The sequence below is a fragment of the Coffea eugenioides genome, unplaced genomic scaffold (assembly GCF_003713205.1).
Source record: "Coffea eugenioides isolate CCC68of unplaced genomic scaffold, Ceug_1.0 ScVebR1_3021;HRSCAF=4155, whole genome shotgun sequence".
NCBI classification, from domain to species: Eukaryota; Viridiplantae; Streptophyta; class Magnoliopsida; order Gentianales; family Rubiaceae; genus Coffea; species Coffea eugenioides.
Genome location: NW_020863559.1, coordinates 1 through 72,089, shown reverse-complemented (window position 1 = coordinate 72,089; position 72,089 = coordinate 1). Strand labels below are relative to the sequence as shown.

The window sequence follows — 72,089 nt, the reverse complement described above, 5'->3', positions numbered from 1 at the left end:
CACCTGTGACGGCCCCACTTCCCCCTAGGGCGTACCAGATCTCTGTAGTGTATCCTAGGCTAAAGTTTAGGATGCCGGACTGTGGGATTTGATTTGATTTGAAAGTTAAGCAATTGAGGGATAAAACCTATAGCTGCTTCGCGTGGTCTCTGCGCAGAGTGAGCCTGGATGAAGTAGCGAATAAGTATGAAGGACTAAGTGTTCGTTCGAGCATAAGTTATGGATCATAAATGTTATAGGCCTTAAATCTTTCTCATGGTATCTGAGGACCATACATAGGTACGTCAGGTAGGAATTTCGATTGTAGATAGTTTACTCTTGGGACTGCAGCTCGAGATGTGAATTACCTTATTTCGGATTCTTGTGCCTGAGTACTCCAGAGTTGAGGCTCTGCTAAGTACTTGAGACTAGCATTTTGGGAACATGAACAGGCTTTGTCTGGCTAGAGTGAGTACAAGATATCAACGGGCACCTTGGGTAAGAAACCGGACGAGGGTGATTTTCACTGAGCGTGGGACGATAAGTCGCGTTTCTTTCATTTTGCCCTTGCATTGTCCCTACATGTCATTTACTTGTGGTATGTGAATACCTACATATATAGTACTTGCTGCACTTGACTTTGTCTAACTTGAAATGTCTCTTGGTGTATATGGTACATTATATTGTGAACATTTTGGTGACTTGTATATATATGTACACCTTTTGATATTTTGATTATTTTGGGTATTCCAACCCTTAGCTCGTTGATTGCAATTTCGAGGACGAAATTCTTTGAAGAAGGGGAGATTGTGATACCCCAAAATTTTAGGATACTATTTTTGTTTAGTCTCAAAGAAAGGATTACGGTTTCTTTATTTTATTTTGTCTTAAAACATTGTTTTATTTTAAAAAAGACTAGAAACCTTACTTGTACTTTAAAACCCTAGTTTACTTGTGACTAGCAGGTTATGTTTAAATCCCTCATATTTGACTCAAAACCCTAATTTTATTCTATGGAATTGTAAAATTCATCACACTTTTCTTGAAATGCCCTTTTATTTGGAAATTATTCTTTTACTATGGCCCTACTACTCAATCATTCCTCAATAAGTGCAAATGAACCTAGAAAGTAGGGTTTCACTCTTCGTTTTCAAGATTGGAGCAAATTAGGGTTTTCGCGATTTTTCGCCGGATGATTTTTCGGTACGGAGCAAGGATCAAATTTGGTGATTAAAAGTGACTTTCAGGTGAGAAATAATATGTGATTAGATGCAATAATAAAAAGTTAGTGAATAGGAAGAAAAACCCTAGTACGGGTGATTTAAGGAAAATCGGCTCGAACCGACGGGTACCGTTTGTTACCGGGTAAACACACCATTTGACCTATACTTTATTACCTTAATCTTCTCATTTTATTTTAGCTAATTAACCCTCAAAATATCTCATACATCAGCCACAATATTTGACCAAGAGAAATGAGAGAAAATGCTAGAAAGAAAACAAGTGTCAAGGCATCTATGGAAGTTGGACTTTGACCAACTTGTCTTAACCTTCATAAAACAGAAATTTGACCAAAATTTCCTCATTTCTTCCCATTTTCTGCCGAAATTCTTGAGAGGAAAAATAAGAGAGGAAAAACTTCACCTTGCACCTCAATTTCAAGCCTCAATCTTGAGTTTCAACCGATAATCTTGCAAATTCCTCCACAAAAGTTGATCTCCAAGGAAGCTTAAGGGTTTTGGTGGAGTGATTTGGGAAGAGGAAGGTCTTGGCAGCTTCTTGAGATAGGGATTAAGGTGAATTTGGTAAGAAACTTCCCTCTACTTCTTATATGTGTGAACTAGAAGCTTAAAGTTATAGTTTTGATGGATTTATGGGGAAAATTTCATGGGTTAAATGGTATGTTGGGATGTTTAACTAGGGTTTATATTTTCAGCCTTGATTATGGTTATCTACCTCTTAATTGATGTTATTGAGCTAGTAATTGGTGGGTTTGATGATAGAGCACTTGTTAGATATGAATTTATAGAGTAAAGGTGCAAATTTCAGAATTTGGAAACCAAGCTACCCTGTTCTGTCCGGTTTTAGTGCTCCATGTTAGAGGCCGAATTAGGCTTGGCACAAAAAATGAAAGTTGTAGAGAATGGTATTTTATAGTTTCCTACAAAATTTGAACTCAATCGGAGAAATGTACCCTATGAAAAGACCAAAATACCCTCACTGCCCTAGAATATTTCCAGTGATCCGTTTTGGGCAGTTCATCCAATTGATTGTGTTTATTCACTATTATTCGTGCTGATTTAGCCATTTTCCAAAACATGAAAGTTTTAGTACTCTGTCTTATCTTTTCAACGCCACCAAGAACACCTTAAACGGATCAGTGTAACCCAAGTTATAACCAAAACACTTACACCTGTTTTGTACCTTGGATTGTGTACGTTTTTGAATTTTGCTTCTGACCATGTTTTATCCGTTTTGATAACGTACGAACTGGGTGTTGACCTCTTCATAATAAATGTAGATCTTGGTCTTATCTTCGAAACGGTATAAAGTGTGTCAAAATCCGAGTTCCGTAGCTCCCGTTATGACCAAAACAAGATCGATCGTCAGAACTGCCTTTGAATCTGGACAGTTCTGACGGGTATTTTGGCACTCAATTTTCGTTCTGTTCTGAGTGGATTCAGGTCTTGGCCAAAACATCAAAGTTTTAGCCTTATGTCCCAGCTTTCTAATGCCTTTGGAATTTCTTGATTTGGATTTTCGAGCTGGGAGTTATGGTCCAGAAAACATACCCTGTCCGTCACTCTAAAGTGCGAATTTCTGGAACGATTTTCCATACTTTCGACCTATTTCTGTTCAGATCCGGACTTAGGTGTCTTCATGAAAATTTTAACCCTTCCTCGTAGCTTCGAAACAGTGTCTCACCCACCTTGATCCGATATTCCTAGCCTAACTTTTGATCAAAATGGTTTGAGATGGCAGATTTGGCCGTTTCCGTTTGCCGTTTCCGCACTTGCGTGTGTCCATTTCGCCGTTTCCGCACTCGTATGTGCCGATTTTGCCGTTTTACTTGTTTTAAGTATGTTAGTAGCCGTTTGTGATATATTGTGACACAATCTTCAATTTCAGACGTTGGTGAGTTAGGTGGAGCCGGTGGGGCCTACTAGCTACTCCTCGCGTCACGAATTTCGTACTTTTGCTCTTTTGTTCGTTGTGTAAGTATTCAGGCCGCTCTTATGTGTTAGTTGCTTATGTGTTTCGATATGTATGAAAAGAGTACCTAGGCGAGGGTGTACTTTATCGCACTCGACCTAAACCCTAATTTACGCACACATTTGTACATGGCATATGTATATGAATCATTTTGGAACTAAAACCCTCGAGCTTGTAGCTCGGGGTGACTTTTGGATCATTTTGTGAAGTTTGTGAGTTTGAGGTCGATCTCAAGACCTAGGTGGACTATTCGAGCCGGTTAGGGCTTGGTCGAAGTCAGTCCAGCCTAGTCTGAGGTCACCAAGTTTGTGAATCCGGTTCACTGAGAATGTGAACCAAGTTTGTAGGTTCAAGTTATGAACCAAGTTTGTGACCCGAGCTTGTGACTCAAGCTCAAGTTTGTGATTTCGTTCGCTCGAGCAAGTTTGTGAGGTGACTGGCCAGTGAGGGTGATAAGGTGTTAGGTGGGAGTACAAGTGGAGTTCTACGGACCTTGTTTATGGTCGACGGAGTTTCGGCAGGAGGTCACGCATGGCAAACTACTTGGCTTTGGAGCCAACCTGTATCATTCCTTTGTATTGTTACTTTTACACTTGACTTGACACTGTTGTGAAATAGTTGCTTATCTAAATGTGAAATTTACGATTTTACCCCTGTTTACTTACTAAGCATATAGCTTACCCCGTTCCATTTGTTTTCCTTAGCAGGGGGCCGACGCGGGGATCGCTCGGGAAGGTGGTTAGATTTTGAGCTATAGAATACTTGAATTTGTATTTGTTAAAAGTTGACGAGTAAGATGTATATAGTTGGCGTGGTGGTTGTAGTTATCAGTTTTTCTAGGTTTTACTTTCTGGTACTCGTGATATGTAATTCTTGGAGAATTGGATGTAATATTTGAGATTTATCTTATACTTCATTGGAGGACTGTAGTGAGTGAGTGAGTCCCGACGAGAGCTGGGCAGGCGACCCGCCAAAACCCTTTGGTACGCCGTAGGGAGAGGTGGGGCCGTCACACGTGAGGCCAAGAAACACACATGCAAGCACGTAATCCAAATAACAATCACATTTAGCAAATAAAACGGTAGTATTCAAGTAATTAACAATTCGAATGAGAAAAGTAAACAGAAACAATTCAAGGATATGGAAGCTCTCAGGAGCTAGGTTCCACTTACTTTGCCAATGCTCGATCAATTACCTCCCCGCGATGACACTCCGTCAACCGGGTCGGTATTAAGTCCATAGAAACTTCACTTACTCTTCCCCGTTCACCATTACATACCCCTGTACCGGGCCCCCTCTTCTTTGTATAAGGTGATACTGCTCGAATATGCCAGGCAAGATCTCTCCAATAGATCAAGCCTATCATTTTTTTCTCATGTCTCACCAAGCTTCACGACCAAACCCATGCAGGTTCGAGTCGCAAGGTTGGCCGATGAGTTTGGGCGTCCCCATCATTTCAATTTTTGTTGAGGAGATTCACTCTAGTCGACGTATGTAGCCATAGATACAATTCAATTCAATTCAATTTAGTCAATTCGATTCAATTAAATCAATTCGATTCATTTAAATGAGAACGAGTGCGATAAAGTACACACTCGACTCAACAGTTATAAGCCATTCAATACATAGAACAATTCACATAATATAAATAAGTTAAACACTTGACACTCACTAATTAAAGTAAGGGAGTAAGTGCTCAAACAAGTGCTTAGGCGTTCGCTTTGAGTTCCTCTTGAAGGTCCCCTTGAGCGCCTGAGAAAATAACAATTGGCTATAACACACTATTACTTATAAATCCCTTACTAACAAGGGAGATTGTACACTTGTATAATCTAAGAAAATGTCATGAAATAGAGCTTTGCTTGCTCAAAATTCCAGGTTCAAAAGTGGTGTTTAATAACACAAGGAAAAACTGATTTCCTTCATGAAGTCAAGTCTAAAACAGTCAATCAATATCAAAGGATAGGGAAGAGTTTCCAAAAACTCATTTCCCAATAAGTTCGAAAATTCAGCTTTAAGGGACAATCTTTGAAAAATCGTATCGTGCACTCTGTAGGTCCATAATTGGAAAACTTTATACCGTTGGAAACTAGTTTAAAGTACTAAAAGTTACCAGAAAACACTTTTTCAAGATTCTAAATGGAAGACATTCAAATTTCAGCTTAAAGTACCTGACTTATACTTACAAGATAGTTTCAGTCTTAGTTTTCGGTAAACTATACCGTTGGAAACTAGTTTAAAGTACTAAAAGTTACCAGAAAACACTTTTTCAAGATTCTAAATGGAAGACATTCAAATTTCAGCTTAAAGTACCTGACTTATACTTACAAGATAGTTTCAGTCTTAGTTTTCGGTAAACTTTGGAAATTCGACAAAATTCACAGAATGTGAACTAGCCTCCAAAATTCATAACATAATAAGAAGTCCAATCAAGGTTTCAAGCACAACAAATGGAACAAGAATCGGAGTTTTGAGCATCAAGATATAGCAGCTCAAAGTTGGTCAAAAATAAGGATTGTTCGGTCCTTTTTCCAGATTTGAAGAACAACTTTGGCACATCATTTGTATATTAAAATGGTCTTAGAATGACATCAAAATTCGTAAAATTCAACTTCCATATGAGGACTACTCCTCTATCAAATTTCATTTGAAAATTCACACGGGAAGGTAGTTAACAAAACTACCAAAGTTTAAGGAATTTCCAAGACAAATCTGTCTTCTTGCTTTCTTTTCCTTTTCAAAAATTTTGCACCACGAAATCAGTCACATTTTGGTTCATTTGTGAAACCACAGTCCAAGAAACATTTCATAAGCAGTTCATAGTTGGTTGAAATCAAAATTTTCAAAGCAAAGCATCTCACAAACAACCAAATCAGTTGGCCAGCAAAAAGTAGGGTTTTCCAGCTTTGCTGTAGTTTACAAATTGCACCATATCTCACTCAATAAAACTTGGAATTGAGAATGGTTAGTGGCATTGAAAACTAGATTCAAAAGGTTACATTTCATCAGAAAAATTTGTTTTTAAAATCAATTCCTAAGTGAGAGAAAATAGAGCCACAAAATGCAGCTTCTACCTTTCTCTCGGATAGGCCAACAGAACAGGGCAGCCGACTTTGATCAATCACTACAGATGACTCAGTTCGAATTAGAAGGTGCATGATACACCGTTAGAAAACCACTCAATTCTATAATCCGGATAGAGAGATATGCTTGTTCAAAGAACACCGCCAGAGGACCACTGACGAATTTTCCAGATTTGTTCTTGCCAAAATTCAATTTTTATCCAACCAAACCAAATGATTTTTTGTAGAAACTTTCTACACACCATACACAACATATATACATCAGTTTTAAAGTCATTTGAGCATCAAAAATTTGAACCAAAGGCCCAGCAAAAACAGGATAGATTTCGGCCGGTCTTCCTATGCAATTTCCTTCGGTTTCCCTTTCACTTGTCTAACTACCATCATCTTGTTTAACACATAATTAACACAAACAACAGTTATTATCATCATATCGGCTCATACAACCAAGGTGGGATTTCATAGAGCCCATTTCAACCATTCCAATTCAAATAACAACATCAATAATGAAGCTACAAGCTTCATAGCCAAGATTAAACCCACTAAAGCTAAGATTAAGTGATTGGATGATTACCTCCTAATCCTTGAGAGAAACCAGAAATTTTTGCACTACTAGAGCCCCAAGAAAACCGTGAGATGATGTCTTTCTTCTAGTTTATGTGAATCTCCAAGTAGTTTAGGAGTTGGGTGAAGGTTTGAGCAAGATCGAAGCAAGATTGGAGTGAAATGAGAAGAGCTTTCTTCTTCCTTCTTTCTTTCTTGTTCAGCCGGCACTAAGGAGTGAAAAAGAAGGGTTTGGTGTGTCATGAAGCTTCCTTGAGAAGCTTGAGGTTTTGTGTTTAAGATTTGAGCAAAAGTCAACTATGAATAGTGCACGCACGCGCCCGTTTCGTGTTCATTTTCTCTCGGGTTTGTTTCACTTGTGCACTAAACCTCTAATGTAATTCCCTTAATACTATAATTATTCACTCTTAGTAGTCTAGTGTAAGTTTATTAAATCTCCATTTATCCGATTCAGGTCGATATACTCGAACTTCCGATTTGCGCGCGATAAGGTGAACTTTAAAAAGAATTCATGTAACGATGATATATTTAACTACTAGTAAGGTAAATAATTATAAAAATAACTATTTTAGAAATAAAAACATGAGTCCTCACACGAGTCTAGTATTAATTCCTCAAATCTCCAATTTGTCGCGCGGTACGACTTTCGAGAAACTATCGATGTGCGCACAATAAAAGTTTTATTTAACTTAATCATATCTAATCTCTCAACTAACTCTTCTTAGTCCACTATTGATCATTCTTAATTCTCCAAAATCATTGCACTCTCAGATCGACTATCATCTCGAAAATGTGTATTTGTTATTCCTTAATAAACGAACCTTCGAAAAATTTAAATTTGTTAACGAGATGTTTTAAAAGTATAAATAAGACATGGTTCCATAAAAATGAATTTAAAATGGTTGAAATAAATTATCTGGAGAAAATGAGTGAATAAATATTTAAATACGCCAGTAAATAAGAAAATTAAGAAATTTTTTTTTTCGGGTCCTCACAAAGCTTCCCTTGGAAGATTGGAGGGAAAAAGGAAATAAAAGCTAGCCAAAGTCAACTTTGAATAGTGCTCGAATAGTGTCCCGTACTACCACTTTTTTCTCTTGTTTCTTTCACTTGTGCACTAATCCTCAAATGTAATTCCTTTAACACTGTAATTACTCACTCTTAGTAGTTTAGTATTAATTTCTTAAATCTTCAATTAGTCGCGCGGTGCGACTTTCGAGAAATTGTCGACGCGCACGACATAAAGCGAAAATTTGAACTCACTCACCTCTAATCCCTCAATTAACTTTTCTTAGTCTACTATTGATCATTCTTAATTCTCCAAGATTATTATACTCTCGAATCGAATATTGTCTCAAAAAACGTGTATTCGTTATTTCTTACTAGACGAGCCACAGAAAAATTAAATTTGCTAACAGGACGTTTTAAAAATGTAAATGAGACCTTGTTCCATGTAATTAGATTTAAAATAGTTGAAATAAATTATTCGGAGAAAACGGGTGAATAAATAATTAAATAAGCTAGTAAAATAGAATTAAAAGTAAGTAAAATTTGGGTCCTCACATAGAGGAGGTGGTTGATTTGTAGTGTCTGCTGGAGGTGCCGTGGTGGACATGTCAGATGATTCCGGATGTGCACTCATGTTTACACGTTTCTCAAAGCTCGGCTGCGAGATTGTGTGACGATGGGGTTTCTTCTTGTAGCTATATTTGAAAAACACCTGACATTTTAGAAAACCATATTTAAATTCCACTTTTGACCAGCTGTTGACAGAGTAAGAAAAGAAAGAAAAAGAAAAAGACACGAGTTAGTATATATTGAGGTAATTCGGATACATGTCCTATTGGAGGGACCCTTTTATGCCAAGGGTTGGCCTAGCATGAAAATGCAATCCTTCAGAGCAGGCACTATACATTACTTGATGGACTCGATCAACTTATTGATACTCGAGTGAAAAATAATTTGAAAAATTTGGTCGATTGGTGTGGCAAAAGACATCTATTCTCACAAAATGAGAACGAAGGCCGAATGGATTGATCCCTTTGATTAACACATAAAATGATGTGTGAAAGAGTCTACTCTTGCAATGTCTCGACTGATTTATTCAGTGAACCTTAGATCGAAACCCTAAAAGAAAATAAACGGGTCAAATGGATTGGATGAAAGTGATGATTTATTCAAAATTGACTAGATCACCCTAAAAATGGGTAAACTGGTCAAATGGATTGGAATGAAATTGACGATTTATTCAAAGTGGACTGGATCACCCTAAAAATGGGTAAACTGGTCAAATGAAATTGGTGATTTATTCAAATTTGACTAGATTGTCCTAAAAATGCATGAATGGATTGAGTTAATGATTTATTAAAAAAAATGACTGGATTGTCCTAAAAATGAATGAATTGATAAAATAGGTTGAATGAAATTGATGAATAAATTCGTCAAATGAATTGAATGGAATTGATGGCTTATTCAAAAATCGATTGAATTGTCTACCCATTGGTAGTTTCAAAAAAATTTATTGTGATGCATTAGTCAATGAGCCTTCTAAAATCAAGATTTGGCCTCAATATATTTACCATCTCAACAATGAGGAATTGTTTGTGAATTTCTTCAACTTAATGTCCTTTATGCCAGGGATTTTTTCCAATTCTAATAAAATGGCCAAAAGATGATTGTTAAAGGCTCATATTCTAATGTGCAAAAGTTGTTCAATTATCATGGAAAAGATCGAATCCTATCTTACCTCGTGCACTACCCCTTTGGATGGTACAATAAATATAAACATACTAGTCTCATTGGATTACATATTCGAGACATAAGGTGGTTTATTCCTATCATGCGATCCCCTATGCGGCATTCCCTCCTAAGGTTTATGCATGATGCCAATGTATCAAAGCAATTAAATATGCAATTTGAAATGAAAACATAACCTAAAGGGACCCTTTGTGTGCCAGGGTGGACCAAAAATGATGTGCAATTATTAACCTACAAATGCAATACATCGGAATCTAAATATGCCATAGCCTATCTAAAGGGTAGGTTTTAAAAGCGTATCACGCTAGAACTCTTATTTTCTAATGTTTGTGAATGCAATAGATGAGAAAATAAGGAAATGTTAGTTCAACACATAACACATAACACATTAAGCAATTAGATGATACAGAAGGCGAAAAGAAAGAGGAACAAGGAAAGAGGGGCGGAATCCCTCCCTTTATACCTAATGTTCCTAACTAGGTACGGTCTGTGACACCCCCACTTCTCCCAAGGGCGAACCCAAGGGTATCGGCGGGACGCCTGCCTAGCTCACACTAGGACACGATACTCTAAAACTAGAAAATAGAGGTCACGCCAAAAGAAAGTTCTATTTAAACGATTACATCTTCAAATGTTACATAAACTAGTACATCAAGTCATACATACCACGAGTACCAGAAAGTAAACCCTAGTAAAGCTTATAACTACAACCACCACGACAACTATATACATCTTACTAGTCAACTTATAACAAGTACAAATTCAACTATTCTATAATCAAAAGTCTAAACACCTTCCCAAGCGATCCCCGCGTCGGCCCTCTGCTAAGGAAAACAAATAGAATGGGGTAAGCTATATGCTTAGTGAATAATCAGCGGTAAAAATATAAACTCACATCCAAATAACATGTAATCAGGATATTTCTGTGAGAACCCGTATTTTTCCCATTTTCTAGGTTTTATTATTTTTCGTGGCTTATTTTCTGCATTTTCGTGATTAGGAAATATTTCTAGATACTTTTAAGGAGCAGATATAAGTTTTAGATGATTTTTCTAGTATCGAATGGATTTTGAGAAATTAAGAGCGTATACCGGACGTGGGACCCACTAGTGCGAAAAGTTCGGAAAAATTCGGCCAACTAGGTTAAGTTTTGAATACTGGATTTAATTTACCGGGTGTTAAGAGATAATTAGAGGAAGCTATTTGGATTGTTGTGAGAGGGAACAAAGTGATAGACTTGCATTAAATAAGTGACAAGTGTCACTTGGCTATTGGTTGGACCATTTGACTACTATTGCATGTCTTACCAATTGACTTAAATATCTTAAAAATTCACCAAAAATCCCTCATTCTTCTCTTCCTCTTGGCCGAATCTCTTAAGCAAGGAAAGAAAGAAAACCTCTTCAATTTCTTGATTCCATCTTGCTCCAAATCACTAAACCAACCATTTAAACTTGTCTTTGTTCCATAAAACATCTTCAAGTAGTGTTTGTGGGTTGTTGTGTGAAGTTTTTTTGGAAGGTTAAGGTGACCAATTGCTCTCTCTCTCTTGTTTCTAAGGTGAGTTGTGAAGAACCACCCTCCTTCTTGAATTGATGCTTAAATCATGCTTAGTGGTAGTATGAGATGCAAGTTATGGATTATTTCTTGATTTGTGGTTGAAATGATGAAGTTTTATAATTTTTGGGGATTTTTCTGTTTTCATATGGATATGATTATTTGGTCATGTATGGTGATTGGAAATGATGTATAATGACTCTAGGAGGTGGAAAAAGTGATTAATTGCAACCAATTTTTGGTTTGGAAGAAATTTCAGAAAATTAGGGTTCTTGTGGGAGCATTCTGCCCGAATTTTTAGGTCCTAGTTAGAGGCCGAATTGGCCTTGTCTTAAAACATGAAAGTTGTAGGGAATGACATTTTAGAGGTTCCTACAAAATTTCAGGTCAATCGGAGTTGTGTAGAATGAGAAAAGTCGAAATTACTATTGCTGTTCTGGTTTTACCCGAATGTAAGAACTGCGCCTGTAATTGGTTGTTTTAGCTGGAATTGCTTCCGAATTGGTTGTTGAGGACATCATGAAGCCATGATGGCTGGAAAATAGGTAAAAACAAGGGATATGCTGCCGAAATTTTTCTTGAAGGCTAGTTGGATTTACTTGTGATTTGAACGAAAAGCTTTTGGGTTGTTTGAGCCTAGGTCTTCATGTTACCTTTTCGTTATCAAAAATCATGTTTTGCACCCTTGCTTAAGTAATTATTTGGCGAGGCATACGACTGGTAGTCGAGCCTCACATGTGCTTTCTGTATACTCGATTTTGAAAGTGGAACCTTCAATTGTTTTCCTTGAATTATTTTAGGGTTTCTTGGTGATTAAAGCTCTCTTTTGGGAGGTATCTGCACTGACCTTGGTGAGTACTACTCACTTGTATGTTACTATATGGCTTTGAATGTAAATTGCTTGAAGTGAATTGAATGTGACTTGATTGAAGTGAAAGTGTACTTTATCACTCTCACTTATATGCCTTATATCATTGTTGTCATGTTATTGGAATGTTACATGAAATGTTACATGAAATGAAATGAAAGTGAAGTGATTGGACGAGTATCCAACGACTACAAATGTTATCATTGAGCTCAACCCCATTGGTAGTTGATTGAATCGAGCCGGCGAGGGCTTGGTCGTGCCAATTAATGAACCTTGGGTAAAGTTATATGGAATCTTGTAGTATGCGAGACTCTCGATTCCGGTATACTCGAGTAATACCAAAGTGCAAGTGTTTGGAGTTCGGGCCCGGTAGGGGTATGTTAGGTGGAAGGAGTGGGAGTAAAGTGGAGTCTACGATTGGTTACTTTTGAACATTGACGGAGAGTCAATGATGTCCGATCAAGAAATGCAAACGAGGAAAGGGCTCTTGAGAGCCATCCGCATCCTTTTATCACCATATTTGACGTGTACCTTTGCTTATTTTACTATATTGAATGAAAGTTTGATGCTTATATGCACTGGGTTGCGTAAGTGATAGTATCTCACGGGACAATTAGCTCACACCATTCCTTTTGTTTTCCTTACAGGAATATGACTCTTTTTGGAATGAATCTTGATAGATGGTTGCCGAATGAACTAGATGTATATTTTTTTTGTATTGTATATGAAGTGAAACCCTAAATGTATTTTTAGGGTCGTTTTCACTTTCAATTTGGCAAACCGTGTATATATTCACTTTTGACAACTTTTGTATGTCACTTTGGATTGTATTTGCTAAAGTTCAAGATGTGAATGTTTGTTCGATATTTGGTTACGTTCTGACGGGTCGGTTACTATTCATGGCCGACTCCGAATTTCATTTCTTTTTAATTTTGGGTGATTTTGCCATTTTGCCTTGTTTACGCGCGTTATAAGTTCCGGAACGCAATAGATCGCTCGAAACTGCACCGTTAGTCCTGGCGAGAGCTGGGCAGGCAGTCCGCTAACCCCTTTGGTTCGCCTTAGGGGAAGGTGGGGCTGTCACAATTTCACATCAATAACAGAAAGGTAACAACACAATGGTAGGATACGGGTGGCTTCAAAGCCAGTTCAATTTTCCCGAGCTTGAACGCCTGTTGACACTCCGTCAACCAAAGTACTCATGGTCCGTAGACTACACTTACTTTCCCCGTTCACCTTATTAATCCCCGCTGGCCAGTCAACAGCACACAGCAGCTCGAGCGAAACAAAATCAGTTACCTTTCATCAAAGCTTTAACAAAGAACGAAATCCCAAGGTTAGTATGGGACTAACTTCGACCAAGTCTCGGCTGGCTCGAATAGTTCGTCTACCATTGGAATCGGGTTGGAACCAAGCCCCAAGATATCCGATCTCTCAATAGATGATATCTCTTAATAAAGTGCACAACAAAGTACTTACTCCAACTGCACACAACAAAAAGGGGTTCAACTCAAGTCATGTAACCACCCCCATTAGCATATAGCAAGAGGGTGATACTCAACATAAGACATGTATTCTCACATATGAAATCAAAACAAAGGATGGGCTTAGGTCGAGTGAGATAAAGTACACCCTCGCCTAAGTACCCATTTAACATATACAAAGCACTTTGATAATTTCACATCAATAAACAACCCAATTACTCACTTGATAAAGTTTGGCACGAAAAATGATACAATTCACTGAGATTGACCATCACCGTCAAAAGCCTCACAGTCTGTTTTGACAGATTATATACACACATAAGTGAAACGGCCATACAATAACAGTTTATAACTTAAACGATCGAAAACGGTTAAAAATAAATAAAAAACGGTCAAAAACGACATTAGGGCCAAAAGATTGTCGAAATTGGCGGAAACGGCCGGAATGGTAACAAAATAACAAAAATAATCCTAAACGGTCCAAAACGGCAAAAACGGTTGAAAACTGCACGTGCGTGTGCTCAAAATGAAAATGGTACAAAAAGGGTTACACGATTTTCACCATAACTGGAGCTGTGGTTATCGGATCAAAATGTACTAGGTAGCGTCTCGAAACTTAGGCAACAGGTTACAACTTCCATGAAGACACCTCAACCCAGTTTTCAGTATATCCAAGTCAACTTTGCAAAACACAGAACTAGAACTCCAAATGCTAGTTTATATCTCTAGCGAAAATTTGGCGGCACGCCCCTTGTGTTTACCTATTTTCCAGCCATTTATGGCTTCAATATTTTTCTCAAACAGTCCCAAAGTCACACATAAAATAATCTCATTTCAATAGCCATTCAATAGACTCAAAGTCATACAAGTACAAAATCAAGCTAGGAACATGTGCAGAAATGAAGTTTGAGTCAAGAAACAAAAGATAGATTTGACATTGTTTTGCGTAACAGACACAACCAAGGCTACGCTTATCGGATTGGGATGCAATTTATACCATTTCGAAGCTAAGACAGAGAGCTACAACTTTGAACCGCGCTATGTTTAAACGACAATAACTCAGGCTACCGAAGTCCAATCGAGGTGATTCCAGGGGCGTTGGAAAGCTAAGAATAGCACTACAACTTTTGTGTTTTGGCTAAATGCTAATTCAGTATGCATCAGGGTGACCAGGCGCGGTCAAATTGGTGAAATGTCAAAACTGTCCCTAAAGTTCTACCTATGGCAATCAGGGGTATTTTTATCTTTTCACATGCTACAATGATCGGATTGAGCTGAAATTTTACAGTCGCCTATAGAATATCATTCTATAAAACTTTCATGTTTTATGCTAAGCCTGATTCGGCCTCTATCATAGGCAAACAGAAACGGGCAGAACTGAAAACAAGATTTCCTGAAATCTGGAATTTGGGGTTTAAAAGGGAAATCTCTTCATTTCTTACTTAAATCACTACCACAACCTCTTATACAAGCTTACATACATCATAAACCATCCATACAACAAGTATGAGAAGGGAATAATTCAAACCCTAGCTCAAATGCATCACTCCAATCATCCAAAATCTCTTGATATAAGCATCACAATCACAAATACAAGTTACTAAACAACTCCAACATGATTAAGGGAAAAAGAAAAGAGTGGTCAGCCATTTTACGTCAAAACTAGAGCTTGCTAGTGTTCTCCTTCACTTCCCCTTGAAATTTTTAGTTCCCTAAACTTCCCAAGCTTTCAATTTACAAGTTAATCGGTTTAGAATCTTGTTTTTTTCTCTCAAATGGTGCAAATCAAGATGAAGTGAAGTTGTTTTTCTCTTGCTCTCTCTCTCTCTCTTATTCACGGCTAGGAGGAAGAAAATGAGGGCAATTTGTGTGTTTTTTGATGATAAATATGGAGGAAAATTGGTTGGTCAACACTTAAGGGATGGTTGCCATTTGTCGCAACCAAAATCCATCTCAAATTTTTTGTTTTCCTTGCATTTTTTAGTCAAATATTTTTGCTAAGAGGGCTGAGGATGAGGGAGATATTTTGCACCAATATCAATGATATTTTATGGTGAGGAAGTGGTGTGGTCAATCGGTAGTAAGCAGTACCCGTCAGTTCGAGTCGATTTTCCTTAAATCGCGTATACTAGGGTTTTAACTTATAATTTACTACCTCATTATTACTACTTTCAATCCCACACTTAATATCATCTAAAACTTACTTTTAATCACCAAATTTGATTCACCCTCGATACCGGATAGTCACCCTACGGATAGATGTAAAAACCCTAATTCGCGCTAACTTGAAAATGAAAGGGGTGAACCTTTAATTCTATATTCATTTGCACTTATTGTGGGGTGATTGGGTGGTAAGGCTATTATAAAGTAATAATTTCCAAGTAAAAGGAATTTTAAGAAAAATGTGCGGGATTTTACAATTCCATTGAAAGTAGGGTTTCGATTAAAACATGAGAGATTTAAGAAAACCGATTAGTCTCAAGTAACTAGGGTTTTTTTTTCTTTTTTTTTTGGGGGGGGTTTCTAGTCTTTAAACAAAAAAATTTATGGGTTTAAATCAAAACCAAAACTAGACAATCTCCTAACATTCGGTATATCACAATCTTGCCTCCTTAAAAAAATTTTGTCCTCGAAATTGCAACCTTTAAGTCAAATCTTCGTAATCCTTTCACGAGCTAAGGGTTGGAATACTCTAATACCTCATTAACGAGTTCATCAGTAGTGGTAAAGTTTACCTCAATCCAAGAACCAACCAACCGTGTAATCCTTAGCTCAAAGTCTCAATGGTCTTTAGCCTTAATGAACTTCAAATGTCTCGTAGATCGGCCTTAATAGTAGTAATCTTTTAAAACGAATAGAAGAAACCTTAATACGATGGAAGATTGGGGGTACCTTCGATGATTGCCAATGGGTCTGTCACCTCTTGGTGTCCCATTGCATAGGTCCTTGCCGGCACTTTCGGTCGATTACCCGTGGCATTGGTCGACTTAGACGTGTTCCCTTCTGCCCTTGGCAAATTTCTTTCTTTTGGCAGGTGAGGGCACTGAGCAATCAGGTGCTCAGCACTACCACATCGATAACATTTTCGAACTTGTCTTTTCTTCCAACAATTATCTTCCACGTGGTTAGCAGCCCCACAAGATCCACATGCCATTCTGGGTCCTGATGTCGGACCTCCTCGTGAGGTACCCCTTTGGGTCTCTCTCCCTACCTGACTTTTCTCAATATTTCCTTGATTTGGGATCCCTATGGATCGTGGACCACTTATTCCTCGGCTCATCTTAGATGGTGGCTCGCTCCTCGAGCTTTGTCCATCACTATAACTACTTGTATCCGATTGTCTTCTTTTCTTCTCATGAAAGGCCTTTACTTGACTCTTAGTACTTTCAATTCTTTGTGCCTTTTCAATCGCTTGACTATAAGTCTCCAATTGAGCAGCTGCCAGTGCCTCTTGAATCTCCACATTCAAACCCTGGATAAACCGGCGAATTCTTCTTTGGTCGGTCAACACTAACTCTGGAGCTAAACGAGAGAGTTTGGTAAATTGCGTCTCGTACTCCGCCACACTCATAGTCCCTTGACGTAGGCGTATGAACTCATCTTCTCGCCTTTCTTGAACAAGTAGCGGTAAGTACTTTTCATTAAACTCACGAGTGAAATTCACCCATGTCCATGGGGTTTGCTCTCTATCCCATTTGGCTCGAATCACATTCCACCAGGCACGAGCCGCTCCCTTAAATTGAAAAATGCCAAAAGCTATCTGCCGTTCCTCCGGGTATCCTAACGTAGCAAAAATGTTTAACATTCGTTCCAACCAACTCTCCGCTATATCAGGGCTAGGTCCACCCAAAAATTTTGGTGGTAGAAACTTCTGGAACCGTTCTAAGGCACGGTCCTCTCCCTCATGATTTCCAGGATGCTGTACTTGGCCTTGACCCTGTTGATTGACCATTCGTTCTAATAAATCAGCCATTCGTTGTATGGCTGTAGCTACTTAGGTTTCAGCTTGTGTATTCATATTTTCATTGGTTACCCCTTCGGTTCCTTGCCCTCGTACCCTACCCCCACCACGAGTCTCCATTTGATTGTTTTATAACTTCTATAATTGGGGACAAAATATGGTACAAGATCAAGGCGTTGAAAAGTCATAAAATGCATGAAATAATCAAAAGATCAAAATATGTACATATATATACAAGTCACGCCAAAAATATACACATTTCAGTTCACATAGCAACTAATATCCAGCCAGTACAAAACATGTTCGTTCATGAGCACGCCGGCTCCAAAACAAATCAACAAAATAACTCAGAGTAACGGCCTTAGCGGAAATCCCCTACAGAGCCTATAGAGTCTATCGCATCCATCGGCCCCGCTCTGCAAGCCCTAGGTGGCGCCTCGGCAGCCATATCTAGGAGAACCTCACGGTCTAGCATAATACCCCGAGCTCTCTCTCTCTCATCTGCCCCTTCAAAGCGAAGAGTGGCGGTGGGTCTCCTCAAGCTGACGACCAAAGGTATGCATCCGCTCCTCCTCAAATCGTAACCCCGTCTCGAGGTCACGCAGGCGCATGGCCTGTGCATGACTCACCCCTCTGGCCTCATCCAACTATGCCCTCAAAGTGTCGACCGTCCTGCCTAGGTGACGACGCTCGTCATCTATAGCCATAACCACCTCGTCAGGGTATCCATACGTATGTCAACACTCACATGATCGACTCATCTGGCCAAAGGAAAAATATAGCCTATAGGGTTCCCCGACCCTCCTCTGATATCTGAGTACTCGTTGGCATACCATCATGTTCACCGGCCCACCAACACCCGTAGCTCGTACTCCGGCACCGCTAGGTCCACCGGTATCTCTAAGTCCACTAGCCTCCATACCTACACAACAAATATCACTTACTCAGTTCTCCGGCATTTCATCTTAATAGATACGATTCAACTTAGAGACAATCGAATACTTATATGTTCCATAACACATTTTCCAACTGCCCAAATCCTCTAACCTAGGCGCTCTGATACTACCTGTGACGCCCCCACTTCTCCCAAGGGCGAACCCGAGAGTATCGGCGAGACGCCTGCCTAGCTCGCGCCAGGACTCGATACTCTAAAACTAGAAAATAGAGGTTACGCCAAAAGAAAGTTCTATTTAAACGATTACTTCTTCAAAAGTTGCATAAACTAGTTCATCAAGTCATACATACCACAAGTACCAGAAAGTAAACCCTAAAAAAAAAGATAACTATAACCACCACGACAACTATATACATCTTTCTAGTCAACTTATAACAAGTATAAATTCAGCTATTCTATAGCCAAAAGTCTAAAATCCTTCCCGAGCGATTCCCGCGTCGGCCCCCTGCTAAGGAAAACAAATGGAATGGGGTAAGGTATATGCTTAGTGAGTAATCAGGGGTAAAAATGTAAACTCACATCCAAATAACAAGTAATTAGGATATTTCGCATTAATAACAGAAAGGAAACAACACAACGGTAGGATACGGGTGGCTTCAAAACCAGTTCAATTCCTTGAGGTTGAACGCCTGTTGACACTCCATCAACCAAAGTACTCATGGTCCGTAGACTCCACTTACTTTTTCTGTTCACCTTATCAACCCCCGCTGGCCAGTCAATAGCACACAGCAGCTCGAGCGAAACAAAATCACTTAGCTTTAATCAAAACTTTAACAAAGAACTAAATCCCAAGGTTAGCATGGAACTATCTTCGACCAAACCCCGGCTAGCTCGAATAATTCGTCTACCCTTGGAAACGGGATGGAACCAAGTCCTGAGATATCCAATCTCTCAATAGATGATATCTCTAAAAAGGTACAGAACAAAGTACTTACCCCAACAGCACACAGCAAAAGGGGTTCAACTCAAATCATATAACCACCCCCATCAGCACACAGCAAGAGGGTGATACTCAATATAAGACATGCATTCTCACATATGAAATCAAAACAAAGGATGGGTTTAGATCGAGTGAGATAAAGTACACCTTCCCCTAAGTACCCATTTAACATATACAAAGTACTTTGACAATTTCACATCAATAAACAACCCAATTACTCACTTGATAAAGCTTGGCACGAAAAATGATACCACTCATTGAGCTTGACCGTCACCGTTAAAAGCCTCACAGTCTGTATTGACAGATTATATACACACATAAGTGAAACGGCCATACAATAGCAGTTTATAACTTAAACGATCAAGAAGTCGAAAACGGTAAAAAATAATCAAAACGCTCAAAAACGACGTTAAGGCCAAAAGAATGTCGAAATTGGCCGAAACGGCTGGAATGGTAAAAAAATAACAAAAGTAGTCCTAAACGGTCCAAAATGGCAAAAATGGGTTGAGAAATGCACGTGCGTGTGCGTGAAAATGAAAACGGTATAAAAATAGGTTACACGGTTTGGACCATAACCAAAGCTGTGGTTATCGGATCAAAATGTACTAGGTAGTGTCTCGAAGCTTAGGCAACAGGTTACAACTTTCATGAAGACACCTCAACCCAGTTTTCAGTGTATCCAAGTCAACTTTGCAAAACACTGAAATAGAACTCCAAAGGCTGGTTTATCTCTAGTGAAACTTTGGCGGCATGCCCCTTGTATTTACTTATTTTCCAGCCATTTATGGCTTCAATATTTTTCTCAAACAGTCCCAAAGTCACACACAAAATAATCTTATTTCAATAGCCTTTCAATAGGCTCAAAGTAATACAAGTACAAAATCAAGCTAGGAACATGTGCGGAAATGAAGTTTGAGTCAAGAAACAAAAGACAGATTTGATGTTATTTTGCGTAACAGACACAACTGAGGTTATGCTTATCGGATTGGGATGTAATTTATACCATTTCGAAGCTAAGATAAAGGGTTACAACTTTGATGAAAACCACTCGGTCCAGTTCGTAGTGTAGCTAGGTCAAAATTCCATTGTACAAAACCAGAATCTCACAAGCAGGTTAGCTAACTGTACTATGGTTAAACGACAATAACTCAGGCTACCGAAGTCTGATTGAGGTGTTCTTAGGGGCGTTGGAAAGCTAATTAATAGCACTACAACTTCTGTGTTTTGGCCAAAGGCTAAATCAGAACGGATCAGGGTGAACAGATGCGGTCGATTAGGTAAAATGTCAAAACTGTCCCTAAAGTTCTACCTATGGCAGTCAGGGGTATTTCGGTCCTTTCATAGGCTACGTTACTTCGATTGAGCTGAAATTTTACAGGAAACTACAAAACATCATTCTATGCAACTTTTATGTTTTCCTGTTTTATGCTAAGCCTAATTTGGCCTCTATCATAGGCAAACAGAAACGGGCAGAACTGAAAACAAGATTTCCTGAAATCTGGAATTTGGGGTTTAAAAGGGAAATCTCTTCATTTCTTCCTTAAATCACTACCACAACCTCTTATACAAGCTTACATACATCATAAACCATCCATACAACAAGTATGAGAAAGGAATAATTTAAACCCTAACTCAAATGCATCACTCCAATCATCCAAAATCTCTTGATTTAAGCATCACAATCACAAATACAAGTTACTAAACAACTCCAACATGATTAAGGGAAAAAGAAAAGAGTGGTCAGCCATTTTACCTCAAAACTAGAGCTTGCTAGTGTTCTCCTTCACTTCCCCTTGAAATTTTCAGTTCCTTAAGCTTCCCAAGCTTCCAATTTACAAGTTAATCGGTTTAGAATCTTGTTTTTTTCTCTCAAATGGTGCAAATCAAGATGAAGTGAAGTTGTTTTTCTCTTGCTCTCTCTCTCTCTCTCTTATTCATGGCTAGGAGGAAGAAAATGAGGGCAATTTGTGTGTTTTTTGATGATAAATATGGAGGAAAATTGGTTGGTCAACACTTAAGGGATGGTTGCCACTTGTCGCAACCAAAATCCATCTCAAATTTTTTCTTTTCCTTGCATTTTTAGTCAAATATTTTGGCTAAGAGGGCTGAGGATGAGGGAGATATTTTGCACCAATATCAATGATATTTTATGGTGAGGAAGTGGTGGTCAAGTGGTGTGGTCAATCGGTAGTGAGCGATACCCGTCGGTTCGAGCCGATTTTCCTTAAATCGCGTAACTAGGGTTTTAACTTATAATTTACTACCTCATTATTACTACTTCTAATCCCACACTTAATACCATCTAAAAATCACTCTTAATCACCAAATTTGATTCACCCTCGATACCGGATAGTCACCCTACGGATAGACGTAAAAACCCTAATTCGCGCTAACTTGAAAACGAAAGGGGTGAACCCTTAATTCTATATTCATTTGCACTTATTATGGGGTGATTGGGTGGTAAGGCTATTATAAAGCAATAATTTCCAAGTAAAAGTAATTTTAAGAAAAATGTGCGGGATTTTACAATTCAATTAAAAGTAGGGTTTTGATTAAAACATGAGAGATTTACGAAAACCGATTAGTCACAAGTAACTAGGGTTTTTTTTTCTTTTTTTTTGGGTTTCTAGTCTTTAAACAAAACAAATTTAAGGGTTTAAATCAAAACCAAAACTAAACAATCTCCTAACATTCGGTGTATCACACGATCGACTCTATCCTAGGCGATTTCTAATATGAATGCATGAGGTTGGGCTCACTACTGCATCTAGACTCGACAAAACTGCAGGATCCCAAACCTTCAGACCACAGGCGGAGGGTCATCAATCCCAAGGCCTAAGAGTCGGTGGTTCAAGTGATCCCTCGGACATTACTACGCGCACGTCTTGCCACGGCCACATGTCCAAGTGGATCGATCCTAATCCTAACTGGTGGAGCGGTGTGACAACTACTAAAAGTAAAAAGAAATGAGGGCGTATAAAAGTAAAACGTATGCACGTATGAAGTGCCCCTATTAAAAGGAGGGATTGAATACCATTAAATGCGGGTGATGGTTCTAGGATGGCTACTATGACGCCCCCACTTCTCCCAAGGGTGAACCCAAGGGTATCTGCGGGACGCCTGCCCAGCTCTCGCCAAGACTCGGTACAAATTCAATTCCAACTTAAGAATAACTAACCAGTACTAAAAGTAAAAAATATAAAGGAAGGTCAATTCCTTAATAATCGATCAAGTCTTACATCATAAGTTACCAAAATATCTTACAATCCCAAAATATACAGCTTCCAAAAATTGACTAAATGAATACATTCAAAATTCTAATAAAGCCATCAAGTCGACCTCTCCATAATTCCTTCCATTTCAGCTCCTGTTAAAGAAAGCAAGTCTAACGGGGTGAGCGAATGCTCGTGAGGCCAAGAAAACATGCAAGACAAGTAATTCAATAATAATAGCACTTACACAATAGTGAAAACTATAACATTCAAGAAATTTCACAATTTATAATAAACACCCTTGAGTAGGATGCAGAAGCTCTCCGGAGCTAATAATTTCTTACTTTGCCCAAGTTCAACTTTAATACCTTCTCGTGACGACACCCCGCCTCTCGGGTAGGTAATTGAGTTCGTAGCACTTCACGTATTCCATGTATGTTTCTGAGACGACTCGAGAGGTACCTCCCACTCAAATCGGTGTGGTATTTACTATCGTTCAGTTTATAGTTCTGAGACGATTCGAGAGGTACCTCCCACCCAAATCGGTGTGGTACTTACAACTGTTCAGTTTATAGTTCTGAGACGATTCGAGAGGTACCTCTCACCCAAATCGGTGTGGTTCTTACTATTGTTCAGAGGTCGATGAGATATCGCTCCAATCGACTTAGAATGCTTTAGGGTTCTGAGACGATTCGAGAGGTACCTCCCACCAAATCGGTGTGATACTTGCTATCGTTCAGATGTCGATGAGACATTGTTCCAATCGACTTAGAATGCTTTAGGGTTTTGAGACAATTCGAGAGGTACCTCCCACCAAATCGGTGTGGTACTTGCTATCGTTCAGAGGTCGATGAGACATCGCTCCAATCAACTTATGCAGCCATACCATATTTTCCAAGTCAAGTCAGGTCAAGCAAGTCAGGTCAGATCAAGCAGGCAGGTCATGACAAGTCAGGTCAAGCAAGTCAAGTCAGGTCAAGCATGAGTCATTTATTTCAAATGAGAACGAGTGCGATAAACTACACACTCGAATCGACAAGTTGACGTATCATGTATAACACTTGTACAACTAATATCTCAATCACATAAGCATTTAACACATACTTGACACTCATCAAATAAACAAAGAAGAAATGTCACTTGACGTCCAGGCGTCCACCGTGGAATCCTCTTGAGGGTCCTCGTGCGAGCCTGAGCAATTAATAGTGAACTATCATTTATATACCCCAATTATCACAAATGATTCTACGCTTGTACGATCCAAGAAAATCTCACGAAAGCGAGCCTAAATTACTCGCGAATCAAGGCTCAAAAGTGGGGTTTTTAAACCACAAGAGAAATCGAGTTTTCATCTTTGAAATCAAGTGTAAAACATTCAAGTGTTATCGAGGAAAAAAGGAGAATTTGAAAAGCTCCAGTTCCTTAAGTTTCGAAATTTTCAGCTTTGATACGAGATCTTTGAAAAATCGTATCTCACTCATTACAAGTTCAAAATTGGAAAACTTGGTACCGTTGGAAACTTCTTCCGAAGTACTAAAAGTTCATACAATACACTTTTCCATGATTCCAAATGGAAGGCATTCAAAATTTGGCCCAAAGTTGCTGTTTTAGGCTTGCAAGACAGTTTCGCGGTTGATTTTTGACCAACTTTGGAAATTCGGAAAAATTCATAGAATTTGAAATAGCCCCTCAAATTTGAAAATCAATTAGAGTTACAATCAAAGTTTAAAACAAAATGAGCGGAACAAGAATCGGAGTTTTGAGCACCAAGTTATAGTAGCTCAAAGTTGCTGAAAAATTGAGACGGTTAGGCAAATTTTCCAGATTTAAGTTACAAACTTTGGGACTTTGTTTGAGCATTGAAATGGATTCGGAATGGCACCAAATTTGGCAGTACCACCCTACCATATAAGGGCTATCCCTCTGTCAAATTTCATGAAAAAATACGTACCGAAAGTTGGTTAACCAAATCACAAAATTACAAAAGTTTCAAGGCAAATCTGTCTTGGTCATTCCGTTTTTCCGTTTTCAAAACGTTTGGCAAGCCAAGTATCTCAAGCACGGTCTATTTGCATAGACAATGTCTAAGAAACATCCAAGATACATTTGGTAGGCGATTAACACCAAGAATTTCCAGACAACAAGTCCCAATCAAGATTTAGACATTTACTATCCAAAAGAGGGTTTCAAATCATTGAGTCAGTTTCGAAATACGGCTACGGCTCAAACAGAGCTTCCAGTGAACTAGCGAAACAGGACAGTCATGTTCAAACGATTGGTATGGACTACTCAGGTAGAATCAGGATGTGCATTTTATACTGTTAGAAATCTGGGAATGTCTAGTTTTCAGTGCCACAAACGGCACTCGATTTTGACATCGGAGTAAAAAGTTATAGCCAAAACAAAAACACTGCCAGAGCCGTTACGGGAAAATTTCCAGTTTTTGCTGACTTCCGAAAACACATCATTTGGCCAACCAAATCATGAAATTTTTTGATGAAATTTCTACACCACCCACACAACATGTATACATCATAAACAAGTCAATAGAACCACAAAATTTTGCTCTAAGGGTCACGGACTTTCACAGGGGCAGAAACGGAAAGTTTTTCATCTTCACTCCCTTTGAGCTTTCATCCATAATATCACTCATTTCTACTAATTTAAGCACTAAACCAACATTAATAATATCAAAACACCACAAATCAGTCCATCAAACCGTAGTGGGAGTTCATAGAGCCCACACAACAACTTTCCAACATAAATAAAACTACCCACAAGTAGATATGAACTTATAAGTGCTATATTACTTCCATAAACCAAGAATTTCAGGGTTGATCATTGATTACCTTAGTTGATGACTTAGGCAGAAATTTCGGCCCTCTTAAAGCTCACAAGAACCGTGGAGATGAAGTCCTTTTTCCAACTTGAGTTGCTCTCCAAGTGTTTAGCAAAGTTTAGTGTAAATTTGAGGTGATTTGGTGGAGTAAAGTGAAGTGAAATGATGAAGAAGGTTAGCTCTTTCTTCCCTTGGTGTGGCCGGCTGCTTGGAGAAGGAAAAGAAGAGATGGTGCTGATGGTAAGCTTCCGTGAGAAGCTTTAAAATTTGTGGCAAAAAATTGCTTCAAAAGTCAACTAGGAATAGTACGCGTACGCGTGCGTTTCGTGCTTGATTCCTCTCGGGTTTGTTTCACTAGTACACTAAACCTCTATTGCACTTCCATTCATACTATCTATGAGAACCAATAAGTTTCATTTTCTAGGTTTCTCGTATTTTTCATGGCTTGTTTTCTGCATTTTCGTGATTAGAAAAAATTGCTAGATGAATTTAAGGAGCAGATATAATTTTTAGATGATTTTTCTAGTATCGAATGGATTTTGAGAAATTAAGAGCGTATACCGGACGTGGGACTCACTAGTACGAAAAGTTCGGAAAATTCGGCCAACTAAGTTAAGTTTTGAATACTGGAATTAATTTACCGGGTGTTAAGAGATAAGTAGAGGATGCTAAGTGGATTGATATAAGAGAGACAAGATAGGTGATAATAAAAGGTGACAAGTGTCACCATAGGAGTGGTTTGACTTTTTTTGAACACTATTCACCCTTTTACCAATTTGGTTAAAATAGCTTAAAAATGACCAAAAATCTTCAAAAAACATCAAGAAGTGGCCGGCCCTCTCTTTCTCTCTCTCTTATTCCAAGCACAAGGAAGAAACACTTCAATCTTGTTCCAAATCATCAAAACCAACCATCCAACCTTGATTTTGCTCCATAAAACCACTTAAGGAAGTGTTGGTGAGTTGTTGTGTGGCTTAAGAGCCCTGGGTCTCTTGTATTGTCGAGTGGAGTGATATCTCCTCGACTAATTGGTATACTCGAGTATTACCACCCGTGTTTATTGAGGATTTTGGGCCCAGCTGGGGGTTTGAACGGTGGACGGAGAGTAGTGTAAGTGGTGTTCTACTGGATTGGTTCCTGTACTTGAAAGTTGACGGAGTGTCAACTACTATGTGATCAAGCTCCTGATGATGAATGGAAGTTGGCTCCTGAGAGCCATCCGTATCCTTATGCTTTGGAATGATTATTGTTTATTGGATTATAGTGTCTTCTGAAAACTTTTATACTCGCTCATTTTGAGATTTTCTCACTTTTATGAACTCTTCATGCTCGTTACTTTCCTATATCGAAAACTTGTACTTATAAATAATGGTCAATTTGTTATTTGGAACCTCACTGGGCTTTTAGCTCATACCACGCTATTTGTTTTCCTTACAGGGGGTACGAGTGACGCGTGAGACTTGTAAAAAGACTAGCGTAGCCTTTTGTTTTGACTTTTGACTTTTGGTCTTGTACTCGCGCTATTCCTCGAATGGAACATGTTGTACTTGGATTGTATACGTTTTGGACTAGTTTGGTGTATTGAGGCTTTGTACCTTGATTTCTATCAATGTAAATTATAAGCTTGAATTGTGAATGTTATTTATGGTTCATGGATGTGTGTACATAACTCGATTGAGATAGTGAGTGAGTCCTGGCGAGAGCTGGGCAGGCGGTCCGCCGAACCCTTTGGTACGCCTTAGGGGGAGGTGGGGTCGTCACAACCTAGATCCACACCCATGGCCCCTACTATACTGTCATCTAGTCTCCATTATTACTCACTAGTCTAGGGCCCCAAGTATTATAACTAATGGGTGAGTACGCGTCGATACATAACAGATACTTATTCATTCTAAAAAAAAACTAAATAAAAGGGAAATCAGAGTCACGATAGGCGAGTAAAATGCAAAGTAATTTGAATGCGATGCCAAAATAAAGTCATAGCCAAAAGTCAAAAGTCAAGTCAAGGTCAAAAGTCAAAGTCAATTATCAAAGTCAAAAGTCAAAGTCAATGGTCCAAAGTCAAAAATCAACAGTCAACAATCAAGTATTATACATTCGAAGGCTCATAGCAGTCATTTACAAGATAACAAGACCAAAAGTAGTAAGTACGAGTCTCAAAAGTACAGATATAGTCGTACAGTCATATTAAGCAAAAACCTAGTGCATGTAATCAAAAGAAAGATGTACAACCACCAAGTCACTACATCCCCTATCCTTTCTATGTATAGTAGTCAAAATCACCCAAAATAGTAGCCTAGAAGTGAAGGCTTAATCCACCGCGAGACTAGCTGACCCCTCAGTCTGGGCAGGTTCTGCTCCTGCCTCGCCTCCAATGTGGGAAGCCTCATCGTACACATCTCCAAGTAAGTCATTGCAAATGTTCAGAATCGATTCAACTCTATTCCTCACTTTCATTGCCCCCTTAACCATACGCTCCTGAGTTTCTCCTAACTACGCACACAGATCATCAATCCTTTCATGGCCTTCAACCATATCATACTCGTGCTCCTTAATTTGATCGGCTCGCATTTTAATAGTTTCCTTCAGTTGATTCACTTCAGATTCAAGCCTAGCATTGTCCCTTATGGCAACCTTCCGCCCCTTCACCACGACCAACACTACTTCATTAGGGTAGATATAAGTATGATGGCACTTGCAATGCCTGTAGCGGTTAGATGGGCTTTAATAGGCTCTAGCTTCTCCGGGCCTGATTTGATACTTAATCATCGGTAAGTCCCTACAGGACGGCTCGCTAACCGGTCTATTGCTAAGGTCACTAGATCCGTCCACTCTACATGAAGTGTAGAGGAAACTTAAATACTCTTAAGGGGAAATAGTCATGCACTCCGGCCAATTAAAGACTCAAATTAAAAATTTCTAATTCACTCCGGCCAATTGAAACCTAGGCCCTAATTTTTTTATCCCTACCAGCAGTCACTCAACTTTCAAACCAATCACACAGTCCGGCATCCTAAACATTTAAGTCTAGGATACACTACAAAGATCTAAAGCCTAAGCTCTGATACCAACTGTGACAGCCCCACCTCTCCCTAGGGCGAACCCTAGGGTATCAGCAGACTGCCTGCCCAGCTCTTGCCGGGGCTCAGTCGATCAAAGTACTAATAACTCAAATGAAGCAGAGGAAATATCTTCCATTCTTTGGAGCGTAACCCTAAATAAAACATAATCACTTCACCAACAATCCAAAAGCTTAGTATACATATAGCCAAATGTCAACTTACCACTCCACACATAAACTTACATAACATGAGTCGAGCTTATAGGTTTAAGCTTACAGGAGTCAAAAGTAAGGTCTACTTAAGCAAAAGGTTATAATCTCAAATACCAGTCCAAAACAATGTAAAGCTAAGAAAGCTCTTGATTCAAGAGCTTTCTTAGCTTTACATTGTTTTGGACTGGTATTTGAGATTATAACCTTTTGCTTAAGTAGACCTTACTTTTGACTCCTGTAAGCTTAAACCTATAAGCTCGACTCATGTTATGTAAGTTTATGTGTGGAGTGGTAAGTTGACATTTGGCTATATGTATACTAAGCTTTTGGATTGTTGGTGAAGTGATTATGTTTTATTTAGGGTTACGCTCCAAAGAATGGAAGATATTTCCTCTGCTTCATTTGAGTTATTAGTACTTTGATCGACTGAGCCCCGGCAAGAGCTGGGCAGGCAGTCTGCTGATACCCTAGGGTTCGCCCTAGGGAGAGGTGGGGCTGTCACAGTTGGTATCAGAGCTTAGGCTTTAGATCTTTGTAGTGTATCCTAGACTTAAATGTTTAGGATGCCGGACTGTGTGATTGGTTTGAAAGTTGAGTGACTGCTGGTAGGGATAAAAAAATTAGGGCCTAGGTTTCAATTGGCCGGAGTGAATTAGAAATTTTTAATTTGAGTCTTTAATTGGCCGGAGTGCATGACTATTTCCCCTTAAGAGTATTTAAGTTTCCTCTACACTTCATGTAGAGTGGACGGATCTAGTGACCTTAGCAATAGACCGGTTAGCGAGCCGTCCTGTAGGGACTTACCGATGATTAAGTATCAAATCAGGCCCGGAGAAGCTAGAGCCTATTAAAGCCCATCTAACCGCTACAGGCATTGCAAGTGCCATCATACTTATATCTACCCTAATGAAGTAGTGTTGGTCGTGGTGAAGGGGCGGAAGGTTGCCATAAGGGACAATGCTAGGCTTGAATCTGAAGTGAATCAACTGAAGGAAACTATTAAAATGCGAGCCGATCAAATTAAGGAGCACGAGTATGATATGGTTGAAGGCCATGAAAGGATTGATGATCTGTGTGCGTAGTTAGGAGAAACTCAGGAGCGTATGGTTAAGGGGGCAATGAAAGTGAGGAATAGAGTTGAATCGATTCTGAACATTTGCAATGACTTACTTGGAGATGTGTACGATGAGGCTTCCCACATTGGAGGCGAGGCAGGAGCAGAACCTGCCCAGACTGAGGGGTCAGCTAGTCTCGCGGTGGATTAAGCCTTCACTTCTAGGCTACTATTTTGGGTGATTTTGACTACTATACATAGAAAGGATAGGGGATGTAGTGACTTGGTGGTTGTACATCTTTCTTTTGATTACATGCACTAGGTTTTTGCTTAATATGACTGTACGACTATATCTGTACTTTTGAGACTCGTACTTACTACTTTTGGTCTTGTTATCTTGTAAATGACTGCTATGAGCCTTTGAATGTATAATACTTGATTGTTGACTGTTGATTTTTGACTTTGGACCATTGACTTTGACTTTTGACTTTGATAATTGACTTTGACTTTTGACCTTGACTTGACTTTTGACTTTTGGCTATGACTTTATTTTGGCATCGCATTCAAATTACTTTGCATTTTACTCGCCTATCGTGACTCTGATTTCCCTTTTATTTAGTTTTTTTTTAGAATGAATAAGTATCTGTTATGTATCGACGCGTACTCACCCATTAGTTATAATACTTGGGGCCCTAGACTAGTGAGTAATAATGGAGACTAGATGACAGTATAGTAGGGGCCATGGGTGTGGATCTAGGTTGTGACGACCCCACCTCCCCCTAAGGCGTACCAAAGGGTTCGGCGGACCGCCTGCCCAGCTCTCGCCAGGACTCACTCACTATCTCAATCGAGTTATGTACACACATCCATGAACCATAAATAACATTCACAATTCAAGCTTATAATTTACATTGATAGAAATCAAGGTACAAAGCCTCAATACACCAAACTAGTCCAAAACGTATACAATCCAAGTACAACATGTTCCATTCGAGGAATAGCGCGAGTACAAGACCAAAAGTCAAAAGTCAAAACAAAAGGCTACGCTAGTCTTTTACAAGTCTCACGCGTCACTCGTACCCCCTGTAAGGAAAACAAATAGCGTGGTATGAGCTAAAAGCCCAGTGAGGTTCCAAATAACAAATTGACCATTATTTATAAGTACAAGTTTTCGATATAGGAAAGTAACGAGCATGAAGAGTTCATAAAAGTGAGAAAATCTCAAAATGAGCGAGTATAAAAGTTTTTAGAAGACACTATAATCCAATAAACAATAATCATTCCAAAGCATAAGGATACGGATGGCTCTCAGGAGCCAACTTCCATTCATCATCAGGAGCTTGATCACATAGTAGTTGACACTCCGTCAACTTTCAAGTACAGGAACCAATCCAGTAGAACACCACTTACACTACTCTCCGTCCACCGTTCAAAGCCCCAGCTGGGCCCAAAATCCTCAATAAACACGGGTGGTAATACTCGAGTATACCAATTAGTCGAGGAGATATCACTCCACTCGACAATACAAGAGACCCAGGGCTCGTTACCCAATCGAACCACTTAATTGAGGGGCTTAAGACCTTTACAATTAAGAAGACCTAGGCTCTTATTTTGAAAGAACTTGTTATTTAGCTAGCGCTTGAGTCCTGACGAAAGTTAGGCAGGCGGCCCGCTGAACCTTTTGGTTCGCCTTAGGTAGAGGTGGGGTCGTCACAGTTGGTATCAGAGCCTAGGTTCGAAATGGCTTGGGCAAAATAGAAATTTGATTCTAAGGAACTTAGTGTGATGTGTTAGGGTGTCATTGAATATAACTACCCCTGCCTAAGTTGTAAACTGTGTTCATTCTTGTAGGTCATGGACGGAAGCAGTGGAGAGGGTGGAGGTGAGTCGTCTCGAAGGCGCTTTCGAGTCATTAATTATGAGGAGAGTCCAGGGGGACTGATCCGGCATTGGAGTACTGCTAATCAGACTAAACGATGTAGCCATTGCCAGAATTATTCCTATGCTGATCATGTGGTTTTGGTGTTACTAGATGAGAGAAGGAGGCTTAGGCGTGCCAATGTTAGGGACCAAACCAAGATGGTAAGGATGAGGGGCATCATGAGGATGCCAGTGGACAGGATTCAGGAGCTCCAGGGGGATATATTAATGGAGCAGGAGAGAACCAATGCTTTTAGGGAACAACTTTAGGTAGTTAATGACCGCCACACTAGGCTGGTCAGAGAGATTAGGGATCGATCTGGGAGTATCATTGATGAGTGTGAAACGCTAATCCAGGAAGTGATTGGCGTGAACGCACCTATGGAGGTTCAAAGCGATGGAGTCCCTAGAGAGGGAGATGCACCTAGTTCTACCCACGAGAGAGAGTTCGTTAGGTCGGTTGGAAACTAGGTTGGAGCTCCTATGAGTTTTGTTTTGACCCTATGTGAGGGGTAGTTAGGAAAGCTCCTAGTTGGATGTCTTGTACTTTTGGTATAGTTTTGTTCATCGTACTTTTTATGTAATCCTGCTACTTCTGTAAATGGGATTGTTTTGCTTGTCTCTGACTTTTATTATTGTGGTATATATGAAAAGTTTGTGTTTAGATATACTTGACCCTCTGGCTTGTTTATTTTCTTGTATCTGGCCTATACGTCTCAGTGTTTTAAATTTTGGATCTGCGTTTCAATTTAAGACTTGTTAAAACTAATGAACAGTAGGAGAAGTGGATGTGGCCGTGGGCGTGGACCCAGGCAATCCCAAGAACAAGGGGGTGACTGAGAACCTGTAGTTAATCAAAAGCAGGGACCAGGGGCTGAAGCGGAAGACCAAGTGGCTATGGCCATTAACCGTATCATTGACTTGTTGGCTCAGTTGGTGGACCGTCAAGGCCAAAATGCTCTCAATCAACCTAGAAATCCTGAAAATCCTGTAGAAGGGGAAGATAGAGTCTTGGAACGGTTTCAAAAATTTTCTCCCCCTAAATTCTTAGGTGGACCCGATCCTGAAGTAGCCGTGAATTGGCTTGCTAAGATGATTGACATTTTCACAGTTTTAAACTATCCGGAAGAGAGGGAAGTGAACTTTGCTACCTTTCAGTTTGAGGGGGCTGCATGATCCTGGTGGAATGTTATAGAAGTTAGGTGGGAAAGGGAACAAACCCTTAGGACTTGGGTAAACTTTACACAGAAATTTAATGAAAAATTTCCCCCACCCTTGATCCAGGAGACGAGATAGAATGAGTTTATAAAACTTCGTCAAGGATCTCAAAGCGTAGCCGAGTATAAGACCCAGTTTACTAAGTTGTCGAAATTTTGCCCCTGAACTAGTGGTGATGGAGTAGAGGAGAATAAGGCGTTTCGTGCAAGGCCTTAATGTGGAAATTCAAGAGACCTTAGCAGCTGCTCAAATAACCACTTTTAGGGAAGCACTTGAGAAAGCTCAGCGGGTTGAGTTTGCAAGGTCTCAAGTAAAGGCCAACAATATTTTTCTCAATTCAACCCCACAATCACACACAAGTAATGTTACCAACATAGCCCTTCAATAGGCTCCAACATCATTCAATTACAATACAAATCGAATGAGATAATTGGAAATCAGTTTTGAAGACAAAAGCTAAACAGCAGATTTGACATCTTATAGCATTTTGGTCACAACTGGAGCTACGTTTATTGGATTAGGGTACACTTTATACCTTTTCGAAGCCAAGACAAAGGGTTATAACTTTTATGAAGACAACTCAACCCAGTTCATAGTTTATCTAGGTCGAATTTGCAGATTACAGAACCAAAAGTTCATGGTCAGTCTGGTTGTCAGCACTGGATTCAAATGGGAATAACTCAAGCTACACAATTCCGATTGAGGTGTTTTCAGATGTATTGGAAAGTTAAAACATAGGGCTAAAACTTTATTGTTTTGTCCAAAGGCTGATTTGATACGGATCAAAGTGAAAAATGAAGCCAGAATTGTGTAATCTCAAAACTGTCCGAAAAACTATACATTTGGCAGTCAAGGGTATTTTTGTCATTTCACATGCTACAGTGCTCTGATTGAACTGAAATTTTATAGGAAGCTATGTGAGGACTCACAAAAATTTACTTATTTTAAACTCCTATTACTAGCTTATTTAAATATTTAATTGCCTGTTTGCCCCGAATATTTTATTTCAACCTTTTTAGACCCAATTACATGGAACAATGGCTCAGTTATATTTTAAAAATGATTTATTTCAAAATTTAATTTTTTGAAAGCTCATTTAGGGTGAATAGTGGATGCACGTTTGGAGACAATAATCGAATCGAGGATACAATAAGTTTGAAAAATTGGAGACTTGTACATTAGCCTTAAAATAGGTATTTTTATGTTTAAGTGTTCAAGTGTTAGTTAGTTATACTATCGTTATAAGAATTTCTTGAAAATTCCACTTTATCGTGCACAAATCGGAAGTACGCGTTTTTACGCGCGCGATTAATTGAGGGGCTTAAGACCTTTATTTTGGGACTATTAAGAGTGAATAACAATAACATGAATGAAAGTGCATTAGAGGTTTAGTGCACTAGTGAAATAAACTTGAGAGGAATCGAGCACGGAACGCACGCGCACGTGCATTATTTTAGTAGACAACCTTGAGCAATTTTGGGCCACAAGTTTTAAGCTTACTCTAGAAGCTTTACCATCAGATTTTCACCCCTTCTTTTCTTCCTCAAACCAGCTGAGCAACACAAGGGAAGAAGACTAGAAAAATTTCCTTCATTTTACCTCTCAATTCCTTGTTCAAATCACTTCCAAATTTAACACACAACACTCAAATCACTTGGTGATCAAGATAAGCTAGGAAAGGAGCTGCCTCTCACGGTTTTTCTTCAGCTCAAAGTGACCGAAAATTCTGTCTTGACCATTTAAGAAAGTAAGTGATGATCAACCCCTTAATTCTTGATTTATGGAAGTTAGATTACACTCATGAGCTCTTGGATTCTCATGGGTAACTTTAAATTGTTAGAAATTTGGTGAGTGGGCTCTATGAACTCCCACTTTGGCTTGATGGACTGATTTTGTGAGTTTTGATGTTAATAATGTTGGATTAGTGCTTAAATTAGTAGAAATGAGTGATATTATGGATGAAAACTCAAAGGAAGTGATGAGGGAATTTTTCCATTTCTGCCCCTGTACATGCCGTGGCCTTAGAGCAATTTTTTGTGGTTCTAATGACTTGTTTATGATGTATACATGTTGTGTGGGTTGTGTATAAAGTTTCATCAAAACATTTCGGGATTTGGAAGGGTAAATGTTGAGTTTTCGAAAGTCTAGTAAAACTGGAATTTTCCCGAAACTGCTCTGGCAGTGTTTTTGAAACGGCTATACCTTTTTGCTCCGATGTCAAACTCAAGTGGCATTTGTGGCACTGGAAACTAGACATTCCCAGCTTTCCAACGGTATAAAATTCACATTCTGATTCCACCTTAGTAGTCCATACCAATCGTTTGAACATGACTGTCCTGTTTCGCGTCTACACTGGGAGCTCTGTTTTGAGCAGCGAAATGATGCTCAAATATGAGCTAGCTGTGGACAGATTTTGAAAACAATTTCTTTTAAGAAATTGTAGCTTTATGAATCTAGTTTTCAACACCACTAACCGCGTTTGATTCCAAGTTGAATTGATTGAGTTATGGCCGAAATCCGAAACTGACTCACTGATTTGAAACCCTCTTTTTGGCTAGTAAATGTCTAAATCTTGATTGGGACTTGTTGTTTCGAAATTCTTGGTGTTAGTCACCTACCGAATGCATCTTGGATGTTTCTTAGACATTACCTAAACTAAAGGACCATGTTTGAGACATTTTTGTTGGCCAAACGTTTTGAAAACGGAAAACTCACGTACAAGGCAGATTTGCCTTGGAAATTTGGAAACTTTGGTGATCTGGTTAACCAACTTTCCGTGTGTATTTTTCCATGAAAATTGATAGAGGAATATCCCTCATATGGTGGTATAATACTGCCAAATTTGGTGCCATTTCGAGTTCATTTCGATGTTCAAACAAAGTCCCAAAGTTTGTAATTTGAACCTGAAAATTTGGCTAACCATCTCAATTTTTCAGCAACTTTGAGCCACTATATCTTGGTGCTCAAAACTTCGATTCTTATTCCACTTGTTTTGTTTTAGCTTTAATCGCAACTCTAATTGAGTTTCAAATCTGAGAGGCTAGTTCAAATTCTATGAATTTTGCCGAATTTCCAAAGTTGGCGAAAAACCAACCTCAAAACTGTCTCGCAAGCCTAAAACAGTAAATTTGAGCCAAATTTTGAATGTCTTCCGTTTGGAATAATGGAAAAGTGGCTTCTAGGAACTTTTAGTAATTTGGAAGTAGCTTCTAACGGTACTAAGTTTTCCAATTTTTGACATACGAAGAGTGAGATACGATTTTTCAAACATTGAACCTCAAATCGGAAATTTTCAAACCTGACGGGAATAGAGTTTTTTTTGAAACTCTTCCCTATCCTTCAATACTAATTGACCATTTTGCACTTGTCATCATAAAGGAAATCGGTTTTTCCTTGTGTTAATAAACACTACTTTTGAATCTTGAATTTTGAGCAAGTAAAACCCCATTTCATGGTATTTTCCAAATTGTACAAGTGTACAATCCCTCTCTTGATAAGAAACGATTTTCAAGTGATAGTGTGTAATAGATAACTATTGTTTGCTCAGGTGTTCAAGGAGACCTTCACGAGGATCTCGAGGGGAACACCTAAGGGCATGTTTACGAACTCACTCTCTTATTTCGATTGATGAGTGTCAAGTGCATGAATTTATCGCTAAGTGGTTAACTATTTTTTATCCGTTATATGAATTTGAACTTTGAGAGACGAGTGTGTACTTTACCACACTCGTCCTCTTTCAAATGAAATGATATTTGAATTTTGCTATGTGAATTCATATCCGACTTGTACTTAGTAATGTGGTTATGATTCGTATTTGTGATTCCTATCTGGAATCGTCGATTCAAGCGTTGCTCATCGACTTACATTCGTATTCGTATTCGGGGACGCCCAAACTCGTTGGTTAACTTTGCGAATAGAGCTAGCATGGGCTTGGTCGATAAGCTTAGCAAACCATGAGATATTCGTAGAGCATGATCTATTGGAGAGATCTTGCTCGGCATTACTCGTGCAGCATTGCCATGATATACTCGAGTATTACCAAAACTTTGATGAGCGGGCCCGATAAGGGGATTTAACGGTAACGGGATTCGAAGAAAAGTGGTGTATCTACGGATTTGATACTTATGTGGTTGACGGAGTGTCAACATTGATGTAAAACCCCGATCTAGACAACCAAAACACCATGGCTTAGGCAGCGGAAATTTGACCCAACTAATCCCTAGAAGTCACGAACAATTTTGATATTATCTCAACCCGTAACTACTCGAATTAACGAACCAAATTGGAGGTAGTAGAACGCCACAATCAAGGAGATACTCGATTGATAAGTTCGGGTGAATAACTTGAGAAGATTCTCAAGTATTCAAAGGCAACTCTCTTGCCAAAGAGAAAGTGAAAACTCACTAATTGTATTTAATAGTCAAAAACTGATCTCAAAACAAAGAGGAAGTGGGGCTATTTATAGCCCTTACAGGCATTAACCCTAATCCAAAAGTTGACCAAACTACCCTACATACTTAAGAAAGATCTTGGGCCTTACTTACTAACAAATGGGCCGCAATTAAATTATCTTAATTACCTAGACTTTTTAAAACGAGAAATAACCAAAATCAACGAGAAAAATCAAATAATCCTACTAAACTCAAGTATTCGTGCAATCAACTAGTTTTCACTTGAATCTTCCAATTCCCCATGTACTTGAATGGGTCTTGGTCTTTATATTCTCATCATTCCCCTCCTCTTAAAAGTAATTTGCCCACAAATTGAAGCACGAATGGTGACAAGACGAGTTACATGCCTTCGACTCAATCTTGTTATGATGGCTACAGATGGCATCCAATGCAAAGCCCATGTGCTAAGTTGGAAAATAACTCTCGTCGAACCTTGAATCTCACAAACCATCTTCAATGTATGCTCAACTTTATTGTTTGTGGTCATGAGGTAAGGGTCCTCAAAGTTGTATGAAGTGTATCCCGTGAAATCGAACTCCGACTCGAACACACTTGCAAGGCACCAAGGCGGATTTGGTGATGTTGGAGCTGCATGTGGACTAAGAGCAAGACGAAAATCATAATGGTCATTGAGGTACTTGTTCTTTAAACGAACCCTTGGTACACAACCATCCCTAAAATATGGAGTGTTCCCTTCAAGATGAGCTCGAATCAACTCCCCTTTGGTGTGGACTGATTTGAGTTGACATTGTTCCATGAATGGATACCAAGGGGGTTTAACTCTTGGAGTACCAACTCCATGGAGGCTTGCAACGTCTACAATTGATTTTGGAATGGAACACACCAAGATCAGCTCAACTTGCCTTTGCTTGATCTGTATAAAAGAAGAAACACTAAACAAAACAAAGGTAAGTTTGTTAAGAAAATAATAGGCCTTCACCGGGTTGCTCAAGATCAGCCCACTTTCTCTTCTTTTTTCCTTTTTACCACCCATCTCATTAGATTTTTCCATCTCTTTTTCTAGTTCAACAGCTGACCCTTTTATCTCATTACTTTCAACTTCCTCGGGTTTTACCTCTGCGGGCACAATTCCCTCATCTAGCTTTTTCTCCATTCTATAATGCTCAAGCTCACTTTTCATGCATGCTAGATCAATACAAAGTTGGTCATAAGTAAGTGATACAAGTGCAAGACGACGACTATTAAATAAGAAGGAATACTTATTAGTATGTCCATCAATTTTAACTTCTCGCCTCGACATCCATGCTTTGCCCAACAACACATGTGTCACTTGAATTGGGACTACATCACACAACACCTCATCCACATATTTGCCGATTTGAATAGGTACAAGTGTGTGCTTAGTAACCCAAACATCCCCATGAGTGCTCGTCAACTTGTACGGTTGAAGATGATCAATGGTTGGAAGATTTAATTTCTCAACCATGATAGCACTTGCAAGATTGACTTCACAACTACCATCAATGGCCAAGCTACAAATTTTATCTTTGACACCGCAATGAGTATAAAACCAACCAAGCAACTGAGATTTGACGAGGTCCAATTGCTCATCTACACCACGTAATGCCACTTCTTTGACTCCCTTAGGATCAGGAAGACAATGTTGTGGGCTAGCTTTTATGCGTCTTATACTCGCCATGACGTATGAGGGAACCTGCAAAAAGTTAGCAACGAAACCGAAGATATTGCCTTTCACGCTCCCTTACGTGTATCCACTCGCACTCGTGTATATGGATGTCACTCTAATGGACTTACCAAATACCTTTACCTGTTGGGTTAGGTAGTTGAGAAATGCTGCTCAAGTCCAACAACCGTTACCAACCTTTCCACAAGTGTAATCACAAGAATGTAGGAGAAAATGTAGGAAAGTGTTCCTAGAATCTAGGAAGAGAATATAGGAGAGTTTCCTAAAGTGGATGAGAGAATATAGGAAAGGTCCTAAAAATGGATGAGAGAATTTTAGGAGAGTTTCCTAAAAAATGGATGAGAGAATTTAGGAAAGTTTCCAAAAAAATGGATGAGAGAGTTTAGGAAAATTTCCTAAAAATGGATGAGAGAATATAGGAAAGTTTCCAAAAAAATGGATGAGAGAGTTTAGGAAAGTTTCCTAAAAAGGTAGGAGAGAGAGTGTCCAAGTGAGTACAAAGAGTTATCCAAGTGCTTTACTTAGTTTTCTAATTGATTTTGGAAACAAGTTAGTTTTTGGAAACCTTTTGAAAATCCTCTTCCTCTTGAACAACTTTTGGTAACCTTCTTGAAACAACTTTTGGTAACCTTCTTGAAACAACCTTTGGTAATCTTCTTGAAACAACTTTTGGTAACTTCCAAATTCTACTCCAAGAAAGATTGCACAAATCAGATTTGGTTCTCTATTCAAAACAATTCGGTTGCCCCTTTCTTTCCTTTCCTTTTTTTTTCTCTTGCCAACCAATTCCTCTTTTCTTTCTTCATTTTTTTTTGACTACAACTATCAACCACGACACAGAACAAGGAAGTCCATAAATAATAACAACCAAGAACTCCAAGATCTTTCAAGAACGTTCAAGGAAGTTGTCAGGAACTTCAGAAATTTCAAGATTGTGGTCAAGAATTCAAGAAGCTCAAGATTATTGTAAGTTCTCTTCAAGATTCACAAAATTCCAACAAGTTTTGCCAAAATTCAGATTTGAAAACCAAGTAAACAAGTTGGATAACACAAACAACAAGGCTGGACAGATTTGTATTCGGATGAACAGTAACTATGAACAGTGTCGGCGAACAGTATCGGTGAACAGTGTCGGTGAACAGTCAAAGAACAGTAATAATTTTTTTTTTGGTTCTAAACAAACGAACAGATTGGGATTAAACATATATGACTCGAAATAAATGAAAAAAAAAGATATAAACTGGTGGTTGTCGACTAGCTCTGGTACCAACTGATGTGAAACCCCGATCTAGACAACCAAAACACCATGGCTTAGGCAGCGGAAATTTGACCCAACTAATCCCTAGAAGTCACGAACAATTTTGATATTATCTCAACCCGTAACTACTCGAATTAATGAACCAAATTGGAGGTAGTAGAACGCCACAATCAAGGAGATACTCGATTGATAAGTTCGGGTGAATAACTTGAGAAGATTCTCAAGTATTCAAAGGCAACTCTCTTGCCAAAGAGAAAGTGAAAACTCACTAATTGTATTTAATAGTCAAAAACTGGTCCCCAATCAAAGAGGAAGTGGGGCTATTTATAGCCCTTACAAGCATTAACCCTAATCCAAAAATTGACCAAACTACCCTACATACTTAAGAAAGATTTTGGGCCTTACTTACTAACAAATGGGCCGCAATTAAACTATCTTAATTACCTAGACTTTTTAAAACGAGAAATAACCAAAATCAACGAGGAAAATCAAATAATCCTACGAAACTCAAGCATTCGTGCAATCAACTAGTCTTCACTTGAATCTTCCAATTCCCCATGTGCTTGAATGGGCCTTGGTCTTTATATTCTCATCAAACATGAGCTGTGATCAAGACTTTGACTCGACTACGTGGAATTTAGCTCCTGAGAACTACAGTATCCTTGAATTATTTTTGTTTATTTTTCCTATTTGAAGTGTGAATTATTAGAACTTCATAGCTTTATCTACAATGTAATTGTTGTTGATACTTGGGTTATGTGTTTGCATGTGTGTTTCTTGCCTCACGGAGTATTGGCTCATTCCATTAGTTTGTTTTCCTTAACAGGAACCCGATTGGAATGAGTTAAGCAAATGCCGACTTGAAGCACTTTTGTATCAGTGTTTTGATTGTAATTGCCTAGACACTTTTGGATGTTGTATATTTTGGAAAAAGTGATTGTAAATTTGAAATTGTGATGTAAGACTGGATATTTATGTATGGAAATGACTTCGTACCTTTATTCCGACTTTCATTGTTAGCATTAGACTAGGTTTGAATTCGAATTGTCTTGAGTCCTGGCGAGAGCTGGGAAGGCGTTCCGCGTATACCCTTGGGTTCGCCCTTGGGAGAAGTGGGGGCGTCACAGTTGGTATCAGAGCTTAGGCTTCACATCTTTGTAGTATATCCTAGGCTTAAAAGTTTTGGATGCCGGACTGTGGGATTAGTTTGAAATTTTAGTGACAGCTTGTAGGGATGAAAAATAACAGCCTAAGTTTAAAAAGGGTATTTGAGGAGATATTTGAGAGACTTTACTCTCGAGAATAGTGACTGGATCACTTAGTTATTCCTTAAGTGATATTTGAGCGAGCTAGTGACTAAGTTTCTAACCCGAAAAGTGTAATTGTTTTGCAGGGATGGAAAATGGAAATGGGACTCCGGCAGCTGATGGGAATGGCCATGCTAATGGTCACGTAGAGCCTCCTAGGCCTATTTACTACCAAGCTCTTGGTGGAGGGGCTCGAGTGCGCTACTCACCTTATGATAGGTATCCTCGATGTTCGTGTAGGGTGACGTTTGCCTACCCAAACTACCTTGTGCTAGCCTTGGACGACGAGCGTCGTCAATTGGTGAACCTCAACCGAGATTTACAGGAGGAGGTGGATGAGGTTAGATAGATGGTAGGTGCTCAGGGCGAGAGGATCGCTGAGCTTGAGAAGGAGTGGCTGGCGAGGTGGCTACTGCTGCAGTCACTCGTGAGGAGCTCTAGAGGACTAGGGCTCGACTCACTAGGTTAGGTGAGGAGGTCCGTGATCGGGCTTCTGGGATTCTGACCGCTGCCACTACGATGATAGAGGGGGTGACAGATGTTATCCAGAGCCCGATTCAGGAGGAGGACCCTGAGAAGGATCCTAAGGATGAGATTCCCCCTGGTAGTCCTACTGTGGACTAGGTCTAGAGCGATTGACCTTTTGACTGGTATAGTTAGGATTAACTGGAGTGATGTGAGTGCTGAGGCCATTGTATTTTGCATGACTGTGTGGCCTACTTTTGAGGCACTTGATTTTGCTTTAGTCTTACATGACTGAAAGTACTTTTGTGGCACCTGTGTTATATTTTTGTGAACTCCCCCATGACTTGCTAATTGTACGGATTTGAAAGTGCTAATGAATGTAAATTATTGTTATTTTCAATATTTTCGTGATTGGTTCTTGTTTTAAGTATTTTCTCGCGTAATTGATTTATTTCTTGCATTAGGCATATCTAGGATAATGGAAGGAATAAGAAGTGGTCGTGGCCGTGGGCGAGAGACTAGACCGGCCCAACCTCATGGGGATGACCAGGGATCGGCAACTAGACCGACCCAGAGACTGGAGAATATAGAGAGAAATCAAGTGGCTACTATCATTAATAGGATGACTGATATCCTAGAACGCTTAGCTGATAGACAAGGTCCTGGACCACTTAACCAGCCCGGGGGCCAGGATAGACGAGAAGATAAGGCTTTGGAGAGGTTCTTGAAGTTTAACCCACCTAAGTTCACTGGAGAGCCCGACCCCGAGGCAGCTGAGAACTGGTTAGAGAGAATGACTAATATATTCACTGCTTTAGACTATCCCGAAGATAGGGGAGTAAATTTTGCTGCTTTCTAATTTGAGGGAGTGGTACGTGCCTGGTGGGTTGATAAGGGGGAAGTGGGAAAGAGCGCAGACCCCTTGGACTTGGGAAAACTTCACGAGGGAATTTAATGAGAAATTTCTCCCACCATTGATTCAAGAGAAAAGGGAAGATGAATTTATAAAGTTGAGGCAAGGAACTTCTAGTATAGCCGAGTATGAAGGGAAATTTACTAAGCTTTCTAAGTATGCTCCAGAATTGGTGACTACTGAACGAAGGAGGATAAGGCACTTTGTACAAGGACTTAATGTGGAGATTCAGGAGGGTTTAGCAGCAGCCCAAATCTCTACGTTCACTGAAGTCTTAGAAAAAGCACAGAGAGTCGAGAGTGTCAGGCTGCAAGTTAGAGACTTTCACGCTAAGAAAAGAGGCACTTCTAGTAACCCTTCTGGACAGGCAGATAAGAGTGCCCCACCTTTTAAAAAGGGAAAAGGAACGGGTGGAGTGGAGATATCTGTCATACCAAAAGGGACTCAATCAAGAGGGGATCGCAATGGACGAGGTCAATCTAGAGGGACACCTCCAAGTGGTCAATCTGTGGCTCCCCAAGTTGTTTGTGGTTATTGTGGCAAGCTCAACCATACAGAGAGTGATTGTTTTAGGAAACAAGGGAGGTGCTTGTATTATGGTAGTACTGAGCACCAGATATCGAAATGCCCAACTGTGCCAAAAGAAGGAGGTAGTATCCAAAGGCCTGAAAAGTCAGCCGCTAAGCAGTCTAGTGCTGGAGGAAGACGATCTAAAGCACCAACTAGGGTTTATGCATTAGGCTATCAACAGGTTTCCATTTCTGGTACGGTCGTTGAAGGTATGATTCTTGCTTTTCATTGTCTATCTGAAGTTCTAAGAGACCCTAGTATAATTCACACTTTTACAAAATCCTAGAATCAAAGTTTGACTACAATTCAGGTGGATAGAAATTGTGAGATATGGGTTAGCGATTGTAAGTTACTGATTGATCCGATAGACGCGACTATTAAGGGGTATGATATTGTCCTAGATGTGAATTTCGATGACGAAATTTTTTTAAGGAGAAGAGGATGTGAGGACTCGCAAAAATTTACTTATTTTAAACTCCTATTACTAGCTTATTTAAATATTTAATTGCCCGTTTGCTCCAGATATTTTATTTCAACCTTTTTAGGCCCAATTACATGTAACGCACTGAACCTAAAAGCTATATAGTCTACTAACAAGATTGCCAAGCATCATCTGGGCGCTCCACTCACGGATAATAAAAAAAACAAACCTTTGGACAGAATGCAACAGGCGAAGGGGAAGGATAGAAAAATAGAGACAGCCATCATGTAAAGCTAAAGGAAATGCAGCCCAAATCAGATTATTTGCGTGTTTTGTCTCTCCTTACTCTATAACAACAAAAAACGGACCAGATCTAGACTTATTAGGGGGCAACCCTGATCAAGCTAAAAAAGAACGCAGCCTGCATAATCTCGATTACAAACCTGGCAGATAAACAAAAACCTCAAGGAGAGAAATGTACAAGAGGAGAACTCAGTGTTACCTCTGTTGATGCCTTGGCAGTCGAATCACCGTGAGCACCCTTGGATGAGCAACGCCGCGGGACCACCCAGAAGCGAATTGCCTACTCTGATGGAGTTCTCGGCTTCTCACCTTCTTCCTCAACCCGGAACTCTCTTGACTTCAGATTTTTCCTCCCTCAAACTCTCCTCACTCTCTCTTGGTTTTCCTCTTGGTCGAAAGCTTCTCCTTTTCTACTCTACTCTACCTTCCCTCAGATTTTCCAGCCGTCACTTTCATTCTCCCTTACTCTCACTCAGCCGTCATCAGCCCTCCTCGTTTCTTGCCGTATCCCTTTGCTTTTATATGGGAACCCAAAAACTGAACCCTATCAACGATGGTTTGGATGGAGTCAGATGGTTTATACTATGCCCATCGAATGGAGCCAATCCCAGGCAAAAAAAATAGCCGAGAAATGCAGCTGCCAATCCTTTCTACTGCAGCTGAAACCAAAACGTGGACTTTTCCCTTTTTTTTCTTTTTTTTAATTAATTAACAATAAAAGGAAAAAAAACATATTTTTTATGCATAATTTTCTCTTTTGACAAATTTTTGTGCTAAAAGCCTTACAATAAAAATAAAGAGCTAAAAGGGCTAAACTAATGCAAAAAATAAAAACTAAACTAAAATAAAACAACAGACAATAATAATAATCTAAAATGCTATACCAATGCTAAAAATCTAAAAACTAAAATCATGGAATTTAACAAATAAAAATAGATAAGGATTATTACTAAAACAAAAATAAAATTAGGATAAAAAATATTATTTAAAAATTTGGTGTCTACATGAACCTCAACCGAGATTTACAGGAGGAGGTGGATGAGGTTAGATAGATGGTAGGTGCTCAGGGCGAGAGGATCGCTGAACTTGAGAAGGCAGTGGCTGGCGAGGTGCCTACTGCTGCAGTCACTCGTGAGGAGCTCCAGAGGACTAGGGCTCGACTCACTAGGTTAGGTGAGGAGGTCCGTGATCGGGCTTCCGGGATTCTGACCGCTGCCACTACGATGATGGAGGGGGTGACGGATGTTGACCAGAGCCCGATTCAGGAGGAGGACCCTAAAGAGGATTCGGAGGAGAATCCTAAGGAGGAGATTCCCCCTGTTAGTCCTACTGTGGATTAGGTCTAGAGCGATTGACCTTTTGACCCTTTTGACTGGTATAGTTAGGATTAGCTGGAGTGATGCGAGTGCTGAGGCCATTGTATTTTGCATGACTATGTGGACTACTTTTAAGGCACTTGATTTTACTTTAGTTTTACATAACTGAAAGTACTCTTGTGGCACCTGTGTGCTATATTTTTGTGAACTCCCCCATGACTTGCTAATTGTACGGATTTGAAAGTGCCAATGAATGTAAATTATTGTTATTTTCAATGTTTTCGTGATTGGTTCTTGTTTTAAGTATTTTCTCGCGTAATTGATTTATTTCTTGCATTAGGCATATCTAGGATAATGGAAGGACTAAGGAGTGGTCGAGGCCGTGGGCGAGGGACTAGACAGGCCCAACCTCATGGGGATGACCAGGGATCGGCAACTGGACCAACCCAGGGACAGGAGAATGTAAAGGGAAATCAAGTGACTACTGCCATTAATAGGATGACTAATATCCTAGAACGCTTAGCTGATAGACAAGGTCCTGGACCACTTAACCAGCCCGGGGGCCAGGATAGAGGAGAAGATAAGGGTTTGGAGAGGTTCTTGAAGTTTAACCCACCTAAATTCACTGGAGAGCCCGACCCCGAGGCAGCTGAGAACTGGTTAGAGAGAATGACTAATATATTCACTGCTTTAGACTATCCCGAAGATAGGGGAGTAAATTTTGCTGCTTTCTAATTTGAGGGAGTGGTACGTGCCTGGTGGGTTGATAAGGGGGAAGTGGGAAAGAGCGCAGACCCCTTGGACTTGGGAAAACTTCACGAGGGAATTTAATGAGAAATTTCTCCCACCATTGATTCAAGAGAAAAGGGAAGATGAATTTATAAAGTTGAGGCAAGGAACTTCTAGTATAGCCGAGTATGAAGGGAAATTTACTAAGCTTTCTAAGTATGCTCCAGAATTGGTGACTACTGAACGAAGGAGGATAAGGCACTTTGTACAAGGACTTAATGTGGAGATTCAGGAGGGTTTAGCAGCAGCCCAAATCTCTACGTTCACTGAAGTCTTAGAAAAAGCACAGAGAGTCGAGAGTGTCAGGCTGCAAGTTAGAGACTTTCACGCTAAGAAAAGAGGCACTTCTAGTAACCCTTCTGGACAGGCAGATAAGAGTGCCCCACCTTTTAAAAAGGGAAAAGGAACGGGTGGAGTGGAGATATCTGTCATACCAAAAGGGACTCAATCAAGAGGGGATCGCAATGGACGAGGTCAATCTAGAGGGACACCTCCAAGTGGTCAATCTGTGGCTCCCCAAGTTGTTTGTGGTTATTGTGGCAAGCTCAACCATACAGAGAGTGATTGTTTTAGGAAACAAGGGAGGTGCTTGTATTGTGGTAGTACCGAGCACCAGATATCGAAATGCCCAACCGTACCAAAAGAAGGAGGTAGTACCCAAAGGCCTGAAAAGTCAGCCGCTAAGCAGTCTAGTGCTGGAGGAAGTCGATCTAAAGCACCAGCTAGGGTTTATGCATTAGGCTATCAACCGGTTTCCATTTCTGCTGCGGTCGTTGAAGGTATGATTCTTGCTTTTCATTGTCTATCTGAAGTTCTAAGAGACCCTAGTACAATTCACACTTTTACAAAATCCTAGAATCATAAGATAGAATCAAAGTTTGACTACAATTCAGGTGGATAGAAATTGTGAGATATGGGTTAGCGATTGTTAGTTACTGATTGATCCGATAGACGCGACTATTAAGGGGTATGATATTGTCCTAGATGTGAATTTCGAGGACGAAATTCTTTTAAGGAGGAGAGGATGTGAGGACTTGCAAAAATTTACTTATTTTAAACTCCTATTACTAGCTTATTTAAATATTTAATTGCCCGTTTGCCCCGACTATTTTATTTCAACCTTTTTGGACCCAATTAAATGGAACTATGACTCACTTATATTTTTAAAATGACTTGTTTCAAAATTTAATTTTTTGAAAGCTCGTTTAGGGTGAATAGTGGATGCACGTTTGGAGACAATAATCGAATCGAGAATACAATAAACTTGGAAAATTGGAGACTTGTACATTAGCCTTAAAATAGGTATTTTTATGTTTAAGTGTTCAAGTGTTAGTTAGTTATACTATCGTTATAAGAATTTCTTGAAAATTCCACTTTATCGCACACAAATCGGAAGTACGCGTTTTTACGCGCGCGATTAATTGTGGGGCTTAAGACCTCTATTTTGGGATTATTAAGAGTGAATAATAATAATATGAATGAAAGTGCATTAGAGGTTTAGTGCACTAGTGAAATAAACTTGAGAGGAATCGAGCACGGAACGCATGAGCACGTGCATTATTTTAGTGGACAACTTTGAGCAATTTTGGGCCACAAGTTTTAAGCTTACTCTAGAAGCTTTAACATCAGATTTTGACCCTTCTTTTCTTCCTCAAACCAGCCGAGCAACACAAGGGAAGAAGACCAGAAAAATTTCCTTCATTTTACCTCTCAATTCCTTGTTCAAATCACATCCAAATTTTACACGCAACACTTAAATCACTTGGTGATCAAGACAAGCTAGGAAAGGAGCTGTCTCTCACGGTTTTTCTTTAGCTCAAAGTGACCGAAATTTCTGTCTTGACCATTTAAGAAAGTAAGTGATGATCAACCCCTTAATTCTTGATTTATGGAAGTTAGATTACATTCATGAGCTCTTGGATTCTCATGGGTAGCTTTAAATTGTTAGAAATTTGGTGAGTGGGCTCTATGAACTCCCACTTTGGCTTGATGGACTGACTTTGTGAGTTTTGATGTTAATAATGTTGGATTAGTGCTTAAATTAGTTAAATTTAGTAGGAAATGAGTGATATTATGGATGAAAACTCAAAGGAAGTGATGAGGGAATTTTTTCATTTCTGCACCTGTACATGCCGTGGCCTTAGAGCAATTTTTTTGTGGTTCTAATGACTTTTTTATGATATATACATGTTGTGTGGGTTGTGCAAAAGTTTCATCAAAAACTTTCGGGATTTGGATGGGTAAATGTTGAGTTTTTGAAAGTCTAGTAAAACTGGAATTTTCCCGAAACTGCTCTAGCATTGTTTTTCAAACGGCTATAACTTTTTGCTCCGAAATCAAAATCTAGTGCTATTTGTGGCACTGGAAACTAGACATTACCAGATTTCCAACAGTATAAAATGCACATTCTGATTCCACCTGAGTAGTCCATACCAATCGTTTGAACATTACTATCCTGTTTCGCGTCTACACTGGGAGCTCTGTTTTGAGCAGCGAATTGATGCTCAAATATGAGCTAGCTATGGACCGATTATCGAAATGATTTCTTTTAAGAAATTGTATCTCTATGAATATAGTTTTCAACGCCACTAACCACGTTCGATTCCAAGTTGAATTGAGTGAGTTGTGGCCGAAATTCGAAACTGACTCAATGATTTGAAACCCTTTTTTTGGCTAGTAAATGTCTAAATCTTGATTGGGACTTGTTGTTTTAAAATTCTTGGTTTTAGTCACCTACCAAATGCATCTTGGATGTTTCTTAGACATTACCTTCACAAAAGGACCGTGTTTGAGACATTTTTGTTGGCCAAACGTTTTGAAAACGGAAAACTCATGTACAAGGCAGATTTGCCTTGGAAATTTGGAAACTTTGGTGATCTGGTTAACCAACTTTCCGTGCGTATTTTTCCATAAAAATTGATAGAGGAATAGCCCTCATGTGCTAGTATAATACTGCCAAATTTGGTGCCATTCTGAGTTTATTTCGATGTTCAAACAAAGTCCCAAAGTTTGTAATTTGAACCTGGAAATTTGCCTAACCGTCTCAATTTTTCAGCAACTTTGAGCCATTATATCTTGGTGCTCAGAACTCCGATTCTTGTTCCGCTTATTTTGTTTTAAACTTTGATTGTAACTCTAATTGAGTTTCAAATCTGAGAGGCTAATTAAAATTCTGTGAATTTTTCCGAATTTCCAAAGTTGGCGAAAAACCAACCTCAAAACTGTCTCGCAAGTCTAAAACAGTAACTTTGAGCCAAATTTTGAATGTCTTTCATTTGGAATCATGGAAAAGTGTCTTCTAGGACCTTTGTTACTTTGGAAGTAACTTCCAACGGTACTAAGTTTTCCAATTTTGGACATAAGAAGAGTGAGATACGATTTTTCAAAGATTTAACCTCAAATCGAAAAATTTTCAAACTTGACGGGAATAGGCTTTTTTTTTTAAACTCTTCCCTATCCTTCAATACTAATTGACCATTTTGGACTTGTCTTCATAAAGGAAATCAGTTTTTCCTTGTGTTAATAAACACTACATTTGAACCTTGAATTTTGAGCAAGTAAAACCCCATTCCATGGTATTTTCGAGATTGTACAAGTGTACAATCCCTCTCTTGATAAGAAAGGATTTTCAAGTGATAGTGTGTAATAGATAACTATTGTTTGCTCAGTTGCTCAAGGAGACCTTCACGAGGATCTCGAAGGGAACACCTAAGGTGATGAGAATATAAAGACCAAGGCCCATTCAAGCACATGGGGAATTGGAAGATTCAAGTGAAGACTAGTTGATTGCACGAATGCTTGAGTTTAGTAGAATTATTTGATTTTCCTCGTTGATTTTAGTTATTTCTCGTTTTAAAAAGTCTAGGTAATTAAGATAGTTTAATTGCGGCCTATTTGTTAGTAAATAAGGCCCAAAATCATTCTTAAGTATGTAGGGTAGTTTGGTCAACTTTTGGATTAGGGTTAATGCTTGTAAGGGCTATAAATAGCCCCACTTCCTCTTTGTTTTGGAGAGCAGTTTTGACTATTAAATACAATTAGTGAGTTTTCACTTTCTCTTTGGCAAGAGAGTTGCCTTTGAATACTTGAGAATCTTCTCAAGTTATTCACCCGAACTTATCAATCGAGTATCTCCTTGATTGTGGCGTTCTACTACCTCCAATTTGGTTCGTTAATTCGAGTAGTTACGGGTTGAGATAATATCAAAATTGTTCGTGACTTCTAGGGATTAGTTGGGTCAAATTTCCGCTGCCTAAGCCATGGTGTTTTGGTTGTCTAGATCGGGGTTTCACATCAGTTGGTACCAGAGCTAGTCGACAACCACCAGGTTATATCTTTTTTTTTCGTTTATTTCGAGTCATATATGTTTATCCCAATCTGTTCGTTTGTTTAGAACAAAAAAAAAATTATTACTGTTCTTTGACTGTTCACCGACACTGTTCACCGATACTGTTCGCCGACACTGTTCATAGTTACTGTTCATCCGAATACAAATCTGTCCAGCCTTGTTGTTTGTGTTATCCAACTTGTTTACTTGGTTTTCAAATCTGAATTTTGGCAAAACTTGTTGGAATTTTGTGAATCTTGAAGAGAACTTACAATAATCTTGAGCTTCTTGAATTCTTGACCACAATCTTGAAATTTCTGAAGTTCCTGACAACTTCCTTGAAAGTTCTTGAAAGATCTTGGAGTTTTTGGTAGTTATTATTTGTGGACTTCCTTGTTTTGTGTCGTGGTTGATAGTTGTAGTCAAGAAAAAAAAAACAGAAAACAAAAACGAAAAGAAAAAGAAAGAAAAGAGGAATCGGTTGGCAAGAAAAAAAAAGGAAAGGAAAGAAAGTGGCAATCGAATTGTTTTGAATAGGGAACCAAATCTGATTTGTGTAATCTTTCTTGGAGTAGAATTTGGAAGTTACCAAAAGTTGTTTCAAGAAGATTACCAAAGGTTGTTTCAAGAAGGTTACCAAAAGTTGTTTCAAGAAGATTACCAAAAGTTGTTTCAAGAAGGTTACCAAAAGTTGTTCAAGAGGAAAAGGATTTTCAAAGGGTTTCCAAAAACTAACTTGTTTCCAAAATCAATTAGGAAACTAAGTAAAGCACTTGGATAACTCTTTGTACTCACTTGGACACTCTCTCTCCTACCTTTTTAGGAAACTTTCCTAAACTCTTTCATCCATTTTTTGGAAACTTTCCTATATTCTCTCATCCATTTTTAGGAAACTCTCCTAAAATTCTCTCATCCATTTTTAGGACCTTTCCTATAGTCTCTGTAGACACCAAATTTTGAATAAATTTATGTGGCATCTATTTCATGATTTTCATTTTAGATTGCTTGCATTCGTTGTTTACTTTTAGTTTTAATTTTTGGTTTTAGCTTTTAAGTTTAAAGTTAGCGTAGAGTTTTTAGAAAAAAAGAAAAGGAAGACATCAAAAATATGTTTTAGTCATTTTGTTTTTATTCAAAGCTTTCTTGAAAGAGAAATGAAAATGAAAAATCACAAAAAAGGAGAAAAGAAAATTAAAGAAAAAGGAAAAAATAGGCTTTAGTTGGATTGGAAAAATGAAAAAAAAGAGAAAAAGGAAAAAGGAAAATTTGTTCACAAAAATATGTTTATTTCTTTAAATTCAATCTTTGGGCACTTTAGTTATTTTTATTAAGTTATTTTTGAGAAAAGAAAATGAATGAAAATGAAAAAAGAAAATGTGAAAAGATGGAAAAATGGCCATTTTTGTTGTTTTTAGTTGTTTAGTTTTTAAATTATTTTCATTATTATTACTATTATTATTACCTGGTTTTTTGTCAATTTGTTATTATTATTTATATTTTATCATTTCTGTATTTATTAAGTTTAAAAAAAAAAAAAAAAAAAAAAATTGATTCGCGGCATGCAAGTTGCCGCGACTTGCAAAGTGAAGATTCGGGTGAGCCCCTTGGGCTGCAAATACAGGAAGAAAGGACGGAGGTTTTAGGGTTGAAGGGAGGATCATTTGATATAAATAGAAAAAGGCAAGACAGCCGCAGGAGAGGGGGATGGAAGAAAGGTCGACGGCTAAAAATTATCAGAGAGAGCCGAGAGAGTTTCTGGGAGAAACAAAAAGTGACGGCGAGAAAATTTTAGGACAGGGGAGAGGGCTGATGAACGAGCAAAACCAGAGAGACTGAGAGTGGTAGGGGGTTAAGTGAAAAGCTGTGAGCTTGAGGATGGAAAAAGAAGATTGTTAGGGGAGCTGTTGGCTGCTGGAGAGGAGCGAAACCAAAAGGGTCTTCAGTCGCGAAGACGAAGAAGGGCTTGTGTCATCGCCCGCGCTCTTTCGCTGACGTTTTGAGGTTTCTGGCCGAATCATCTTGAGCTTTTTCTCCATTCAGGTATTGGATTCTTACCTGTTTTACGTCTTGGCCGAAAGGGAATTGCAGAAAGCTTGCGGCTTTGCTTGTTTTTATGCTTGGATTTGTTTAGCTTGGACTGGTTTTGAGAGACAGAAACTCGAATGTGGTCTATCATGAATGTTCATCCCAAGTCCCTCTCCTAGCCTCTATGCTGAACTTATGACTCTGATGGAAATAAATTAATGCATAAGGTTCGGATAAGTTTCATCTGCACGAACAAATTTGCAGAATTTTTATTTCCCTAGCTTTCTGTATGCGCATTCTTTTCCCTGATTCTGTGAATTCCATGCTCAAGGCTAGTAAAGGGTTTTGATGAACCTTGTCGCCTGTTTCTAGGATGTTTTGTGTCTAAATGTCTAATGATGTAAACTCTTGGTCACACGGTTGCATGGGTCCTCGTCTGGTTGCAGATTTTGTGCATGAAAGCTTGCTGCAACAAGCTTGAAGTTGGCTTGTTGCAGCAGCGTGGATTTTCTTTTTCGATTGCCCAAAGCTCGAAGTTTTCTTTCCTTGGCTTTCTGTCCAGCATGATTTTGTATAAAAGAGAGTAGATCCATGTTTGAGGATATTTGACTAGTGCTGGGTTTCTTTGGCTGAACAATTTTGCTGAATGTTTGCATCTGCATTTTATTATTTTTCTGAGTTGCTGTAAGCTGCGGAAGTAGCAGCAGCAATTGCAGAAGTAAAGAGGTCTTTGGCATTTGTTTGCTTGCGTGCAAAAATCAAAAACTTTGTTCAGGTTATGCTAACTAAACGCTTGAGATATTTACTGGTTTGGGGTTGATAAACCTATGAGCTTAGTGCATTTTTTTTGTGTGTATGAGTGGAGCCGCAGGGTTGCAACAGGAAGCCGCAAGTGTCGTCCTTTCTTTTGCTGCATTTCGTCTTCATCATTTGCTGCTTTCTTTTCTTCCCATAACAGCCCATACAAGCTAGTTTTTTTTTTTGGTCATCTTGTTAGCTGAATCTGGTGTAACTAATTAAGGATAGAATTGCATGTTTTCGTCTAAATGTCTCATGATTTGCGGATGCACAAACAAGAGGGAACATTGCAGCAAGATTGTTGACCGAAAACTTTGCAGAAACCTGAGGACAGTGAAAACGCAGCAGATTCTATTTTGTTGTCGCAGCCACTGTTTCTAGTTGTCATTAGCATGAAGTGCTGCCATGAATTATATTTTTCAGAGGTGTTTAGCCATGTTTGTTAATTGAAGTTGGTTGAAAGCTTTGAATGGATCTTGCTTGCCGAATCTTGTTGAGAAATCATGGAAGCTGTTGAATGAATTGGCATGATAATCACTTGGTTTGTTTGATGCAGAGAATGCTTTCGTACGTTTGCACGCATGCATGTACTAATTCCAGAAAATTGCATCCTCACCCCCCAAGTCTCCCCTTCTCCTGCTATGGCCCAATCAATTGAATAATTTCATCAAATTGGTCCTTGATAATTTTAATTTGTGCAACTTCATTGCTTGTTTGCTTCAATTAACTACCATGCTTAGCTTAAATTGCACTTAAGTTATGACTTTAGGGACTTTATGACTAAGTGAGCCTTGTTTTGCCCATTTCTTTTAATTTTTCTTAAATAAAGTGGTGCCTTGACCTTTTTATTATTTTGGAGGGTAATTGAATAATTTCACTTCATTGGGGCGTCAATTCAAGGGAGGTACACTCTATCCCTCATTTGCACTACATTTGACCTTACGTGCTCCTACGTGTTGTGTGAATATGCCTGTCTACTTCGCTTTCCTTACCTCCTTGCATGCATTTACTTGCTTTTTACTTTTGTTTAAGTTTTTATGGGGTATGTGTACACCTCTTGGCTTGTAATAGATAGTGCTCGGAGAGCATCTGGTCCATTCACCCTTTCCCTTTTATGCTTTTATGGGGTATGTGTACACCTCTTGGCTTGTAATAGATAGCACTCGGAGAGCACCTGGTCCATTTCCCCTTCCCCTTGGTTGCTTGTTTTTGTTGCTACATGTTTAATTGCTTTATTAGGCTCTTGCATCTAGTCGAGCATGCTAAGTGCTATGTGCTATGTGTTTACGAGTGTTTTGGCATGTCTACTTGCTTTCATAGCCATGAATGAGTGGAATGGATGAATGTACATTTCCGCTAGTCCAGCGCTAGTCGGAATTCATAGAATGGGCTAGTCCAACGCTAGACCCTTAGGGATTTCCCCTCGTTAGCACATCATTTGCCTATTTACTACATATCATGCATTTTTCCTTAGTTTTATCATTTGGCATGATCCTCGACCCCCTTTTCCCCTCATTTTAGGTTTTGCATCCCATACTAGCTATAGGGTTCATTTTGCTTGAGTGTCCCCTTCCGATAAGGAAAACGAGCGAGTGTGGCTACTCGATAGCCTTAGCACGCTAGTTTCGCCTTCTAATCAAAGGGAAAATCAAGTCACGATTTAGGTCTCCCCGTACCCAATATGCATGAATTCCCTAGGCTCATGCATTCTCAATCCACTCTATCATTACACTTTCACTTTTGTCTCATTTGCACACATGCACCTTTTTATCACTTTCACTCGCACACGAGTACTTTCATCTACATTTGCACACCTTCACTCTTATCTTATTACTTTTATCATTTTTCTCACTTCACACAAACTCACACTTTCACATGGCATGCATTCCACTCATTTTTCACGTCATTTAGGTTTAGGTGTGACCTCTCCAAAAGGATCATTATTGGGCTTCGCAATTAATGTGATTGGCACCACTCAACCTTTGAAGAGAAATTTCCCCCAATCCCCCTAGGTCTAGGCTTTTGCATTCATATAGACATATCCAACATGCGATACATACCTTGGGTAGAAAAAGTAGGAAAATTGGTTTAAGTCACGCAACTAGCCTTGGCTAGGTCGAAGGGGTGCCTTGGATTTTTATCCTTGCCTTCCCCTTCGTCAAATGTGACCCCCGATCCCTCTTTTGGTTACGTAGACCCGAAAGTTCTCTAAAAGGGTTTATTTACTTTTTTATTCAAAAACAAAAATCATTTTTGGGTGACTTGGTACACCCTAACTCTATACCAAGTGGCGACTCCATTTTTGATACAAAAAACCCTTTTTGAACTTTATATGGCCAAACCGTCGCATTATCAAGTCCCATGGCCTTTATTTTCATTTTGCACACGTTCACACACACACTACACACTCACATCTCACACCACTACTCACACACCATCACCACACAATTCATTCACTCATTCAAAAAGTGGGGCGCGACAGTTGGCGACTCCACTGGGGAGTTACTAAGTGGGTCCAAGCATTTGATTTGGCTATTCTTTTCCCTTTTTCTACCCTTTGTATGCATAACATTTGGATATTAGGGTTTCATTTTTCCATTTTTAGGATTTTTTTGCCTCGCGCGCGTATCCAACTATTCCCTCACTCACGTATGTGTGATTGGTTGATTGGATGTATGTTTACTTATTTTTCTCGCGCTTGCATTGCATTTGGGGGGGGGGTGTGTGTCACCTTTTAGAGCCTCGCGTGGTTCTCACCCCTTTCCCTCAAAATAGGGAGCACTTCATACGTGCACGTTTACTTACTGTTATCCCATTTTATTTTTATTTTCGTGGGCTCCATTTTATTTTGTTTTTCGTGGGCGTTTCCCACACCGCCTTGTAGGATTAGGATCGATTGCCTTGGGTAGGCGGCTGGTGTGCTCTGCGCCCATAGCGCTACCTAAGGGATCACTCGAGCCACCGATCAAAGGCCTTGGGAGTGATGACCCTTTGCCTTTAGGTCTGAAGGCTTGGGAGCCGAAGCTTTATCGAGTCTAGGCATTAGTGAACCCCAACCTCATGCATCCATGTTAGCATTTCCCTAGGATAGAGTCAGCCTCACCTTCTTTTAAGCACATTAGGCACGAGGGAAGGGGTTCCACCCCTTTTACTTGTTTTATTGTACCTCTTTTCTTAATTGCTCCCAATGTGTTATGTGTACTATCAAACTGCACTAACCATTTCATTGTTTCCTTGGTTTGCATTCATGTGCCTTAGCAATAAGAGGCCTCGTTGGCACTCTTTTAGTGACTCACCCACTAGATGACTCACATGTTTAAATTTCAGTTATTGCACTTAGCTTCCAATAAATACTCTTCATTTTAGACCTTTTCCCCCCGTTGCATTATTTGTATCCTTTAGGCCGTATTTGTCACATATTTACATCGCTTTAATAAATGGCATCATGCATAAACCATAGAAAGGGAATGCCACATAGGGAATCCCGTGTTTAGGAATAAGCCGCCTTGTGTCTCGGATACTTAATCCAGTGAGACTTGCACGTTTACATTTTTGTACCATCCAAAGGGGTAGTGCACAAGGTAAGGTAGGATCCGATCATTTTCATAGAGTGATCTTTGGAATATGAGCGTCTAATAATCACTTTTTGGCCATTTTATCAAAAATTGGTAAAAATCCCTTGCGTGAAGAACATTAATTTGAAGAAATTCACAAGTGGTTCCTCCTATTGAGATGATAAATAAATTGAGGCCAAAATTTGATTTTTAGAAGGTCATAGACCAATGCACCTCAATAATTTTGGAATAACCAATGGCCGGACAATTCAACCAATCCATTTTGCCAATTCATTCAATTTCATTCATTTGACCGATTTACCCTTTTTAGGGTCATTCGGCCGATTTTTGAATAAATCACTAATTCAATTTCATTCATTTGACCAATTTACCCTTTTTAGGGTCACCCGGTCGATTTTCAATAAATCGTCAATTCATTTGACCGATTTACCCTTTTAGGGTCATTCGGCCGATTTTTGAATAAACCACTAAATCAGTTTCATTCATTGTGCCAATTTACCCATTCTTAGGGCAACTGAGCCGATTCTGAATAAATCAAGTTTCATTCAATCTATTTGATCAATTTACCCTTTTTAGGGTGATCTGATTAATTTTGGATAAATTAAATTTCATTCAATTCATTTGACATGTTTCCCTTTTTTAGGGTAATCCGGTCGATTTTTAATAAATTGTCAATTTCATTTGACCAATTAGGATTTCAATGTCGAATTTCAAAATGGAAAACCTAGTCGATTTTGAGAAAAACATCCATTATATCCAACTATTTAATCAGTTGGGTTTTTGACTCATGCTTCACTGAGGAAATTTGTCGACAAATTCCAATCTCTTCGATAGGAGTTCGTCAAGGTCAAACCCATGCGTTTTGCAAATCAAAGGTGATCAATCTATTCGGACGTTGTCCTCATTTTGACAAATCCCTCGTCACTCCAATGGTCAAATTTTTCAAATTATTTTTCACTCAATGAGTTGATCAGATCCGTCAGGTATGGTATAGTGCTTACCCTAGAGGATTGCATTTTCATGCTAGGCCTACCCTTGGCATAAAAAGGGTTCCCCCATAGGACATGCATCCGAATTTTTTGGATAGTTACTAACTCTTGCCTTTTTCTTTTCCTTTTCTTTATTTTTATTGGAATATCTAAGCAAGGGTTGAATCTAAAGACAATTCCTTTCAAAATTCTCAGGTAATATTTAAATATAGCTTCTCGTCGAAGCCCCATCATAACGCGGTCCCGTAGTCAAGCCCAGAGGAGTCGTGTAAACATGAGTTCACAACCGGAACAGTCAGATAGGTCTGCTACTACCGCTCAACCCGAGACTGCAAGTTCGGGGATTCAGTTGACTGAGATGCTTACCAAGTTTGGAGAGATGGCGTATGAGATGGCCGCCCAAAGGAAGTTGAACGATGAGCTAATTAGCAGCGGAATTCAACCCGAACCTGTACCCGCCGGACAGCCTGAGCAAGGGCCATTTGTCCTACCTTCGGCCCATGCCACTGTTACTCCATCATTTCCTATTGCACCCGAAGGAATTTTCACATATCCCACCATACATTTGCCATACACTTACCCTCCTCATCCTTCATTTTTTCTTACTCGCACGCGAGGTCCACCACCCCAAATCACTTCAAATATACCACCTGAGCCACATACCTTTTATCACCCGGTTGCCGAGCCATTCCTACCAGACCATATTGTTCAAACCAAGGCAGAAATGGGGGAATCTTCTGCTCCCGTTGATATAAAGCTGCTCAAACGCCTTGATCGTTTCGATGAGTTTATGAGGAAGAGTCAGGGGTTGAACAACAAGGAGTCCTGGACTACGACGAGCTGTGTCTCTTTCCAAATGTTCAATTGCCTGAGGGATTCAAAACCCCGAAATTCAGCAAATATGATGGAACGGGCAATCCCAAGACACACCTCCGATTGTTCGCCAACAAGTTGGGTAGGCCAACAGATGATGAAAATCTGCCTTTGAGGCTATTCCCAGAAAGTCTGGAGGGGGATGCACTCGACTGGTATTCCAAGCTGAAACCCGAAGAAGCAAAGACCTGGCTGGACTTGTCCAATGCTTTTGTAAGGCAATATGAGTATAACTGCGAGCTGGCTCCGACACGAACCACGTTGGAAGGAACAAAAAGAAAACCATCCGAGGATCACAAGACCTATGCCAAGAGGTGGAGGACAATAGCTGCCAAAGTCGAGCCACCGATGACTGAGGACGAAATCATACGGACTTTCATTAAGGCACACGATCCCCCGTATTTTGAAGAAATTTTCCGCATGACTGGATGCTCGTTCGCCGCCATTGTCAATAAACTTGAGGAGTACGATGACTTCGTGAAAGCTGGGAAGATTGTTAATGTCTCTGCCCTCAAATCCCAGTTGGATGCTTTGCAAGGACAGGGGACTAGTGAGAAGAACCCGCAATTTAAAAAGAAAGAGGGGGAAACTGCCTTCACCTGGAATCAAAACCCTGTCCCAAGACCCAGACCTCGACAATACCCTACCAACTCAAACCCTTACCCCTACTACTCAAATCCTCATCCTGTTTACCACACCAATATCACTCATACTCGACCTCGCTCAAATTATGCCAACCCGCCTACAACCCCTTTCCAAATATCTCAACCAAGCTTTCAACAAGCTCGTCCTCGGCCTCCTTACCACCAAAGATTTCCCCCACCAAATAGACCCATCTACAACTATCCCCGACCCACTGAAACCTACAATCAAAGCCGTACCCGAACCTTCACCAACCTAGGCAGGCCTTTGGACCAATTGTATGAGCAATTGAAGGTTGCCAACAAAATAGGCGTGATTCCCCCTCCAACTTATCTTCATGGCATGCCTGTTGGGTACAATCCACATGCTATTTGTGCCTATCATTCGGGAGTACCTGGCCACTCAACCGCCGATTGCAGGGCACTTAAGCACAAAGTCCAAGACATGATCGAGGCAGGAGAAATAGTGCTAAGGAAAAGAGGTGAACAAGGGCCGATCATAAGTAGAAATCCTTTTCCTGAACACCAGGACACCTTCGAGGCATCCACCTCCAACGACGAAATTTGAAAATCCTGAAGGAGCTTTGCACAATTTGGATGGCCGAGTATCTTCCCTCTTGAAGGGAATTTCGATAAATCTAGGGGTTGTTATTTACTAAAGTTCACAAAACCCATTTCTTGCATATGTGAATAGCTTCATGAGAACATCTTTCGCAATTAAATTTTTGTCTTGTTTCCGCTTGGATTAGTTTTTCCATTAAATGCACAATTTGTTTATTTGATTATTGTCCTGAATTTTAATTCTTTTAATGGCCAAAGATGAAAATTATTTGACCCTTTGAATATCACTGTTCTGGATTCCGATAATACCATTCATCCAAAAATTCCTTCATTAAAAATCCTTCATTGAAAAATCCCTTCATTAAGAAAGCTCTTCATTGAAAATCCTTTCGTTAAGAAAGCCTTTCATCAAGAAATCCCTCCTCTGCCAAGTTCTAAGCTGATTGGTTAAAGCAGCGTCACCGACGATTGATTTTGATGGATGAAAGGCAGTTGAATGTCGTATGGCCTGTGTTCATAACAAAAAGGTCCGCCACCGGTCCTTTAGAGAAGAAGGACAAAGAGTTAAAGCGAGATTTGCCAATGCAAGATGAAATCAAAGACGAATTTGGCCTAAACTGGTAAGGCCATTTGTCATTCAAAAAAGTGCTACCGAGTGGAGCACTTATCCTTGAAGAGATGGACGGACAAACAATCTCTCAACCTATCAACTCAGACATGTGTAAGAAGTTTTATTTCTGATTATGCAAATTTCTTTTGGAAATCATGCAAGGGGCGAAACAAAAGTCAGGCCATCTTCTTTTCCAATCAAAACATTTCATCCCTAACCATCCCTTTTGAGCTATCAGAACAATAATTTTTTTTTCGTTTGGCAGCCCCTGAGGATTGCAAACCCCACACTGGGGCAAATTTATTTTGAAAGAGAGATGAAAGAAAAAAGAGGAAAAGAAAGAACCCCACACTGGGGCAAATTTAGTTTTTGAAAATGAAAAAAGAGGAAAAGAAAGAACCCCACACTGGGGCAAATTTAGTTTTTGAAGGAAAATGCAATGAAAAGCACAAAGAGAAGAATTCAATCAAACTGGGGCAAATTCTCCTCAGTTTTGTTCAAAATTTGGAGATGATCTCAAAATGATGCAATCTCAGGTTATTTCACACCTCTCATCAAATTTGCTTTCAAGCCTCAACTTTTCTTGAAATACCCCACCTGACCCCATTACAAAAGCCCAAAGTCCTGGCTTTCGTCACTTGCTGTATTTCTATTGGAAAGTTTGCTAATCAACTGACAAGTGATGTCCATAATGCCTTCGCTTAATCTTACAAGGGGAAGTGCATTTTACTGATGTCAGAAATCTTTAACTCATACTCCTGAGGCGATTAAGGTTGAGCTCTTCCATTGCTTCCTTAGGTAAAAATCCGAAAGGGCACCTCAAAAGAAAAGGAGAAAAAGAAAAGGAAAAGAGAAAAACAAAAACAAAAGCAAAACAAAAGAAAAGGAGTGGGGGCAACCTTGGTGAAAACCCGAAAGGGCGCCAAGGAAGGATTTCTGCAATGAGCAAGCACAAGGAGTAACAACTGGTGGTTTGATCCATTTGGATTTCTCCTCATTTTTGTCATACCCCTGCCAATATTGAATTCCAGAACAAGGATATTCAGAGATTCGAATACGCATCCTTGGGCCAAAACTGTGTCATTTTGTAAAACATTCTTTGGCAAATCCACTCTTAGGAATTTCATTTTTACCAAATTTCTTGCATTCATGGTATTTTTGTAGAATTTAAGCACAAATGGTTATGTGTGCATTCTTGTATGACATGTGAATTTTCTTGCATACTTTATTCTTGATCTTTGAATTTTGGTGAATAACAATCCCCGTGGTTTATTCGAAGCATACTTGGGTTCAGTCATCTCCTGAAAAGGGTTAAGGTTCAACAAAGTCAGTTACGCAGACTTCACAATATGGCAAAGCACATACCTGATCAGTTTGTAAATCGGAAAAGCCTTAGGGTGAAAAATCCAACTCAATCGGCTGCCGCAACAAAAGTTGATAAAGGCATGAAAGACTCATGTTTACACGATTCTCAAAGGCAAGCGGATCAAATGATGGTGGCAATTTCTTTGTTTTCTTTTCTTTTTGCAGAAAAACTGCATGCACAGATGAAAGTAATCACACCTCGCACTGGAATCGGTGTCGGAAAGAGTCCTCCGGTGAACAAAGGCAGATTGAAAATGTCGCAAGCAAATTTCATCAAAAAATGCAACAGCATGGCGATACAGAATCAACTCTGGACTCAAGTTGCAAAAATTCATCATACTGGGGCAAATTAATTTTTTTTGGAAAGATTTTCAAAAGTCAAAAGAAAAGCAAAAAGAAAAATCATCACTCAGAAATCAACACAAATTTTATCAAAAGCATTTTCGGGTCAGTCCCATGATCAAAGCATTTTCGGGTCAGTCCCATGTTCGAAAGCATTTTCGGGTCAGTCCCACGATCAAAGGCATTTCCGGGTCAGTCCCACGATCAAAAGTTTATTCGGGTCAGTCCCACGATCAAAAGCTTATTCGGGTCAGTCCCACGATCAAAAGCATTTTCGTCAGTATGATCAAAAGCCTGTTCGGGTCAGTCCCGCGATTAAAAGCATTTCGGGTCAGTCCCGATCAAAAGCAATTCGGGTCAGTTCCCACGATCAATATTCGGTAGTACATCGCATTTCGGGTCAGTCCCACGATCAAAAGCATATCAGTCCCACGATCAAAAGTTTATTCGGGTCAGTCCCACGATCAAAAGCATCAGTTTCAAAAGCGGTCAGTCCCACGATCAAGAGCATTTCGGGTCAGTCCCATGATCAAAATCTTATTCGGGTCAGTCCCACGATCAAGAGCATTTTCGGGTCGTCCCATGATCAAAAGCATTTTCGGGTCAGTCCCATGATCAAAAATCTTATTCGGGTCAGTCCCACGATCAAAGAGCATTTTCGGGTCAGTCCCATGATCAAAAGCATTTTCGAGTCAGTCCCACCATCAAAAGCATTTTCGGGTCAGTCCCACGATTCAAAGCTTATGCGGGTCAGTCCCACAATTCAAAGCTTATTCGGGTCAGTCCCGTGATTAAAGCTTGTTCGGGCCAGTCCCGTGATTTGAATTTCCTATCTCTAGTCAATCCCAATTTTATATTTCTGTTCGGATCTATCCCGTGGGTCTATTCCAATTTTACATTTCTGTCCGGGTCTATCCCAATCTTAAATTCCTGTTCGGGTCAGTCCCAATTTCAAAATCCTGTTCGGGTCAGTCCCGTTTTAAATTTCTGGTTCAGGTCAGTCCCGATTTCAAAATCCTGTTCGGGTCAGTCCCGTTTTAAATTCCTGCTCGGATCAGTCCCGTTTTCAATTCTGGTTCGGGTCAGTCCCGTTTTATTTTTCATGTTCGGGTCAGTCCCATATTAGAATTCCTGATCGTTGGAATCTTTTGCAGCCCAATAACACAGGTAAGTATTTGGTGTCTACTTCTTTGCCTCAAGTTTTTTCAAAACTCAGACAAAGAGGGGCAAACTGTAGACACCAAATTTTGAATAATTTTATGTGGCATCTATTTCATGATTTTCATTTTTAGATTGCTTGCATTCGTTGTTTACTTTTAGTTTTAATTTTTGGTTTTAGCTTTTAAGTTTAAAGTTAGCGTAGAGTTTTTAGAAAAAAGAAAAGGAAGACATCAAAAATATGTTTTAGTCATTTTGTTTTTATTCAAAGCTTTCTTGAAAGAGAAATGAAAATGGAAAATCACAAAAAAAGGGAGAAAAGAAAATTAAAAAAAGGGAAAATAGGCTTTAGTTGGATTGGAAAAATAAAAAAAAGAGAAAAAAGAAAAAGGAAAATTTGTTCACAAAAATATGTTTATTTCTTTAAATTCAATCTTTGGGCACTTTAGTTATTTTTATTAAGTTATTTTGAGAAAAAGAAAGTGAATGAAAATGAAAAAGAAAATGTGAAAAGATGGCCATTTTTGTTGTTTTTAGTTGTTTAGTTTTTAAATTATTTTCATTATTATTACTATTATTATTACCTGGTTTTTGTCAATTTGTTATTATTATTATTTTATTTTATCATTTCTGTAATTATCAAGTTGTTAAAAAAAAAAAAAAAAAAAAAAATTGATTCGCGGCATGCAAGTTGCCGCGACTTGCAAAGTGAAGATTAGGGTGAGCCCCTTGGGCTGCAAATACAGGAAGAAAGGACGGAGGTTTTAGGGTTGAAGGGAGGATCATTTGATATAAATAGAAAAAGGCAAGACAGCCGCAGGAGAGGGGGATGGAAGAAAGGTCGACGGCTAAAAATTATCAGAGAGAGCCGAGAGAGTTTCTGGGAGAAACAAAAAGTGACGGCGAGAAAATTTTAGGACAGGGGAGAGGGCTGATGAACGAGCAAAACCAGAGAGACTGAGAGTGGTAGGGGGTTAAGTGAAAAGCTGTGAGCTTGAGGATGGAAAAAGAAGATTGTTAGGGGAGCTGTTGGCTGCTGGAGAGGAGCGAAACCAAAAGGGTCTTCAGTCGCGAAGACGAAGAAGGGCTTGTGTCATCGCCCGCGCTCTTTCGCTGACGTTTTGAGGTTTCTGGCCGAATCATCTTGAGCTTTTTCTCCATTCAGGTATTGGATTCTTACCTGTTTTACGTCTTGGCCGAAAGGGAATTGCAGAAAGCTTGCGGCTTTGCTTGTTTTTATGCTTGGATTTGTTTAGCTTGGACTGGTTTTGAGAGACAGAAACTCGAATGTGGTCTATCATGAATGTTCATCCCAAGTCCCTCTCCTAGCCTCTATGCTGAACTTATGACTCTGATGGAAATAAATTAATGCATAAGGTTCGGATAAGTTTCATCTGCACGAACAAATTTGCAGAATTTTTATTTCCCTAGCTTTCTGTATGCGCATTCTTTTCCCTGATTCTGTGAATTCCATGCTCAAGGCTAGTAAAGGGTTTTGATGAACCTTGTCGCCTGTTTCTAGGATGTTTTGTGTCTAAATGTCTAATGATGTAAACTCTTGGTCACACGGTTGCATGGGTCCTCGTCTGGTTGCAGATTTTGTGCATGAAAGCTTGCTGCAACAAGCTTGAAGTTGGCTTGTTGCAGCAGCGTGGATTTTCTTTTTCGATTGCCCAAAGCTCGAAGTTTTCTTTCCTTGGCTTTCTGTCCAGCATGATTTTGTATAAAAGAGAGTAGATCCATGTTTGAGGATATTTGACTAGTGCTGGGTTTCTTTGGCTGAACAATTTTGCTGAATGTTTGCATCTGCATTTTATTATTTTTCTGAGTTGCTGTAAGCTGCGGAAGTAGCAGCAGCAATTGCAGAAGTAAAGAGGTCTTTGGCATTTGTTTGCTTGCGTGCAAAAATCAAAAACTTTGTTCAGGTTATGCTAACTAAACGCTTGAGATATTTACTGGTTTGGGGTTGATAAACCTATGAGCTTAGTGCATTTTTTTTTGTGTGTATGAGTGGAGCCGCAGGGTTGCAACAGGAAGCCGCAAGTGTCGTCCTTTCTTTTGCTGCATTTCGTCTTCATCATTTGCTGCTTTCTTTTCTTCCCATAACAGCCCATACAAGCTAGTTTTTTTTTTTGGTCATCTTGTTAGCTGAATCTGGTGTAACTAATTAAGGATAGAATTGCATGTTTTCGTCTAAATGTCTCATGATTTGCGGATGCACAAACAAGAGGGAACATTGCAGCAAGATTGTTGACCGAAAACTTTGCAGAAACCTGAGGACAGTGAAAACGCAGCAGATTCTATTTTGTTGTCGCAGCCACTGTTTCTAGTTGTCATTAGCATGAAGTGCTGCCATGAATTATATTTTTCAGAGGTGTTTAGCCATGTTTGTTAATTGAAGTTGGTTGAAAGCTTTGAATGGATCTTGCTTGCCGAATCTTGTTGAGAAATCATGGAAGCTGTTGAATGAATTGGCATGATAATCACTTGGTTTGTTTGATGCAGAGAATGCTTTCGTACGTTTGCATGCATGCATGTACTAATTTCAGAAAATTGCATCCTCACCCCCCAAGTCTCTCCTTCTCCTGCTATGGCCCAATCAATTGAATAATTTCATCAAATTGGTCCTTGATAATTTTAATTTGTGCAACTTCATTGCTTGTTTGCTTCAATTAACTACCATGCTTAGCTTAAATTGCACTTAAGTTATGACTTTAGGGACTTTATGACTAAGTGAGCCTTGTTTTGCCCATTTCTTTTAATTTTTCTTAAATAAAGTGGTGCCTTGACCTTTTTATTATTTTGGAGGGTAATTGAATAATTTCACTTCATTGGGGCGTCAATTCAAGGGAGGTACACTCTATCCCTCATTTGCACTACATTTGACCTTACGTGCTCCTACGTGTTGTGTGAATATGCCTGTCTACTTCGCTTTCCTTACCTCCTTGCATGCATTTACTTGCTTTTTACTTTTGTTTAAGTTTTTATGGGGTATGTGTACACCTCTTGGCTTGTAATAGATAGTGCTCGGAGAGCATCTGGTCCATTCACCCTTTCCCTTTTATGCTTTTATGGGGTATGTGTACACCTCTTGGCTTGTAATAGATAGCACTCGGAGAGCACCTGGTCCATTTCCCCTTCCCCTTGGTTGCTTGTTTTTGTTGCTACATGTTTAATTGCTTTATTAGGCTCTTGCATCTAGTCGAGCATGCTAAGTGCTATGTGCTATGTGTTTACGAGTGTTTTGGCATGTCTACTTGCTTTCATAGCCATGAATGAGTGGAATGGATGAATGTACATTTCCGCTAGTCCAGCGCTAGTCGGAATTCATAGAATGGGCTAGTCCAACGCTAGACCCTTAGGGATTTCCCCTCGTTAGCACATCATTTGCCTATTTACTACATATCATGCATTTTTCCTTAGTTTTATCATTTGGCATGATCCTCGACCCCCTTTTCCCCTCATTTTAGGTTTTGCATCCCATACTAGCTATAGGGTTCATTTTGCTTGAGTGTCCCCTTCCGATAAGGAAAACGAGCGAGTGTGGCTACTCGATAGCCTTAGCACGCTAGTTTCGCCTTCTAATCAAAGGGAAAATCAAGTCACGATTTAGGTCTCCCCGTACCCAATATGCATGAATTCCCTAGGCTCATGCATTCTCAATCCACTCTATCATTACACTTTCACTTTTGTCTCATTTGCACACATGCACCTTTTTATCACTTTCACTCGCACACGAGTACTTTCATCTACATTTGCACACCTTCACTCTTATCTTATTACTTTTATCATTTTTCTCACTTCACACAAACTCACACTTTCACATGGCATGCATTCCACTCATTTTTCACGTCATTTAGGTTTAGGTGTGACCTCTCCAAAAGGATCATTATTGGGCTTCGCAATTAATGTGATTGGCACCACTCAACCTTTGAAGAGAAATTTCCCCCAATCCCCCTAGGTCTAGGCTTTTGCATTCATATAGACATATCCAACATGCGATACATACCTTGGGTAGAAAAAGTAGGAAAATTGGTTTAAGTCACGCAACTAGCCTTGGCTAGGTCGAAGGGGTGCCTTGGATTTTTATCCTTGCCTTCCCCTTCGTCAAATGTGACCCCCGATCCCTCTTTTGGTTACGTAGACCCGAAAGTTCTCTAAAAGGGTTTATTTACTTTTTTTATTCAAAAACAAAAATCATTTTTGGGTGACTTGGTACACCCTAACTCTATACCAAGTGGCGACTCCATTTTTGATACAAAAAACCCTTTTTGAACTTTATATGGCCAAACCGTCGCATTATCAAGTCCCATGGCCTTTATTTTCATTTTGCACACGTTCACACACACACTACACACTCACATCTCACACCACTACTCACACACCATCACCACACAATTCATTCACTCATTCAAAAAGTGGGGCGCGACAGTCTCTCATCCACTTTAGGAAACTCTCCTATATTCTCTTCCTAGATTCTAGGAACACTTTCCTACATTTTCTCCTACATTCTTGTGATTACACTTGTGGAAAGGTTGGTAACGGTTGTTGGACTTGAGCAGCATTTCTCAACTACCTAACCCAACAGGTAAAGGTATTTGGTAAGTCCATTAGAGTGACATCCATATACACGGGTGCGAGTGGATACACGTAAGGGAGCGTGAAAGGCAATATCTTCGGTTTCGTTGCTAACTTTTTGCAGGTTCCCTCATACGTCATGGCGAGTATAAGACGCATAAAAGCTAGCCCACAACATTATCTTCCTGATCCTAAGGGAGTCAAAGAAGTGGCATTACATGGTGTAGATGAGCAATTGGACCTCGTCAAATCTCAGTTGTGTAGACACCAAATTTTCAGTGTAATTTCATTTACTTTTAGTTTTATTTGTCGTGCTAGGTTTATTCACTTTTTAGTTTTTTAGTGTTTTATTTTATTATTTCATTTTTAAGTTTTAGCATAGAATTTCTCGGAAAAAAGAAAAGCATTCAAAAATTATGCTTTAGTTGTTTTGATTCAATGTTTTTTTTTGGGAAAATATGAAAAATGAAAAAAAGAAGAAAAAAAAAGGAAAAAAGAAAATCATTAAACAAACATAATTTGTTGTTAAGCATTTTGTAACAGCCCCACCTTCCCCTAAGGCGAACCAAAGGGGTTAGCGGACTGCCTGCCCAGCTCTCGCCAGGACTGATGAGCAGTTACATGCAATCTAGAACGTTTCGGGAAAGTAAAAGTGCGCTCGGACAAGCCACAAATATCAAAAGGAAAAAAAATTGAAAAACGAAAACGATGAATAGTGGCCTGGCACAGCAGAATCCGGCCGGAATCTGGCCGGATTACCGGCCGGATTCTTGGCTGGATACTGTCCAGTGAGCAAGGCCGGATTTTCAAAAAAAATCCCAAGGCAATCCGGCCGACAATCCGGCCAGTTTCTGGCCGGATTCCTGGCCGGATTTGGCCCTGTTCATTCCCGCCAGAAATTTTTCTTTCGCCGTTTGAAATACGAGTTAATCTGAAATCCAACCAAATGTCAACCAAACACATATACATTGAAATGTAACATTTACAAGCCAAAAGCCAAAGCGGCATATCAAAACGATTCATCATGGATATACATGTTCGGTTTGCCAATCAAAAGAAATTGAACCCAATACACATTAGGGTTTCATTCAAAGAGCTATTCAAAAGACATTTACATGGGCTCAACTTGACAACCAACTAACACAACCTTTTCCAAAAGTGGTCATTTCCTGTAAGGAAAACAAATGGAACGGAATGAGCTTAAGCCCAGTGAGTTACTACCACATAAGCAACAAAGATCACTTAAGCATAACCTTTCATTTCAAGTACACAATTAAGGAATAAAACAAATCAGTAAAAGGATACGGACGGCTTCTCAAAGCCCATTTCCTACGATTTTTTTTCTTGATCCAATCTCATTGACTCCTCGTCAACGTTATGGAGTACCAACCGTAGAACCCACTTCACTCCCAGTTCCTTCCACCCAAACAACCCAACCGGGCCCGCACTTCCAATCAGTTAACTTTGCGTAATACGTCGAGCTATACCAGAACCAACGAGTCATTCTTACTACAAGATTCCCTTAGTACAGTCCCCGTGCATTGTCATTTCCGACCAAGCCATCGCCGGCTCATTCAATTGACTACCTACCGGTGGTTTGAGCTCAGTTAAATACGAGTAAGGCCGTTGGATCATTCGTCCAAACGACACCAAATCAGTTTTCCATGAATGGAAGAATCAGTGAGGCTTGTGCTCTATTCAATCGAATGCCATTTCAGAACTTGATTTCTTGGAACACAATGATGAGCGGTTACTTGTATAATGACTATTTTAAAGAAGCAGCTGACTTATTTGATAAAATGCGTCGAAGGGACTCTTTTACTTACAGTCTCATGATTACTTGTTATGCACGTAGCGGTTTCGTAGAAAAAGCAAGGCGAATATTTGATTCGATGCCCGATAAGAGTTGTGCAGCGTGTTGGAATGCACTGGTTACAGGGTATGTCAAGAATGGGATGCTCAGCGATGGTAGGAAATTGTTCAATGAAATGCCAGTGAGGAACTTGGTTTCGTGGAATACAATGCTCTCGGGATATACCCGTAGCGGGCAAATGCGTTTGGCTGCTAAGTTTTTCGAAGAGATGGAAGAAAAGGATTGGATTTCGTGGAATTTGGTATTAGAAGGGTACACGCAAGCTGGTGATCTGAATGCTGCTAGGGAGTTTTTTGAAAGGATTCCCAATCCAAGTGTTGTTTCTTGGGCCACAATGTTGAGTGGCTTTGCAAGGCATGGCCACCTTTCAGAGGCAGAGGGATTCTTTAACAACATGACGGAGAGAAATGTTGTTGCTTGGAATGTGATGTTGGCTGCATACATTCAAAATTGCAAGGTTGACAAGGCAGTAGAGTTATTTAATGAGATGCCAGAGAAGGATGCTATATCATGGACTACCATCATCAGTGGTCATGTCCGAATTGGTCAGCTTGAAGAAGCAAAGAAATTGTTGGATAGAATGCCTTATGAAAATGTAGGGTCACAAACAGCCATGATACTTGGCTTTATTCAGAACAATAGGATGGATGATGCCAGTCAAATTTTTGATCGCATGAGGAAACGTGACACTGTCTGTTGGAACACGATGATCGCGGGATATGCTCAACATGGAAGAATGGATGAAGCTTTCGATCTATTTCAAAATATGGCCCCAAAGAAAATAGATACTTGGAACACCATGATTGCGGGCTATGCTCAAGTAGGAAAAATGGAGAGAGCACTTGAGTTGTTTGAGCAAATTGAGGAAAAGAATGTAGTTTCTTGGAATTCCATAATTTCAGGTTATGCACAAAATGGGTTATACATGGATGCACTGAAGAGTATTTTGCTCATGATTCGTGATGGGAAGAAGCCTGATCAATCCACTTTTGCTTCTGGCCTAAGGGTCTGTGCGAGTCTTGCAGCTGAGCAATTTGGGCAGCAACTTCATCACATTGTGGTGAAAAATGGTTATATGAAAGATATGGTTGTCAGTAATGCTCTAATTACAATGTATGCCAAGTGTGGAAGTATCTTGAGTGCCAGAGATGTATTCAGTGATGTTGATAACCTTGACGTGGTATCCTGGAATTCTTTGATAGCAGGCTATGCTCTGAATGGATATGGGATAGAGGCATTCAAACTTTTCCAAGAAATGGAAGGATATGCTGTCATTCCTGATCAAGTTACTTTTGTTGGGGTTCTTTCTGCATGTAATCATGCAGGCTTAGTTTCTGCAGGTCTAACCTTGTTCAATTGCATGACGCAGAAGTATGGCATTGAACCTTTGGCTGAACATTATACTTGCATGGTCGATATGCTTGGCAGAGCAGGAAGGTTAGAGGAAGCCTTTGAGTTAGTCAGGAAAATGAAGGTCCAAGCCACTGCAGGAATATGGGGTGCTCTTCTTGGGGCTTGTCGCTTGCATAAAAATGTGATGCTTGCTGATTTTGCTGCTAGGAAGCTTTTTGAAATTGAACCTCATAAAACATCAAGTCTAGTGCTTCTCTCAAATATTTATGCTCAGTCAGGGAGGTGGGATGAGGTCGACAGAGTTAGAAATTTCTTGAATCAGAATGGCATTGAAAAGGAGCCGGGATGCAGCTGGATTGAGGATCAACGCCAGATATTGGTTTTTCAATCTGATGATTATTCATGGCCAAAAACAGCAGAAATATATAGGGCATTACAGATTTTAACAACACAGATTATGGAGCTTTCCTGTTTAAATGGTATTGAGTGTGCTCTTCTTGATGTTGGATGATTTATTTCATCACATGCATCAAATAAAGTTTTAGCGGTACTTCAAAATGCCCTTCTGCAAATTCACTTGTTCAGGTTCTTTTTGGTACTCGTTGAGAATTACCTTGGCTTTGTATGCATGAAGATGATATTGGTACTTGCTTAGGTATTGTTCTAATAATCTTGTACTTACTA

At 39.5% G+C, this 72,089-nt stretch overlaps 2 protein-coding genes across 2 annotated transcripts; both read left to right on the top strand.

Moving 5' to 3' along the window:
* Positions 1 to 42,503: 42,503 nt before the first annotated feature.
* Positions 42,504 to 44,465, top strand: LOC113757350. Its single transcript, XM_027300697.1, has 3 exons — positions 42,504 to 42,808; positions 42,891 to 43,717; positions 44,380 to 44,465. The coding sequence occupies exons 1-3, from the start codon at positions 42,504 to 42,506 to the stop codon at positions 44,463 to 44,465; spliced, it is 1,218 nt and encodes a 405-aa protein (XP_027156498.1).
* A 1,581-nt stretch (positions 44,466 to 46,046) lies between these two features.
* Positions 46,047 to 71,916, top strand: LOC113757349 (pentatricopeptide repeat-containing protein At2g35030, mitochondrial-like). The gene is made up of 3 exons (XM_027300696.1): positions 46,047 to 46,207; positions 46,290 to 46,971; positions 69,838 to 71,916. Exons 1-3 carry the CDS (start codon positions 46,047 to 46,049, stop codon positions 71,914 to 71,916), a joined length of 2,922 nt encoding a protein of 973 aa, XP_027156497.1.
* The last annotated feature ends 173 nt before the right edge of the window (positions 71,917 to 72,089 follow it).

Coding starts and splice junctions, on each gene's coding strand:
- LOC113757350 (XM_027300697.1), top strand. CDS start 42,504: ATGGAAGGAATAAGAAGTGGTCGTGGCCGTGGGCGAGAGACTAGACCG. Junction 42,809..42,890: donor CCCGAGGCAGCTGAGAACTG/GTTAGAGAGAAT, acceptor TTCTAATTTGAG/GGAGTGGTACGTGCCTGGTG. Junction 43,718..44,379: donor TTCTGGTACGGTCGTTGAAG/GTATGATTCTTG, acceptor CAAACCTGGCAG/ATAAACAAAAACCTCAAGGA.
- LOC113757349 (XM_027300696.1), top strand. CDS start 46,047: ATGACTAATATCCTAGAACGCTTAGCTGATAGACAAGGTCCTGGACCA. Junction 46,208..46,289: donor CCCGAGGCAGCTGAGAACTG/GTTAGAGAGAAT, acceptor TTCTAATTTGAG/GGAGTGGTACGTGCCTGGTG. Junction 46,972..69,837: donor AGATATCGAAATGCCCAACC/GTACCAAAAGAA, acceptor ACACCAAATCAG/TTTTCCATGAATGGAAGAAT.